Below are 72089 nucleotides of genomic sequence, written 5' to 3'. Positions count from 1 at the left end.
AGTAGCAAATCCAGCTATATTATTGTAGGAGCTTTCCAACTTACTGAGGTTGCTCTTAGATAGGTTGGTGAAAATGGAAGAGGCATAGAGGAGTGTAGAGATTAGATGAGTATGGGCAATAGTAGTTCTAGCTGTGGGTGATAGAAAGGGTGTTATTCTGTACAGAGAGCCACGTTTTTTGTTCATTGATTTAATACAGTTGTTAATGTGTGTATCAAAGGAAAGATTGCTGTCTATGGTGACACCAAGTAGCTTGGTAGTTAGGTCAGGTGATATACTTGTGCCATTAGTGGAAGAAATAGAAAATTCTAAGGCGGAGGATTTCAGATTAGGATTGAAAAGGAGGAGTTTAGTTTTTTGGGGGTTTAAGAGTAGGCAACGATGGGTGAACCATTGTTCCACAGTGTTAAAGACATTTTGGGTAGTGGAGTGAAGGTCACAGATGGATTTAGCAGAGCATATAAGTGTGGAGTCATCAGCATATTGTATGGAAGTAGCTTGGGGAATTGCTTGATGAAGGTTGTTGATGAATATGGAGAAAAGAAGAGGTCCTAATATGGACCCTTGAGGTACACCGAAGTTAACTGGTAGGAGGGTAGATAGACTGTTATCCCAGAGTATGGCCTGTTTTCTATTATTTAGGTAGGATTGGAACTATTTGATAGAGAGTGCATGTAAGGACAGGGATTTGAGGATATCTATCAGAATTTGATGATTTACCATATCGAATGCTTTGGACAGATCGATAAATAGTGCTGCGGAGTGCAAATTGCAGTTACGGTTTTTGTTGATACAATCTGTAAAGGAAAGGAGGGCAGTGGTAGTGCTATGGGAAGGTCTAAAACCATGTTGATAGCTAGAGAGCAAGTTATTGTGGATTAGGTGGTCTAGTAACTGTCTATGTATGCATTTTTCCATGATCTTTGCCAAAGGGGAAAGAAGAGCTATGGGACGATAGTTAGAGAATTCAGTTGAGTTGCCACCTTTGTGGAGGGGGATAATATGGGAGACTTTCCAGATACTAGGGATATAGCCTTCATTAATAGTTCTATTGATAAGAATGGAGATGGGGTAAGCAATTGATTTGGCAGATTTCTGTAGGTATTCAGCAGGTATTTGGTCTGCTGAAGGAGAGCATGGTTTCAATTTTTGGATTAGGGCAAGAATATGGGTTGTTGGGACTGGTTGGAGAAGAAATGGTGGGGGTGGAGTTTTGTTGTAGGTAGGTAAAGTAAAATTACCAGATGATAATTGACTGGCTAGTGTCTGGATAGCGTCAGTGGAAAAGGAATTGAAGGCATTGGCAGTAAACATGGAATTTTCATGATCAGTATTTTGTGGGTTTGGTGTACTGGATTGACCTGGATGTAGTAATTGGTTGACGCTTACCCAGAACTTTTGTGGGTTATTGTGGTTGGCCTTCTGAAATTGAAGGTAGTAGTTTCTTTTATCTGATTGCATAGCTTTCTTAGTGTTATTTCTTAATTCTCTGAAAATTTGTTGGTCAACAGGGTTTTTGGTCATTCTCCATTTAGCCCAGTATTTATTTCTGAGATGCATTTTCTGTTTCGTTTCTTTTGAAAGCCAAGGGGCAGATTTGGTCTTAAATCGGATTGCATGGGTTGGGGCATGTGATCAAGAATGGCTAAAAAATTTGAATTAAAGTATTGTACTTCTTCTTCTAGTGGGAGGTAATTTTAGGGAGACCAGTTCTAAGTTCATTTTGGAAGAGATCAGGGTTGAAGTTATTTTTGGATCTGATGTTCCTGATAGTGGTAGGAATGGTAGAATAGGATTTATGCCTGATGGTATATGTAAGTGAGTGATCACTTATATCATCAGGAAGGGTTCCAGATTCATATGTTTGGGGATGGTTATTTATAAGAATCCAGTCTAATGTGCTTTCCTTCTTGTTGTGTTTGTTTATCCTGGTGGGGGAGGTGATGGTTTGGGAGTAACCGTGAAGGTTAATGTGGGTGGTAGGGTGGCTGCTACTACAGAAATTCCAATCAATATTTATATCACCAAGAATGATAGTTTCCTTTGGCAGGTGTTGAGATAGCCAGCATAGGATATTTTCCATGGTGGTAATGTTGTTACCGGGGGGCAGACAGATACAGATAATATAAATGGATTTGGCTTTGTTAAGTTCAAGTTTGGATATGAAAATTTCTGCATTGGTATTAGGAGGCAGTTTAGTGTCATAAGTAGTTAATTGTAATCCTGATTTAGATAGAATAGCAACCCCCCCCCACCCTTTTTGGTTACACGGTCGAGTCTTAGAATATTATACCCTGGTGGGATGACTTCATTATCTTTAGTTGCTGGTTTTAGCCAGGTTTCTGTTAAACAAAGAATGTCGAAGGAATAGACATCTAAGAGGGCATGGAGTTGAGCTATTTTATCGTTAATGCTTCAAATATTAAGGTGAGCTACAAGGAGTGAATTAGATTGTCTAGTGATGAAAAAATTAGTGTCTTGGTTGGGGTTGGGGAGATATTGGGTTTGTTAATGGCCCTGGGTTTGGGTGAATGCCTCCATCTTTTAATAAGTGCAGTTGTTTGATATAGTATGGACTAGGGAGTTTGCTATTAGTGAGTAGGGATTTCCTGGGATTAAGGTTGTTATATCTAATGTGGTGTATTCTGTGATGTTTTGCTAGTAGATAACTAGGAGTAGTTGTTATGTTGGCATGATTAGAGAGGATGGGTAGATATAGGGAGCTGGTGTGTTTGTTAGGGTGGTGAAAGTATGGAAGTAATGGAGTTTCATAGGAGGAGAGTATGTAGGCAACAGTAAGAGGTGGAAGTAGTACAATAATGAGTAGTGGTTTGAAATGAACAGTAGAGTGTGGTTTATTCATCATAATGGGTGTGTAAGTAATTGAGTTGTATGTAGGTGTGGAAATAAAGTAAGTATGAAGGAGGGGTAGAGAGGGGTGAGTGAGGAGTTTAAGGGGAGAGGTTTGAGAAGGAATGAGAAGTAGATGAGCAAATAAAAAGGTTTACCTAGAGTACTGGGTGGAGGAAGGGGCGTGGCTTGTAATTAGAAGTGTAGGATCCCGGGGGTGGGTGGGAATTGGTGGTAGGGAGGGGAGCGGAGTGAGCCCGCAGAGCGAACTGAGCAGGTAGAAATAGGTAAGAAGCAGCTGTGGAAGAAACAATCAGCAGTATAGGCTACAGAAGGTAAGGTTGCTTAAGTCAGAAATGGGTAAGAACAGTGAAAGAGAGAATCTAAAAATGGTAGTAAAAGATAGTATAGTATAGGGTGTTGTTGGAGGAGCTAAAAAACAGGTCTGGGACTACAGAAAAATGAGGTAAGTAATATAGACACAGGAGGATAAGAGTAAGATAAGATTGGGAGAAAGGTGCCCCTTAATGGACATGTCTATAATTGCAATTAGCTAATATGAGGGAGGTAGCTGTGTAAAGATGGGAGAAGAGTGAGAGCTAGGATGGGTAGTTATTCATTGATGGTAGAAGGGGAAGTGAGTGTTAGATACTAAAAAGGGAGGGGGTAGAGGGGGTGGTAGAGGCTGCTGGCTGTCCTGACTCAGAACGTGCTTAGGCACCTACAGTACTGGTACAATGGTAGCCTAATCTGTGCTAACTTAATTAGACAGCAAAACATACTTTTCTTGTATCCTTGAGTATGGATGCTGGGAGTTTAAGGCTGAGAGGTGAAACCCACTGGTATTTGGAGAGGGTCCTTAGGTTTCTATGGTCTAATGTTGGAAGAGCAGGGAATCTTAAGGAGAAAGAGAGACAAAGTGGGGAGAGAAAAATATAAGTTAGCACAGATTAGGCTAGTGTGGACAAGTTACACAAGATGTTCACTGAGAACAATGTATCAAGATAGTATCAAATACAATTTCATTTACTTGTTGGCAACAATATAAGAAAAACATTTATTTTAATCAAGAGAAAAGTTATTCTAATCTGAAGCAGTAAAACTATGTTAGCAATAAACATTCCTTAAGTAACTAGCAGTTCTCAGAGCAGCTATGCAGTTAGCCTAGTGAATCAATACAGCCGACATGAGGGACTGATAGCCAGGTGTTAAATTATCAGCAATGAAGCTCCTCATACTCTACTCAATTCAGGTGCCAGAAGGGTTACTTGTGGTAATCTCAATAAGAGAGCCATAGTTAATAGGCCATTTTCGGCCTGAAACACCAAAACAGTAAATATATAATTACAATAGATGTTGGAAAATCATTCTTCAAAAAATTACTAAACAACTATTCTACCTTCTTTTATAGATAAAGACTTGTAGGATGCACATATACTTTACTTTTATTACTATTAAAGTACTATATGTCTGTAATGGAGTAGTTTGAGAGGTCATTTTTCTTTTCTCTTTTATGACAGAATATTGGATAAGTTGGTTTGCTTGGATGGTTAGACTCCATGATGGGGTGAAAGAGGTATTATAAATGATTTGTTTTATGACAATTTTACTTACTGTTTTTTTTTTTTTTTTGTGAGTGCCCACAACAGTAACTATTTTATTTCTAGATATATTCTCAGTCCTCATTATTTATATGAAAATGAATAAGCAATTGTTTGTAAATAAAGCATCACTACCTATGAGAAATATGCATAGGTTTTGATTCATGGGACAAATAAGATTTATTAATTGTATTTCTATAAACGTTAATAGTTTGAATAAGGGAAGCAGAAGAGGTAACTTAAACAGTTATTTGAAGTTGTTTATCGGGTTATTTTTCTTCAGGAAACACACTTATTAACAGAGGATATAAACAGACTTAATACTAAAACTTATACTGTCTTATCTAGTTCACAACATAGTCAGAAAAAGGAGGGTTGCAATATTATGGAAGAAATCTTTACTTATGCCTAAAGTATTGGGAATATATAAAGATGATAAAGGTATGTTCTGTACAACTACTATAAAATATAATAACAGATATTTACTCTTATTAATGTGTATTGGGTTTCGGGAATAGGAGTCAGGACAGTGGATCAATACTTAGAGCAAGCCATTCCATATGCAAAAGGCAGTATCATATTGGCAGGAGACCTTAATTATATATACTATCACCAAGTGATACTAACACAAAACACAAAAGGAAAATTCAGCCTTCTGCATAAACATTACTGAAATTTACTAATTTCATACATCCCAGAGATATAAAAAAATATGCAAAACCAAATTCATTAATCTTTACACATTATTCTCATAGACATGGAACACAATCCAGAATAGACTAGGTTTATATCTCTAATGAACTAGTTGACAAGTTGGGTAAAGTGAAGACAGTAGCGTGTCCATTTTTATATCACAATGCAATCACTTTTGAATAGTTTTTGAAGTCATCTAATAATAATATTAAAATAAGAAGAATACCAACATATATAACTAGCTTGAAAGAATTTAAGGACGTTTTTTTCTTAAAGAAACACTTTTCTGTATAGAAACTAATAATACAGTGAATATTTCAGAAATCTATTTATGGGATGCACTAAACACATATCTATTTGGTAAAGTCAATAAGTAGTTATCAAATAAAAAAGCAATGGGACAAAGAATTACATGAAATAAAGGGAAATTACATAAACTGAAGTTAGAAAAATCAGAAAAATAAAAATAATAACACAGAAGAGATCAATAAGCTGAATAGTAAATACTTAGAAATTTTACATCATAAAACTAAAATTAATCTTCAGACATTTAGGATAATTAACTTCTCTGTTAATCCAAGAACTATGCATAATCTAGCCATGAAAACAAAATTACTCAGTAAGTCCAATCACATAAAAAAATCTATTCACATAGTAGGAAAAAAAGTAACAGAAATAGAGAATATTTTAAAGGAATTTGGAGACTATTATAATTAAATCAATCAAAATAATATACTAATAGATCCAGAAAAAATAAGCAACACATTTATCAGAAAAAATATGAAAACTAGACTACTGGAAGACCAAATGAAACTAATTGACAAACCAATTTCAATGTCTGAACTTCAAACTCAGATTTCTAAATTGAAGAATAATAAAGCACCAAGGAATGATGGAATTATATCTGAACTTTGTTACCCAAAGTTAAGAATGTAAATAAAGTTCCTCCTTCTTGGAAATATACTCTTATCTCTCCAACTTTAAAGACTGATAAAGATCCCATTCAATGCTCTTCATATAGTCCAATTTAACTTTTAAATGTAGATAAGTTATTTATGGTAATACAAGCTAATAGATTAAAACACATTCTACCCTCCATGATTTATGAAGACCAAAACCGGGTTTATTTTAAATAGAAACACCTACAATAATATTAAGAGAATAATTACAATAATTGACCATGCAAATAACACAAATGGGAACTTAACATTAATGAGTCTTGATATAAATAGTGTTTTTGACTCGGTCAGCTGGAAAAATATCTTTTACTAGTTCTAGAAGAATGCAAGTTTTCTAGTGATTTTAAACATCTTATTAATCTTATCTACACTGATTGTTTTGCATATGTTAAAATAAGTACTTTCAGATTGGAATCTAAACAAATATTAAAAGGTAACAAACAAGGATGTTCTCTTTCACCTTTGCTTTTTACTCTAGTTAAGGAACCTTTTGCCAATTGTATTACACCAGATAATGACATACAGGATATTAAAATAAAGGGGAGTTCAAGTTCTAAAATCAGTTGCTTGCAGATGACATCTTGCTGACATTCAGTGACAACGGTGGATCTATATCTGCAAGTTTCTTAGCAATGAAAAAATTTCAAAGAAAAGCTGTTTTAACATTAAATGAAAACAAGACAAACATTTTACCTATGAGAATAAATAAAAATAAAATCCAAAATAAATTCCTTAAACGTATTGTTAAAGACAAACAAATGAATTATTTAGAAATAACCATAATGGATAATAATAAAGCAATGGTAAATTATAATTATACTATTTGTATAAATAAGATAAAGAATCTAATACAAAAATGGAATAAAATTGGCTTTACAATGGAAGACTTTCTATAATTAAAATTATTATTTTACCAAAAATCATATAAATTGTTCAATCATTAACATTGTGCACTGTGAAAACTTGTGAGTCCTATGAAAAGGTGTACTAAAGAATTTAACACTTTAATATTGAAATTTCTTTGCTTCCTAGGCAAACTAAGGATAGCATTGAATCATCATTTAAGAGACTGGGAAGTCAAAGGGATAGGACTACCAGACTTAGAATTATATTCAGTATAATAGATTATAAAAACAATATGTCTTTGGTTTAAGAACACCTACACAGTTAGATGAAAAGAATAAATCTTTTTTCAAATTCTATTTGTAACATATTTTCTAATAATTGTCTCATATTAAATAACAGTTTATTTTCATTATTAAAGGATTACATTATAGGGAAAGTCACCAAACAACTGAATCCTACTTCATTTTGACTATATTAAATACTTTCAGAAATTTTATATATAAAAACCTGGCTTATAAAGCATGGATTTTCCTTATATTTCCTATAGTATATACTCAAAGTTAATCTTTACTTCAAACTTGGGAACAATGCTTGCTTTTAAGGAGAAAAATCCATTGTATTGGTTTCACCTAATGAAGGATGAAAAGTTGCATTCAGTAGACTACATTAGAAATATATATGGTTTGGATAAAGACATGTGGTTAGATATACAATCCTGCAGACTATATATATATATATATATATATATATATATATATATATATATAAAAGGGGGAAATTAAGTCAATGCAACCAATGTTAAGAGAGCATACCCCAAAATGTATTGCATGTATCATACTTTTATTGCAACAAAATTCCTTGGGGCATGGTCTCCTATCCAAATTATATAGAGTAGTGAAGAAAGAAGCTAAGCCTTGTAATGATAATTATTGGAACTGTTTTACTCAAATTAATAGTAGAACAAGTGATAAAGATAAGAAATACGTTTTATCATCATCTAAACATAAACCTCAACCTTACAATGGCATTTATTTACTTGGAAGTTTTTGCATAGATCTTTCTTCACACCTCATAAAATTGAATTGCATTTAAGAACAAAGTAGAAAAACAACAGAAGAGGCTCACCACAGCTTAATCCAATGCAGTTTAATACAAAAATATTAACAGGAACAGGATCCAATGGTAAGCGCTTTCACATTTCAAAAAACATTTCATCAGACTTTAATACAGCTGTTCACTTCCCTCTAACTTTTATACTACCTACTAAACTCATTCATTCAATATCTCATTGCGTATCATTATGACCTCATTAAAAACAATTAAACAATTAATCTCCATAAGACAGATATACATATACTATCCTACTTATAAAACAAGTATATAACCTACATATAAAAATATACTAATAGAGTATACTATTTAAATGCAGTATAAATGCAATATAAAAAAACATTAAATACAAATATAGTAGTTAAAAAAAACATGTACTAAAAACATGTACCTAACAACTACAATAAACTTATACAATCGCATGACCTGCAAATTGATTTCATAACTTAAAATACTAATACATTAATATTTTCATAACTCTAAATTATATATAGTATAGATGCTGACAATTTATTCAATATGCTAGCCATATAAATGTATGTACCTCATAATCATATTACTTAATGTGCATAAGGCCATGCTGCTAAAAAAGGTTTCTGATACCTTGTCATTTAGACCATGTGCTTTGTGTGCTTGCAGTCTCATTATCCATCTATTCTCTTGTTCTTCTGTATAGTTTTTGATATCCCCTAACCTACCTGTTTTCTTAACCAGCTCTAAAGCTCTAAATTTAAACTTATGTGTGGTACCATATCCCATAACATGCCTTGCCAAAGCATTTCCCCTCATCTTCCTTATTTATAACATACACATGCTCCCTAACACGTTCCCTAAGGGTTCTATTTGTCTTTCCCACATAGAAAGACCTGCATAACTGACACTGAGCAAGATACACTAAGTCCCTAGATCTGCAGTCTGCATAATAGTTGAAAATGTATTCCTGTCCAGTATCCGGATGTATAAACTTGTTGTCATTGCCATATACATACACTGGTTAAAATGTCTACATGGAAACATCCTTTTCCTTTGAGTATGTATTTCATCTTTTGTATTTTCTTCATAGCATAATAATCTTTTTAATGACTTCATGTTCTTGTAGGTAAAATTGGGTTTTGGCCCAACTAATTCAGTTATCTTATCATCAATAGTTAGCAGTCTCCAATTATTGCCAGAAAAAATCCTTCAATGATGCACCACAGTTCCAACAAATGATTCGAAGTGTATTGTATTACTAATAAAAATTAAAAATAATGATAAAAAACATCCAGATTAAGCGCTTTCATCTCCAGTAAGGAGACTTCATCAGAATCTATGTTTTTACATGCATCCTCAGTTTAAATAACAAATCTAGTTGTTCAGTTAGTTGCTTTTAGATTCCTATAGGCTGGCCATTAATTAATATGGATTTTAACTCTTTGCTGGTGGAAATAATGTACAGAAAGTTTGAAACATGTTGTTAAAAATGTGCTGTTTAAACCACATATACACCAAAACAAAAGACCCCTGGCACAGACATAAAAAATCATAAAATGTTAAAAATGTTGTATAAAACCATAATAAATAAATAAATGAAAATATAATAAATAATGCTAATAATAATATCCACTAAAAGTTCATTTAATTTACAATATTAAATTCATTTTAAAAATATATATATGTATAATGTATATGTATACATTTTTTTTTGAGATTTTTTGAGATTTTTCAGAATTGTTTATATATACATATATATTTTTAAAATGAATATAATATTGTAAATTAAATGACCTTTTAGTGGATATTATTATTAGCATTATTTATTATGTATTAATTTATTTATTTATTATGGTTTTATACAACATTTTTAAATACCATTTTTAACATTTTATGATTTTTTGATGTCTGTGCCAGGGGTCTTTTGTTTTGGTGTATATGTGGTTTAAACAGCACATTTTTAACAACGTTTCAAACTTTCTGTACATTATTTCCACCAGCAAAGAGTTAAAATCCATATTAATTAATGGCCAACCTATAGGAATCTAAAAGTAATTAACCGAACAACTAGATTTGTTATTTAAACTGAGGATGCATGTAAAAACACAGATTCTGATGAAGTCTCCTTACTGGAGATGAAAGCGCTTAATCTGGATGTTTTTTATCATTATTTTTAATTTTTATTAGTAATACAATAAACTTCAAATCATTTGTTGGAACTGTGGTGCATCATTGAAGGATTTTTTTTACCCCTATAACGGAGGAAGCCTTTATTGGTATTGGACTGCGCCTATACTTCTTTTTTGTGGTTTTCATGTCATTTTGGTTACCAGTCTCCAATTATTATTTATTATTTCTTTGATTTTCAAATTCCTATTAGTGAAAGGAATTACCAACCTATTTTTCTTATCCTCCTGTTCTACTCTACAAATCTTCCTTTCATTCCCTCTATTTTTGTGAAAAAATGGTTTACCCTTTTCTAACCTTTGCATGGCATTCTCCTTAAGTATCCTATCTACGTCTTTCCTAGGATAACCTCTTTCAATAAAGTTTTCTGCCAGTGTTTTTTGTTGCTCTTGATATCTATCATCATAGCTAGTTAGCCTAGATACCCTTAGTGCCTGGCTTTTTATAATATTTGGATAGATTTGTCCTGGATGCATGCTGCTACGATGTAATAAATTATTCCTCCAGCAGGGTTTTCTATACATATCAGCTCCTATTTCATTGGCCTTCTTTGTTAGTTGTACGTCTAAAAATTCTATCTGTTGTGATGAACTCTTACATTCAAACATTAAAAAGTTGGTTGTCCTATTCACATAAGTGACAAAGTCATCTAACTTTTGTTTGATACCACTCCAAATGCATTTAAGAACAAGCAACTTTGCTGGACATGTAAGAAAGATCTTAGAGCAGATTGGTAATACATGTTATTTGATTGTACTGTCTTGACTCCTTTTTGGAACAATTCCTTTTTACAGGCATTTTTTGGAGATAAATTTGTTTTGTCTAAATCATTAATTCTTCTTAACACTCCATGTGTTAAAACAATGACATATCACTTTTTTGTGGACTGTATTGACCATCTCAAGAAAGATGATTACACAAAATTGGAAGAATTAATCTACTCCCTCATTTAAATAGTTTATAAGTTTAACAACTAACATTTGTTATTTGGAAATCGTAACAATCAAATCAAGAATTAATAGAATTACCTCTCACTTTAATGTATGGACAAAGTTTAAAGAACTAATAGATAAACAAAGATAAAATATTCTGGAACTGAACTGATATTTAACAGTGGAAATGACAAGACGATTGCTGGACAGTTTTGTAAATAGTTACTTTCTTTTTGTATTTGTAAGGTTAGGTTAGATTTTCTTTTGTTCTTTATTGTCTATATAAATTTCTCATTATAAATTTTGCGGTGATAATATTATATGAAAACTTAATAAAAACATTTTTAAAAAATTACTTCACTCATCTAAACCAAATGTTCCTGTTTCAACACAGGAAATATAATTTAACCGAGTTTCTTCTCCTCTATCAAGATTCACTCAAGACTGACCCTGTTTAGAAACTAATTCATATATTATACATTACAATCTGCTTGATTGTACATTGCAATGTGCTTGTTCACTAGAATGTATAAAAAATATTTTTCTATGTAATTAGTTAGAATTACTCCATAGCTGCTTATATTTCTTCATTTTTGTTTGTGAAATGTTGTGTATTTCACTTGGGCTGGGCCTGAAATTGGCCAATACTGATCAGTGCAGTATCCCAAGTAAAAAAGTAATCATTCAAGGCTGCCAAGCTCCTCTCTGTGTTCTGCAAAGTGAACCCTGCAATGCTATAAAGGTATGTCAATTGCAACACATTCCATGACATGCTAATCTTTTAAGTCACTAGACTAAACTTGTGAGCATAGGTGAGACAAGGAGCAAACACTGACCTGTACACTAAATGATTCATCCTACAGTGAACATAAGTGAGAATTAGGTCATACACTGAACAGTAAACTGAATTCATCCAAAATCTCAACTCCTTCTTCACCAGTACTTAGAGTGCCCTGCAGCAGTGCCATGAATTCACTGATCAGCTGGCCAGTCTGCTGATCCTCTTTATCTTCAAAAACATGGACTGGATAAACTTTTCATTATCAAATGCACATGTCCAAATATTAGCTTCCTATGTTAATCAAAGTAATTTAGAACAGATAGTGTGAAAACCAACTCTGGTGCAATATCTTTAAAGACTGCAGTGACACTTTTAGAACCTTTCTGGTACACATGCATGGTTATTGCCTCTGTATTTCACAGACCACAGTACTGTACTATCATCTTAAACCTGAGTAAAATGCACATCACTCATAAATCAATCATCCTTCCTAGATTTTACTAAAGCAATTATGAAGCAATAAATGATATCCTTATCAAACAGACTACTTACTATATAATCTTCAACAGCTTAAAGAAGTCTGCTGAGGATACTTACTATCGTTGAGTTCTGTGATGCTATCAACTGCAACACTTCCAAACATTTACTAAGATGACACGTGTACAAATATTTATGTTTTATGTATTCATTTATTTATATTTGTTTAGTGGGGTAGTGAACTGATCTCAATGGGCCACTTGAGGCAAAGCCTGGGTGAATACGGTCACATAAGAACTGAACAAAACATATTTCAAATACAAGTAAATGCTAAAACATATATATACAGATGCAATAATATGCTATAACATTTAGTTCAATAAGCAGTTTAGAATGTCAACATTTGGATGGAAACATGGAATCATACTTAGCAGAACTTTCTGTATAAGATATAGCCATATTGAATGAGATGGCTTATGCTACAGGGATAGCAGCATATCATTATATAGGGAGGTAGGAAGATACTAGAAGAGGTTAGTTACAGAAAATCTTATCATGGGGAGAAGTCAGAGAAACAGTAATAAAGGCACATAGAGGGAAAAGGAGTAGAAAAGAGAAGAAGTGTGAGAGATGCAAAGAGAAGAGGGAAGTAGGATGAATGAGAGGCAGTAAATGAAGGGATAACAATATTCAATAAGGAAGTATGAAATAAGGATAAAGGGGTGTGACAGAGCTACAGGTGTCACATAATGTGACCTGTATGAATGCGGCTGCAGCTGCACTTTGTTTGGGTAAAGAGGTGTTCCTTGAACTGTTGTCTGAAGCCTGAGTACTTTTGGATGTCTCTGATTGAGACAGGAATGGAATCAATACATTTTAGGTGCTAGGATGGAGAATGCATGGTCAGTGCAATGAAGTTTAGTTTTTTTTTGGATTATTGGGGAGGGATAAGCTTGATGTGATTATATGTGGGTGTTTGGTAAAATGTTTATGAGTGAGACAGGAAGATGTCTCAGGAGAAAGGGTTTTGTGAATTAGTGACCCTAGTAGGTGATTGAATTTCACATGTAGTGGGAGCCATTTAACTTTGGTATGAGTTAGGCAGTGGAATTCTTTAATTGGGGAGTTAGTAAAGAACTAACAGATTTTATTGGAGATGGCTTGCAAGGTGGTGGCCTTTTTAATTGAAGTTGCAGCTATTATGGGTAGTTCATATTCAAATTAAGACAAGAGTATTCCTTTGTCTATGGCAGCTTTGGCTTCCTTCAACAGAAAAGGTGATAGTTTGCTAGGAGAGAACAGCAGTGTGCTGATCTTTTTGCATGTGTTTTGAATGTGTTGTTAAAAATTAAGATATTGGTGTAACTAAGTGCCAAGGTATTTGAAGAATGTGGTAGTTTCTACAGTGGTATTGGTAACATTCTTTAATATTAAGTAAGCTGAGTGTTTTGACTATTTTTGGTTTGCTCCAAATAGCATTGCTTTTGTTTTTGAGGGATTGAGTATAAGTTTCTGGCCTATCAGCCATTGGTTGAGGGTTTCAGGTAATCTTGAAGATGTATTTGAATAATAGACTGGAATTTGTTTGACCTGTAGATGACTGTGTCATCTATATAAAGAATTAAGAGTATCTGTGGGTGATCAGATGGGAGTTTGCTGATAAATATGGAAAATAGCAAAGGGATTAAAGTGGTACTTTGAGGGACACCTTTCATATGAAGAGCTGTTTCAGAGGTGGTGGTGTCCACTTTCACCTTGAGAGATCTATTTGTGAGTAAATCTACAAACCAAGTTCTTGCATCATCACTAACACATGCTTCAGTCAGTTTTGTCAAGTATTATGTTATGGTCAATTAGATTAAAGGTTTTTGTGAGGTAGGTGAAGACAGCTGTTATCAGGTTGTCTTTGTACATACTGAATAGTATGTCATCTGTGAGGGAGTAGAGTGCTGTTATGGTGCAAAGCCCAAACCAGAATCCATGTAGCTTCCTGAATAGGAGCTGTTATTGATGTAAATAAGTAGCAAGTTGGTTGTAGCTATTTTTTCTAGCATTTTACCTAAAGGGGGAAATATTGAGATAGGGCAGTATTTCAAAGCAGTAGTGGGTTTGGGTATTTTAGAAGTAGAAATGACTATAGCTGTTTTCTATATCTGGGGCATAATCTTATTAGTTAAGCAGAGGTTGTATATATGACATATTCTCTTTACAATATCAAATTTCCAAAAGATAGAATTTCATATGGCCAACACCATATGATCAAACTTTCGGAACCTCAACATCGTAAAATAGATAAAAAAAAACAAAGAAAAAGCTTTCTCACCATTATTGAAGGGGGTCAAGCCCCCCTGCACCCCCACACCTTGCTACTTAAATATTCCAACTCCGGGAACAAACTACAGTGAGGAAAAGAGAAATCTCCCATTCCGCTCTGTATGCAGAGTTCCGTTCACAATGTTGAGATTCCGAAAGTTCGATCATATGGTCTCGGCCATATGAAATTTGATCTTTCAGAAAGTCGGTATTGTGAAATGTTCCCATATATGACAGGAAGGGTGGAATAGTGGAATATTAAGGGGGAAGGGAATGGCTGGGGGGGGGGGTTGCTGGTAGATTTGTGTGGTTGTTGATGTGAGTCAGATTCCTGAACTCATTGAGAAAGTCAGAGTTAGAGAGTTTGTTTGTGACAAAGTTAGACAGGATCAGGACAGTGGAGTTGTGTTGATTTTTTTTTTGACCAGTCAACAGACTGATTTCTCTCAAGAATCTTTTGGATTTGGCTAAAAGTGAAATTTATTTATTTTGGCAGTGGTTGCTTTTGTGTCTGCAGATGGATTGCTTTGCTAGTTTGTACAGAGGTATATTTGGCTTAGGAATCTGTGGAGGCGGTTACATCTCTAATTGTACAATACTTCACCATGTAATTTGAGGAGGTATTTGAGTTCATTACATACACAGTCATGTTTGTAAGATCAAAGTAGCCTTGATACTAAGGGAAAAAATGTTTTGCAAATACAGCAGGGTGCTGGCTGCTTTGTTGGGGTCTTTTATGGTAGGTATGTGAGACTAATCATGAGTGACAAGGTATTTTTCTAGATTAATTTTACTATGAATGGTTTTGGGTCTAAATGTAATAACTTTAGGTTTATATTTATATAAGTAAAGTAAAACAAAATATTTGGGTGAAATTGCAAAATTATTTTATATTGATTATGTAAACCCACAAGGCATAAGTACTGCTTTTTATGGGTAACACAGGAGAACTGTCAGGATAAATAGCTTGCTGAGAGTCACATAGTTGGCAAATGGAAGTAAAAAGAGTCAGACCTGCACCCTTGACTTCAGGAAGTAGCTTAGAATCTTGTTAAATGACAATGTAGCAACATATACAACAGAAAAGATACTAGTCAGCTTTTAAAAATTACTCTATTTATTAAAACAAATCTGGATAAACCAAAGTTGGGAAGTTACTTTTCTTATTAAATTGTTCAGATCTAAAAAATGAGAACTCAACTTGGTTTCAACTTCAACTTCATTTTCAATGTTATTTAATTATCTGTATCCAGGCACTTTACAAATTAGTAAAGCATAAAATTAACAATAAACATTAATTGTAACAAATAAACAGGACATGAAAATATGTCAAAATTACTGACTACAATAAAAAAATTTGATGAAATGCTAGAATATGAAGTAACATGATATACTTCATCCCAAGGCATGAAAAGTGTTAAATACATAAATCTAGTTAAGAGGGGTTGTTAACCAAAAGTTATTTCAAACAATTTAAAGCCAGACAAAGTAGGAGAGTAGTGGAGTATGCCACAATGCAGGTTCCACAAAAATAGACCTTTGTTGAAAGTCAAACAGCCAGAAGACTCGAAATTGAAAGATAAAACAACTATGAGACCTTGTGAACTGGAAAGCAAACTCTTGCCATTCCCATACTGAGATTGAATGCCCCATAGATAAGGTGGACCCAAGCTTTGAAAGGCTAAATAAACCAAAATATGGACCTAGTAAATAATTTACTGCTTGACTGATAACAACTGCAGACTACACAGGATAAGTGACTCAACGGAATCAGTGTAATATAATGGAACTTAGAGACCCCAATCAGTACCTGGATTGAGGAGTTTTGCACTAGTTCTAAGACAGAAAGTTTCAAGTCCAGCGGGCCTATTTACAAGGCACTACAGGAGTCAAGACAGGAGGCAACAAGCACATGCACAATAGTAAAAAGATTGTGAGGCAGAAAAAAGTTTTATGATCAGAGTGATATTCCACAGGTGGAAGCATGGTGACTTTACCACCACTGAGATCTGGTCATCAAAATTCAATCCTAGATCCAACACTCTGAGTACAAATGATAGTTTGTCTTCACACTAGAAAATATCTGGAGACCAGATCAATATGGAAGAGTCCCTAGGTATAGCACACATGACCATAGAGACAATTTGTAGGTATTGATCTTAAGCTGGTTACTGTCTGTCCAAAATGCCTTCCATAGTCACCTAGAAATAATTCAGAAAGTTGCTAAAGTTTCACATGCCAAAGAAACTGATAGTTCCAATAGGCATGGGTAATCAACCTTTTCTCCAGATGGGGAGAAGGAATTTTAAAGTGTTTTCAGGCTTTTACCATAATAATCATACTGTTAGGCATTATTATTTTATGGCAAAAGTGTGCATTTTTTAAAATTACTAGAATCCATAAAGAGCGTCACTCTATAAATGGAAAAAAATGAATCAATACCACTGGCACTCAATCCAATTTAAGTTTGGAGTTATGTTGGGATTGGTTATTTGGATACCTGGATCTCATATACAGCAAGTGGTTTTAAGTCTAATATTTTTAGAAAATATACTTTTTTGTAATGTGTATCTACATTATTCTAGTAACCATCCCCATTTTCACAAAAGAAGCTTGGTCAAAGGGCAAGCTATTTGATTAGCCAGGATGACATCTGTTTATGAGGATCTTTGAGATGAGCTATTAAAGCTAAAAGAGATGTTGTTGGATAGAGGCTATCTAGAAGAAATGGTAGATTTCCAAATTAAAGAAGTGTATCAAGAATGGGGGACAAAATATCAGCCTTTGTTAGGCACTGAGATGGTAAGATTAAGGGACATGTCCCAAGATGTTCATTATAAGAAGGTTTCAGTTTTAGAGCACAATCATTACACAAATATTTTTAGGGTGAGTAAAGAAGGATCTATATTAGAACACAGAAAGAGATAAATATCGAATGCTCACATGAGCAAAAATACAGAAACTCAACATCGCTATTGTGGGGGCCTGTGCCCCCCCTGCTAAATATATATTTCAACTCTGAGATCGCACTACAGTGAAGAAAGGGCAAATATTCTGATCTTCACTGTACTGCAATAAAAAAAAAAAAAACAAGTTCCTCCATATTCGCTCATGTGAGCATTCAATATTTATCACTTTTGATGTTCTAATATAGACCCAGTAAAGAAATATATGAACTAGTGGGGCAAGAGCCTGTTTTTTCTTATCAAACAGTGAAGAATTTTAAACAACTTTTTGAGGAAGGGGAGAACCATCCTGTGAACTTTAGTAAGGGGACATTGCCCTGTGGCTGTTGTAAACAATGTGGTTACATCACAAATAAAAAAAAGCATAGTTTTGAACAATATGTTGCACAGTAAGGTGGTTTTGGCTTACAGGAATTGTCCCACCAGTAAAATTGTTTATTTAGCCACATGTGGAAATCGTGTGGCTTTCTATATAGGGAAGACCAGAAGGGTGCTCAAAGTAAGAATTTATGAACATCTATATAAGTAATAAGAAAGAAGCAAACACCCTTTATAGATATTCTTGCATATGTACCAACTTTAAAAGGTTTACTTTTGGCATTTTGAAAAAAGCGAAGATTAACCCTAGGGGTGATGACTGGCAAAGGTTGCTTATGAAGAGAGAGCTAGTGTGGAAGCTGAGGCTAAATGCCACACTTCCAGACCAAACCAAACATACGCACGAGGGACTGAGTGCACGGTCCGAATCAAAACAGTAAATCCTACCAAAAATGGACCAGCACAAAGGTACTCTGGCTAAAAAACATTTATTGATGAAAATAAGAAGTTAATACCAAGGCAAAAATGTTTTAAGGCAAACTGGTTTCGTCTATACTAAGCCTTCTTCAGTGCTAAACCATAGATAATCAACTGTTGAGCAGCCCCTACATCTTGGTATTATATAAAGAAATATTTAAAGGCATATTGCTCATAAATAAATTAATTGAATACATACACACATATCATATACCAATGCTATTATATTTGTTTATATTATAGATCATTATAAATGATATTATAAAAAATGACATGTGTACACATAATTAGATAAATATATCAACAATACACATGAGAGGGTAGGCTGACATGTTATTCCATTTCATTTAATCCAGGTTTGAACAAAGCTCCTAACCTGGTAATCCATATAGATTCCATGTTGTTAAGTTTTTCATGCCAGCCTGCTTTAAAGTTTCTATGCAATTGAATCTTGCCTATAATGATGAATTTGAAATGTGCAGTGGGATGGCTGATGGTGTGTTTGTATAAGGCATTAGACAAATGATGGTTTCTGATGGCACTAAGGTGTTCACTGATCCTCAGTTTAAATGGTCTGGACGTTTGACCAACATAAAAAGAAGAACAGGTGCATGTGGCTAGATATATGACCCAATTCGAACTACAATTTCCAAAAATACTAATCTGGTATACCTGAGACATGTTTTTACTTGAAAATTCCTTGGTTTTAAGAATATGTTCAAAAGCACTGCAATGTCCACAAGGAAAACATCCCACCAAAGGGTCACCAAACAAAGTGGTTTGAACTGTTGTGGCTGGTGTATATCTTTTGTAGTAAGGAAACGAGACTGTGTAGTGCGACCCCTGTGATATGAAAAGGCACATTTGTCTGGTAGAATGTCATTAAGTAGTTCATGAGCCTTTAAAATGTCCCAATGTCTGTTAATAATCTCCCTAAATCTAAATGTATTGTTACCGAATGTGGTTACAAACCTGATCGGCTGGACATAATTGGATGTATCATCATTCCTAGAATGTTGGTATTGTAATAGAGTAGAACATGCCATCTCACTGGTCTGGTCAATAGTTTTGGAAATATGATGTCTGGAATATCCATGACTAACAAGCCTATTGGACAGATCTTGTACGCAAACTTGATGGTGTTCCTCTGATGAGCATATGCATTTCATGCGTAGAAATTGGGATTTGGGAATATTTCGGATGATGTGGCGGGGATGAAAACTGGATGCATATAACAGTGTATTATATTGGGGGAACTTCCTATGTACCCATGTAGCCAGTGTATGGTCTTCCTGTCTAGAGATTACTACATCCAAAAAAACAATCTCTTGATATTGTATGTTAAGAGTGAATTGTATGTCCCAAGGGTTGTTGTTAAGGTACCTAACAAAATCAAATACTTGAGCCTTATCCCCATGCCACACCATCCAACAGTCATCCAGATATCTTCTCCAGATGTCCAAATTGTTGATGTACAAATTATGATGAACATCATATATGTATGATTGTTCAAAGAATCCCATAAATAAGTCAGCATATATGGGGGCAAAGGAAGCCCCCATTGCCGTGCCTCTGATCTGCCAATAGGCTTTCCCATCAAAGTAAAAAATATTTTTACACAACACATACTCAGTAAGTGTAATGAGAAAATTATTGAAACCAGTGGAATATATTTCTGACTTATCCAACCAATATGAGATTGCAGCTATACCAACGTCATGGGAGATACTCGTGTAAAGAGATGAAACGTCTAGTGTATATAACCACCAATCTGCTTCCAATTGTGAATCCTGAATGATGTTTAAAAATTCAGTAGTGTCTTGTATCCTTGATCTTACATAAAGCAATAATGGTTTTAAATAATATGTAAGGAAAACAGATAGTGGTTCAGTTAAAGAACCTCTCCCAGAGACAATAGGTCTACCTGGGGGATTAGTAGGATGTTTGTGGAATTTTGGAAGAAGATATAAATATTGGGCCATAGATTCCACCACTTTAAGTTGTTTACAAACCTGTTTACTAATAATACCTTCTTCTGTCGCTAATCCAAAAAGGAATCTATATGTACTTTAAAATTAGGTGTCGGATCAACAACCATCCTAATGTAAAATCGAGCATCAGGCAATTTCCTGAGAGCCTCAGCTTTATATTTGCTGTGATCCATGACCACAATACCACCCCCTTGTCAGCTGGAGTGATAACAATATCATAATTTAGTTGAAGTTCTGTTAGTGCTAATCTCTCTGCCTGGCTAAGGTTATGTGTAGTAGGTTGGTATCGAGTTGAAAAATGTAAATCTTTGATGACACATTCCTTAAAAATGGCAACGTGTTTGTCCATAGGTGGTTTAAATTCCGATTTGCCAAATGTGAAACCTGTAGGTCTTTGAGAGGAGTCATGATCTGAAAAAAATATTTTAAGATTAACCAATCTACAAAAATCATTGACATCCTTCAGCAGACTATGTTCAGAAACAAATGAGGTGGGGACAAAATTGAGACCTTTATTTAATACTTTATTGTGTGCAGGTGATAATTCAAAAGATGAAATATTATGTACATTATTCACTGTTTCACAATGTTCTGTAGTAAAAGATGTAAACTGGATGTTCCTGTTTCTATGTTTTCTGCCCCCCCCCCTGTGTATCTTACGTCTAAATGGTCTGACTGTTTTCTCTTGGCAGATGGAGACACCTGGTGTGAGGGAACATCATAGTCTGTGGCAGAGGAAGTTTCATCTTCCGACGTGCCACTGATGGTGGACTCTGTCTTTCTCAATATTGATCTAGGCCTTTTTCTGCCTTAATTCTTTTTGCTGCCTGTATCTGTAAACCTGACATTCTTGGATGTAACAAATGGTTTGCCCTTGTCGTAATCTGACAAATCCCTCTGAAATTTGTGTGTTTTTATATATATATATATATATATATATATATATATATATGCTTTCTATATAGGGAAGACCAGAAGGGCGCTAAAAGTAAGAATTTATGAACATCTATATAAGTAATAAGAAAGAAGCAAACACCCTTTATAGGTATTCTTGCATATGTACCAACTTTAAAAGGTTTACTTTTGGCATTTTGAAAAAAGCGAAGATTTAACCCTAGGGGTGATGACTGGCAAAGGTTGCTTATGAAGAGAGTGCTAGTGTGGCAGCCGAGGCTAAATGCCACACTTCCCCCTGTCCTTAATGCTCAAATTTCCATTGCACTATTTTTAAAAGAAAAAGCAGAGGTCTTCAATATATATATATATATATATATATATATATATATATATATATATATATATATATAGGTTTACTATCAAAATGTCGATCCTTACTCCGGCGAATGTTGTGTAATCAAAACCAGAAGTTCGAAAACTATAACATCGATCTCAAAAAAAACAATCTACGAACGGTTTTAACATGGGTCGAGGTAGGTGTTCAGTGTTATTCCAAACTACAAACATCTCCCCTACCTCGACCCATGTTAAAACCCATTCTTAGATTGTTTTTTGTGACTCCGATGGTACTGCTTTCGACCTTCCATTTTTGATTATACGTAATTCGCCGGAGTAAGGATCGATATTTTGATAGTAAACCATATATATATATATATATATATATATATATATATATATATATATGGGTCCCCTTTACATTACCGACATGACACTTCACCGACACGCAGAAGACTGAGACGAAACGACCGACAGGTAAGTTGATTGAAAAGGTGATTTGCCGACAGATGAAAGACCGACAAGGGTAACGTGTGAGCACGACTCGGTAAGTGTGCAATAGTGACGGAGTTAGGAGCGGTCAGGTAAGTGTGCGATATTGTGGGATTTTGGGTTAGGGTGTGGGAAAGGTGAGTGTGTGGTAGTATCGGAGTTAGGATTCGGGTAAGGTAAGTGTGTGATAGTGACGGACTGTAGTTTAGGGACGGGTTAAGTGAGTTAGGTTGAGAGTGCGGGTAGGGTGAGTGTGCGATAGTGACGGGCTTTATGTTTTAGGGTGGGTTAAGTGAGCTAGGGTTAGGGTGCAGGTAGGTTAAGTGTGCGATAGTGACAGTCTTTAGGTGTAGGGGTGGGTTAAGTGAGTTAGGGTTAGGGTGCAGGTAGGGTAACTGTGCGGTAGTGTCGGACCTTAGGGTTAGGGTTTGGGTTAGGGTTAGTGGATATGTCATTGTGTGTCGTGTGTAGTTTACGTTGTTTGTGTCGGTATAATTGTGTTTGGTTTTGTGAGTTGTCGGTGTTGTGTGGTTTCGGTTATTTGAGGTCGGTGTTTTGTGTGTCGGTGAAGTGTAGTTTCGGTAATGTAAAGTAGACCCATAAATATATATATATATATATATATATATATATATATATATATATGAAAGTTTTTTCTTAACAGTTAATTAAAAGTTGTAATGTAGAGTGTGTTTTCAACACAACATTACTTTTTATATTAAATTGATATAAGTTTGTATATAAAACACATACATAAAATAGATAAGTGGAATGTTAAATGCTAGGTATGGCCCTTTAAGGATGGTGGAATATTTACATAATTAATGGATTGTTATTATTTGAAATAAGGATAGTATGTATATAAAGAATTAGAGTGGTATGATGTTTTATCTGATGAAGTCTCTTTGAAGGGATGAAAGCCCTTATGAATGTGTGCACAGTGAATAAATATTTTACCTTTTACACTTCATGAAGAGTTGGATTTTACTTTTGAAATTTAGTTGTGTAGTATTTTTTACACTTTTTCATGTTACTTTATAGGGCTTGCTCATAAGGATCTTGCTGATTGGATCATTTTCAATGCAGCTGTATTACCTGATTATGGGACACTGAAGTCCACCTGGGAACTTAGGAAGCTATCTAAGCTGTTGAAAGTGTTAAGTAATTCCACTTCTGAGTCCATTATTTTAAGAACCCCAAAACTGACTTCAGTGTACAGTGTGGTGCTACAAAACAGTATGGCACTTGATTTTACCCTTGCTTCTAAAAGTGGTACATGTGCACTCATTCAAATGGAGTGTTGCTCTTTTATTCCTGATAACACTGGTGCCTTCCATAGTCATCCAGAAATAATTTATGAATTTGCTGAATTTTCCCATGCCAAAGAAACTGATAGTTCCCAATAGGCATGGGTATCCAACCTGTTCTCCAGATTGAAGAATGAATTTTAAAGTTTTTCGGGCTTTTAGCCATTATAATCATACTGTTAGGCTTTATTCTTTTATGGTAAAAGTGTGCCTTTTTTAATTTTTAGAATCCTTACAAAGTGTCACTTTGTAAATGCAAAAAAAAAAAAGAATTTTAGTAAAATATGTGATAATCTATATAAGGGATTAAGGAATGTTAAAATACATACAGTACAGATTGCATTACTAAAGACTGTTTATACTATTCAAATTGTATTGTTGTTCCATCAAGATGCAGGCATGTTTTCATCAAGATGCAGGCATATTTTCATTACAAATAAGATGTTATGTTTGAAACAATTGTGTAAGTATTGTTCATGTCAGAGATAGAAAGAAAGCATTTGAAGAATGTCTGACTGCAAGTGAAGCAGTTTCCATTCATTTCAGAATTTGTAAGCATTGTGCAGACATAGAAAACCACTATGGCTTGGCTGATGCTTTACAGCATCAGATGGAGGAATGTGAGGGGGTGAGGTGTACTGAGAAGGGAAAATGTTAGTAGGTATATTTCATTTATATTACACATTCATAATAAGATGGATTCCTGAATGCTTTTCAGTATGCATCTCATGATTTGCTTCCTGCATAATATTAGTAATTGCTGACAGAGTAAAACGTAAAAACTGTTCCCTGTAGAAAGTCTTGTTATGAAATTTAGAACTCATGCCTAATATGGAAAGTCATAAACAATTTGCAAGGAAATTTTAGCTAGCAAAATGAATGCTGTAGTGTACTTTCTTAATTGGTCATTGTTTGTTCCATGATTGCTACAGTACTGTTGCTTTAAATGAAAGAAAACATAAAAAAATCTAGTATTTTGTGGTTCAAAGAGACAGACCTTGATTTTAGTCTCCCACATATGTGTTTATCTTTGCAATAAATTGCTATTCTCTGTTGAGCTTTGTCATATGAAAGTAATTTGGTACCTTAACAGTTTCTAATATCATGATGGGAATGGGCTGCATTCCTTAGGGTGTGTTAAATAAATTTGTTAGAGTCAGACTGTAAAAATCATTTAGTATTCAAAAACAATGTCAATCAATAACAAACAATAATGCAGGAGAACTCAAGTATCTTATACTCTAATGTACATTAGGAGGCAAAAAACCATACACAAACTTGTATAGAATTTTGACTGCTTTATTTGTACAGTGTTTGCCATTTTATATCATTTACAATCAGCTTTTGCCCACCTCACTGACGTGGTCAGTGACAGGGTCTTTACATCATAGTAACTTATGAAAAAGTGCTGAGATAGTGCTTTTCAAAAATCTTTTTCCCATGAGAATATTACAGCCTTGCAAAGCACCTAGTCAATCACAATGTCCTTCCGAGGATGTAGCCAATTCAAGGCTCTTAGATTAGTTCGAATACAATGGGTGCAGTTCTTCTTAAAATGCCTTCCTTTGTTCCTTGCTCGCCAGCTGGACACTATCTCTGATAGTGCACAAGGCTATTCTTCTGGTGGAAGCAGGAAGAAGATATGCATGCAGGCAGATTTATTATTTTCTAACTTTGCAAAATAATCTTTACTTGAAAGACATGAGCCAGGCTGCGCTTGAACGCTGCCAAGGCCAAATTTCTGATTACACTGCAGCTTGTGCTTCAAGCAATAATATGCAAGTTTATTTCTACTATTATTCTAGTAAAACAGAATTAAATGCATTACATTTCATACTATATAGATTTGAGCACATTTATTTCTGTCTAAAGCACACATTTCTTTATATATCTGACCATACAACTTATATATGTCTGAATGTTTAAATGCACATTTTCCTAAGCAGCATACATTGTAAATATATATTTTCTAGGCAGCATATATGTAAATATATTTTCTAGGCAGCATGTATGTAAATATAGATTTTTCTAACATTCTCCCTCCTGTTAATGCATTTCATTCTATTTGAAACATAAACAGTATTATTTCATTCCTTAGCTTTTCCCTTTTCAAGGACTTTCAGCTAAGTTAGTCATTGGTTTTATATTTCAGAAAAAGCATCATTTGAAATTAATCTTTTAATTTCAACACTTTGGTAAAATTTTCAGTAGCAGATATATCAACAAATTTTTGATTAATTTTTTCATGCAGGGAATTTCACAGTAAACACATGCTCCTATTAGGAGTATACCCACACAAATAGCAATTAAATGTTTAATAGGATGGAACCCCACCCCCCCAAACAGATTCTGGAAAAAGTCCGTCAGTGGGTTTGGGCCTGGTTTAGTCATTGCTGATACTTGCTGAATTACCTCTAGGTGGTCATTGATTTTATGTTGGTTGTCTGGAATGTACGCACAGCATTCTTCTTCGTGTACCACCTCTTGCCGCTAGGGTGAAGTAAAGAGCCATTTGATTTTGTAGCACAACAGTTTTTATTGCATTCAGTTCATTAGTCACCAATTCTAGGGTGGAAAAAGTTGCATTGCTCATGACTTTTTGACAGCTTCCTCAGCTCCCAGATCGATTTGACTGCTCCATAGGCTGGTGGTATTTTTGCCCTGGATATAACACTGTTGCCCAAGTTCATATGAGTCAATTTACTTTTGTCTTTTACTGAATTATGGCCTTTTCAACCGGCTTCGATTTTACCAACTGGATTTACAGGTTTTTTTTTTTTTTTTTTTTTTCACTGGACCTTCAGATTCTCGAGCTGTTTTTCTTACGTTTCGTATTTTACCCAAAGGTAATTCTGCAGTATGTCTTGTTGCTGAAACCAGATAACCCAAAAAACAACTGCCGGACCAATTCTCAGGTAACCATTTATATGCCTTTTTCCCACAAATAAAATCATTACTTTGGTACTGATACGTGTTATCCCTGCATGAAACATTTTTCTATTCTTAATAGACAATTGCTTAGTTAAGACTGGATTGTCACATACTGCATTTAATGTAGTTTTCATTGAACTCAGATATGAATCATGGTTAGTATTACAAACAGTACCCCCACTTTTGACTTTAATGTAACATTTATAAGACATTGTTATATTACCATTACTCCAGCCCACCTGGAGGGTATTACTTTTGTAGAAACATACAACTCCTTTTTGTGTGAACAGGTAAAAATAAAGCAATTTGTCCTGTGATCTTACAGTTTCTGTATAAAAAAAACTTTCCAAAGTCTCATTTTATCCCCAGAGGGACAGAGGACGTTAAAGTCTATTATATGTTGTTGGTATAGCTGTACAAACTCAGCAATTTGAAATGTGCATAGTTTCTGTATACACTTGCTTCATGGCCAGGTACGTGTTAAAGTTTGGATGCCAGTCTATAAACAGTTCATCACGTCTTCTCACTTTCACTTGTGTGGTTGAGTGCAGGGAAAAACCACAATAAGAGAAAAATTGTCACACTTATAGTTAACAAATGCACAGTTAAAATAATTATGCTATAGTTCTTGGGTTGCTCTGCTTTTTTGTTTTCTTTACTCTTGGCCATTTTGCCCTTGTGTATCAGTCACAAAGTTTTTATTCAGCTGAAAGTTCTTTTGTTTGAAAAAGAGTTAAACTGCAAAACAGATTTATTTATAAGCAGTTTCTTTATATAATTAGCTAGTGAACTGTCAGCCTCCAGCTCTGCAGGCATGAGAGCTTTTACTGAGGCACATAATATGCCCTTCCAAATACTACTTTAAAGGGGATCAAACCCTTTACATTTGTTACTGTTTTCATGCTCAGCAATGCTAGAGGTAAACAGCAAATCCAATTCTTTTGAGTCTCACTCATTAACTTTCTTAACTTGTTTTTTAAAATCCCATTGTACCTCTCCACCAGTCCTGCTGACTGTGGGTGGTAAGCACAGTGATTCCTTAAGGAAATCCCAAAAAAATCTCCCAAGTTGTTGAATTGTCTGATTGACAAAATGTGTCCCATTGCCACTATAGATTTTTTCCGGTATGCCAAATCTAGGAATTATTTTCTTTACTAGGGCCTTTGCCACTGTTGCTGCATTCGGATTCCTGGTTGGAAAAGCTTCTACCCATTTTGAAAACATATCTATGATCACTAAACAGTATTTCTTTCCTTCACATTTATTCAACTCTATCGAGTCCATACAAATAGTATGGAATGGATATGGTGGTGTAGGGAAACTCCTTGCTTGTTTTAAATGCTCCTTGTGCATGGTGCTTGTTACAAGTATGACAAGCTGCACAAAATTTTATTGTATAATTTATGTATCCATATGTTTGGAATATTTTATTTACTAACTGTACCATCCCCCCTGTTGAGACATGGCTCTGCCCATGGCTCAACAAAGCTGCATATCTAAATAAATTAGACGGTAATATTGTTTTTTTTTTCCTTTGGAAATGTACAGTCCATTCTTAAAAATTGCACCTTGTTTTACCCAGTTTTGTTTTTTTGCTGTTGTAGTAAGCATTTGCATTGTTTTAACATGTCTAAATCTAAAATCTCAAAGGGTTGTAATTTTTCATTAAAAAAAATAAAATTTTTGAGTCTGAGGCTGCTTGCTTTGCAGCTGCATCAGCTCGTGCATTACCTTTTGAAATTTTATCCTGTTGTTTTGTATGAGCTACACATTTACAAATAGCTACTTTGGTAGGCAACTGAATAGATTCTAATAGCTCCAAAATAAATTGCATGATTAATAGGTTTTCACTGGATGTAATCATCCCTCTATTTTTTTATTATTGTGCAAACACATGCACTGTAGAAAAGCATACTAATTATTAGTATATATGTTTACTTTTTTTGCCTTTTACTAAAATACATGCTCCTGTCAAAATTACCAGTTCTGCTGCTTGAGCATACAAGTTGTGTGGCAAAGTTTGTGCTTTTAAATTTTTAGTGTCTGTAACTACTGCATACCCCACCAGATTTTTCCTGTAGGACCCTTCTGCATGAGCCATCCACGTAATATGTCACCTCAGCATTATCCAAGGGCATATTTGTAAGATCTTGTCTAGGTAAAGCTAACTGTTTATATGAGGTTGACTCAGCAGTATGGTCATACATGAAAGATGTCTAGCAGGAGAAAGGTATGCAACTTTTCCTTGTGGCAGAATTATTGCAACTGCATGAGGCATTCTCAATGTGAGAGGGTTTAATAACACCACTGAGGCTGAAGCCTGTACTGCCATTGCTGCTGCAACTACTGCTTGTACACAGTGAGGCAAAGATTGCACCACTGGGTCTAACTGTGATGAATAGTAAGCTATGGGGCATTGCTTATCCCCATGTTGTTGCTTTAATACTGATGTCATGTACCATTGCTTACAATCTATAGTCTAAAAAAAAACGTTTGTGATAACTTGGAAGTCTTAAAACTAATGAAGAAGCTATTAACTGCTTCAACCTGCAGAAAGCCATTTCTGCTTTTGTTTTCCATTGTAAAATAATTTGGTACCCAGTTCCAACAAAAATTAGTTGTACCTAAGAAAAGACATCATCTCTTTTTTAGTTGTTGGTTTGGGTGCTTGCAAAATTGCTGTTTTTTTTTTCCTTTTTTCTTTCCCCTTATCTAGTATTTTATCTTTATTGAATATCACATATCCCAGGTATTTAACCTGTGTTTTTTTTTTTTTTTTTCAAAGTTGTAACTTACTTTTGTTTACTTTGTGTCCTTGTATTAATAAAAATTTTAACAATGCTACTGTATTCACCCTGCACTGCTGCTGGGTGCTGCTAGCAAGATGTCATTTACATAAAGTAAAATTTGACTACTTTCTGGTGGGGTAGACCCTGCCAGGTTGCTAGCCATTTTTTGTGCAAATATTATTGGGCTCTCACAATATCCCTGTGGTAGTCGAGTATATGTATACCTTTTACCCTGAAATGTAAATGCAAACCAATATTGACTATCAGGATGTATAGGTATTGAAAAGAAAGCATTGCTTATATCTACCACAGTAAAATACTTTTGTTGTGGCTTTAAATCATTTAACAAGGTATGTGGGTCTGGCACCGTGGGTGCTTTAGGTATTACTGCATTATTCACAGCTTATAAATCTTGTACCATCTGCCATTCCCAGTTTGCTTTTTTTTAACAGGAAATAGGGGTGCATCACATGGTGAATCAGGAGATTTTACCAGTACTCCTTTTTTGAGTAATGCTGCTTATTATAGGCTTAATTTTTACTTTTGCATTCTTTTCCAAAATGTATTGTTTTTTCTGTGGTCTAAAAGCTGACTTTGGGGTAATTGTAACTGGTCCTGCTGCTTGAATAAGCCCTACATTTAACTTGCCTGTTGACCACAGAGTTGTTGGAATTTTACACAAGGCCTTTTCTTTTCTTTTAATAAAATGCTAATTAGCTGTCCTTACTAGATTGCAAGTGTACAGCTGTATGTGTCTGTGTCAACCAATTCAGTTTTGTTTTTATATCCCTTGTCCTGACATTTTAAATCAGTCTGTTTTTCCATTTTGTTACCTTTTTTCTAAGTCTGCCCATTTAACACTTTTGTTTTTGTCAAGCTGACATGTGGCAGTCTATTGGACTTATACAATCTTATGAACTCCTGAGGTAATGAACAGCTTACTACACTGTTTCCCTCAGTATCCCAGCATAAAGTTTGTAATATTAATTTGTCAGCAGGATTTTTACTTATATTTTTATTAGGTCCTGGTGTGCTACAGTAGTATGGAGTACAATGTAACAAGTGCTGCTGATCAGTGTCAAGGGAGGGTACCTTACTGATGGCTACGTTTATCAGTTCTTTGGTTACTGCCCTGGACCAATCATAACTAGGTCCTGGCTGTACCAATAATAGGCTTCACCCTCTGATCACACCACAAGAGCATTTATTTGTCTTTGTGCTTCCATACCCTGCATGGTAGGAACTACTGCTATGCCAAATATCTGCACAAGGTCTTTTCCCAGTAAGTTTACTGGATATTTTTGCAGAAACTACAATTTTACTTTTCTGAGTCATACCTGAAACAGGGTCAGTTATTGCTATATTATGGGAAAGTGGTTCCCTGTATAGCTGTCCATTTGCTGCTTTTACTAATATATAATCAGGTGATTTAGAATGTTTTGGTAACTTGGAGGGTGTATCAAAGTCCGTGACGCTCCTGAGTCACACAGGAATTTGACCTTTCTTCCCTCCACCAGAAGTGTTACTTCTGGTTTTGTATTTGCTAGGTAGAGCTCCAGGCTCAACAATGCTAAATCTAAAATTTTATTTTCATTTTTATTCTCTACATCTGTTTGTACTTTCTCTATTCCCTCTACTACATTCACATTTTCTTTTTGTTTATTAACCTTTCCTGATGATTTTTGGTTATTATCACTATCATATAGTCAGTCCACATCTCCTTTATCTTCTGTCATTGCTTTCTTATTTTGTTTATAGTCCCTAGCTAGATGCCCTTTTTACCTGACTGTAATACAAATACTTCAGCTCCGTCTTCAGCAGTGAAGACTTGTGCCCCTTTTTTTTTCTTTTTACTATTAAAGTGTCTTTCAGTACGTCTAGCATACTCAAGTAAGGCTTGCAGCCTGCTTGTTCAGTGATTTATCATATGCCTTGTAATAAAACTACTAACAGAGGCAATGCAACCTTTTAAAATGTATTTTTAATTGTTGTTTTAAGCATTTTAATGATCTAGCATAATATCCATCTACTGTCTCATTTCCCTGTTGTATGCATTAATTAATGCAAGTCCAGTCTGCTCTAAGTTTTCATTTTTTAGAGATTCTGTCTGTTAGACCCTTCACTCTGTTGTCTAAAAATGTTTCAGAATTTTTAAGCTTCTGTTTTTTTCTTTTACAATTTGCTTCCTCAATCCACCTATGTGCTTGAGGTATGCCTAGTTGGTGCTGTTTTTCTTTTGCCTGACGCCCTGCATCAGATTAAAGCTTGTTTAAGGAGTTTAACTAGTGAAAGTTTATCTAGTTTACTATCAAATTTATAGTTGTTAACACATTTTGCAAAATATCTCACATTATCTGCTTACTGCAATTGCATATGCTTCACATTATCCGTTAGGGTCGGATCTCGTGATCTCTTAGTGCACTGATTTCCCATGTCTTAAAAAGACTGTTACGTAACCCTTCTCTTGTACCACGTGGTATCTTATTTCCCCATATCCACAGTAGTGTCTAGAATGACTGTTTACTTTGCTTTGTTATTCCCTGATCTATGACTCAAGATACAATACTTCGACTCTCTCTCTCCCTGCTATCACAAACCTTAGCAATAGCACAGTGTAACCTGGTCCCTGATCTAAAACAAAGACAAAGAGGGAAATTCTTCTTACCTGAGCCTCCTGCTTTTACTGTTTTTCCTTGGGGCCCAGTCTTCCGCTTTCAGCCACAGATCAGAAAGTGGACAGCCTCTTTACACACAACAATTCAGTCGGAGGTCTTTTCACTTTAAGAAGAACCATTTTTTCGGCAGCTTCTCCTGCAGATTTATCAGCACTCATGCACTCTGTGACCTGCAGCTTACCAAGGAATTCGCACGATTAGGACCAAAATGTTAAATAAATTTGTTAGAGTCAGACTGTAAAAATCATTTAGTATTCAAAAACAATGTCAATCAATAACAAACAATAATGCAGGAGAACTCAAGTATCTTATACTCTAATGTACATTAGAGGCAAAAAACCATACACAAACTTGTATAGAATTTTGACTGCTTTATTTGTGCAGTGTTTGCCATTTTATATCATTTACAATCAGCTTTTGCCCACCTCACTGACGTGGTCAGTGACAGGGTCTTTACATCATAGTAACTTATGAAAAGTGCTGAGATAGTGCCAAAAATCTTTTTCCCATGAGAATATTACAGCCTTGCAAAGCACCTGGTCAATCACAATGTCCTTCCGAGGATGTAGCCAATTCAAGGCTCTTAGATTAGTTCAATACAATGGGTGCAGTTCTTCTTAAAATGCCTTCCTTTGTTCCTTGCTCGCCAGCTGGACACTATCTCTGATAGTGCGACAAGGCTATTCTTCTGGTGGAAGCAGGAAGAAGATATGCATGCAGGCAGATTTATTATTTTCTAACTTTGCAAAATAATCTTTACTTGAAAGACATGAGCCAGGCTGCGCTTGAACGCTGCCAAGGCCAAATTTCTGATTACACTGCAGCTTGTGCTTCAAGCAATAATATGCAAGTTTATTTCTACTATTATTCTAGTAAAACAGAATTAAATGCATTACATTTCATACTATATAGATTTGAGCACATTTATTTCTGTCTAAAGCACACATTTCTTTATATATCTGACCATACAACTTATATATGTCTGAATGTTTAAATGCACATTTTCCTAAGCAGCATACATTGTAAATATATATTTTTCTAGGCAGCATATATGTAAATATATTTTCTAGGCAGCATGTATGTAAATATAGATTTTTCTAACAGGGTGTTATTAAAGTTCATGAAATTAGTATTGTTTCAGTCTTTGATGATAGCCAAATGTGATCTTCACAGCACCTGCAATGTGCCCAAAATTGACTCCTTTTTAAATTTATGTGGAGTTGCATGTATTGGTAGAATTTCTAGGCATGACTGTAGATTCTATTTTATTAGACCTGCTGCTTCTACTACTATTGGAACTGTCTGAGTATCTTTCTTCCACAGTGCTCTGGTTTCTTCCTGGAAATCTAGACATTTCCTGACTTTGTGTCAAGACACTGTAATTGTTGCTACTTGTTTTCATTTTTCGTGGACTACTATACCTGTTTTTCTGATATCTTTTTTTGGAATTGATGGTAATGGGCAATTCTATGTGATATAAACTTCTCTGTAATACTTTGTGGTTCATGTTTCCAATGCTTCTCAGCTATGTCTATATTGTAGACTTTACACAATCTCCATTGCAACCATCTTGCCACATTATTCTACCTTTCAGTGTACAGGTCAGCTCCCATCAGTTTATCACACCCAGCAACAAGATGTGCAACTATTTCCAGTTCTTTTTTTACAGAACCTACATTTTTCTGTTTCTTCTACATATTCACTGGACTTTGTAAGCCAACATGTAAGTAGTCCATTATCCTGGGCTGCCATAACTAATCTTTCATCTTTTGGTTTCAACTCACCTCTCCTTAACCATTCCTGCATTAAACCCTGAACAACATGAGGTTGTTACAGGAGATTTCTGTACTTTCAAAATATTTATGCCTTTTCCACATTTCTTTCCTTCTCATCTGATCATTCTCCTTATATTCTTTAATTTGTTTTCTGGCACATTCAATTGCAGTCTGATTTTTGCATAATTTTGATTTGATTTCCATTCTTGCTTGACACAGGTATGTTTCTGCTAAACTAAGCAGCAAAGTCATATTAGACTTCGTCTCTTCATTTTTTAAATTTTCACTGTGTTTGATCTGATGAGGTCAGCAAATATGTATACAGTTCCATGGCTGCAGATCTATACATGCAATCAGTTTCAAGAAGGCCCATATCTCCTCAGACCAATGAGCATATACTCTTGATATGCACTGATTTTAATATTGTTTGTGTCTTTCGGCTTTTCCCGGTTAGGGGGTCGCCACAGCGGAACTCCGGTCCGCTAATTATTGGCAGTAGATTTTTACTTACTGGCTTGCCGGGCCTAACGCACAAGCTTCAATGAAGGAACGCCCATTCACGCATGTCACTACACAGAAGACGCTCTAGCTGAGAATATCGTTTGATAATAGTGAAGCATTTTTCTAGTTTTCCTGTCCAACTGATTCAATACCTTTTAGGATCAGTCAATCACTCCAAAAATGTAAGTTGGAACAGGAAGAGCAAGTTAGTTTATAGCTTGGACTTTATTCATAAATGTCAAGGCTCTTTTCAATATTAGTTTTAGTATTCTGAAGTATTCCTTACTGAGTTTTATTCATATTTGTTTATGTTTTAGTGAAGATTCAACATCACTTCATAAATATTTATACAATTCTTCCTGCACAATTTCCTTTATATCACATCCCTTTCCCAGACTGATATTTTCTTTTTACTGCAACTTTCCTGCTTTAAACATTGTTTTAACACAGTTATTAAGACCAAATGATAACAAAAATACATTCTTCCCCATGGCTAACCTATCAAACTAAACAACTCATGAAAAACAGAGACAAAGCCTGGAATCAATGACACAAAACAAGGATCCATTTCTACCTAAATAGATATCAGTACCTTAGAAACCACATCAAGGCACAAGGCTTTATGCTAAAAATAACTTATCCACAAACCACATCACACATACAAAAAAAAAATAAAAAAAGATTTTTTGCAAAGTTTAAATAATCTTTTAAAACCAGGCATAAAACATACCCGAAATCCTTTCTTATCTGAAACCAGCAGGAACATCGCAAACAAATTCAGTAAATACTTCACATCTAGTACTAAACCTAACTAAAACAATAACAACCTGTACTCACCCTTCATAGCCCCCCACAAACATAGCTCCACCCCCCCAAGTCAACCTAGCAACTATCTAGACGAATACCATCAAAAATGCATTACAAACCTGAAACCCACAACACTATCTTTTGTTAACCTGCTATCCAAATACCTCAGTATAGCTGCTGACACCATTTCCTACCCTTTATCTACCTCATTAATAGATCCATTACAGAAAACTATATCCTATCCATATGGAAAGCTTCCTTCCTAATTCCATTTAACAAAGTGGGCATATCTACCAATCTGTCAAGCTATTGTCTTATAGCAATTATTCCTCCCCTCTCCAAAGTACGTGAAAAAAATGTATACATCAGGAACTCCTTACCTTTCTACTTAATAAACAATTACTTTCTCATACCCAGCATAGCTTTTGACCCCACCACAGCACCAAAGCGGCTTTCCTACATTTCCTAGATACCCCTAATCAAAATAAAACCTTTGTCTCCACCCTTTTCTTGGACTTGCCAAATCTTCAACACATTCTCACTTCAATTATTCATCCAAAGAGTAAATCTTATAAACCTCACAATTCCTTTAACAAGCTGCCTCACCAGCTACCTAACCAACTGCACCCAGTCTGGAAAATAGAATGACTCTCACTCCACCTTGCTTCCAGTCACTACAGGAGTCCCCCCAAGGCTCCTTACGTGGGCCAGGGGTTTTCAGTATTTAAGTTAATGGTATGGACAAGGAATCAGAACTTGCCACCATAATACAATATGCTGACAACTCAACTTTAGTTTGCTCAACCCCAAATCTTTTCCGGTTAGAAATTCCCACACACCTCTATAGAAAATGGGCTAATAAATCTCATTTGCTCTTAAATCCAAGAAAACCAAACTAATCCTATTCCTCCCTAAAATATAAATCAAAACAACACTGACCTTAATATTATCTCCTCAAACAAGATGAAAATTGAAAACATCACCAACACAAAATTACTAGGAGTTATTGACAACAAGTTAAATTTGATCTGCAAATTGATACTGCAGTCAAAAAGATTCATTTGCAAAGTAGGCTATATTTATACTCCAAATCATAATAAAAATATCTGCCATCTTCCTTCCCCTTCCTACCCTCCTATATGCCTCATCAATATTCACAAATCTTATCTCTTCCACCAAACAGAAACTAGATGGCCCTATAGCAAAATTAGCAAATTTGACCGGATCCTCCCAAACCACTCCCATTACTGCATGGTACTCGATGCTCTCAACTAGCTTGAACTTCCTCAACATGTTACCCTCTCCCTGCTACTCACTGTACTCAAAATACTTCACCATCAACTTTAAACACCCTCACTGTCAAATCTTATCCAATGACATGTACTAAATATAACCCTAAGATCCTCAGAACTTCAACTAACTTTTTCTAATAAATCTAATAAATATTACTGTGACTCTGTTTTCAGTCACCAATAACCTGCAACAATTCAAATTCACCATAAAATATCACCTGGCAACTAATAACTATGCAACTGTACAACACCTACAGTCTCACGTTTGCAATCCTAACTCTATCAACCATGGATACTATACAAGTGTATTAATATAGTATTTTTGATACTACTCACAATACCTTGAAAACATGTACTGTCTTAATCTGTTATGCTTTGTAAATAATGTTTGTTGACCATTTGATTTGAAATACTTTATGAATAATATCTGTGACCATTTTTCTTCTGAATTGACAGACGTGTATTTCTATACTTGTTTTTGGAGATTTTTCACCCTGGTCGTCTGCTGAAAATGGGTATTTCAGTTCCCAGACAGAGTCCCTGAGTAAATAAAAGCAAATAAATACATAAATAGATACATAATACATAAAAATGACATTCTTATATCATCTGAGAGAGTTTATCCAATTGCAGTTGTTCTTTCAACTCCTCATTTGATAAACTACACAGTTTTAAGTCATCTACAAAAGGTAGATGGCAAGTCCTTAAACAAGATTATTTTCTGGGAGTCAAATTGTATCCATGACCTTATTATTAAGTAAATAACTTATTGAGTTAAGGGCAAGACCAAAACAGCAGTGGTGAGAAAGTATCGCCCTAGAATACCCCCCTTTGAATTTTTATCCCTAGCATAATAATTTGCCTTTTGTTATGGCCTAACTGCAAAGGGGTTTGTCACTGTTTAGGCTTAAAATATCCCATCAGTACAGTTAGCCTGGTATTCACCTATGAACCTATGAACTGTAATATAATGTAACTGGTCGATATAGGATGTATCATAAGCACTCCTGTATCTATGAATTTGTGATACTGTCAAATGCTTTTTGGACCCTATACATGCTATAATTCAATTCTTACCCTTTTTATCATTCTCTAGTATGACTTGCAACAAATGATCCTTTGTTCCATATGATTTTCTTTTGTTACCTTTTTGTTCTACTGTCATAATTGAGTTTTTTTAAATGACTATAAACTCTGTCTTCATCAATTTCAGTATATCATTTTCAGAAGGCAGGTTATTTGTTTATAGTTTTTTAGGATGGCTTATAGGCTCATTCTTAAGGAGGAGTATCATTTTTCCTGCTGTTAACCAAGTTTGTGTCTGTTCAGGATGCACTTGTAAGCAATTTCTACTCAGGGTTAATCTTTTTGTAAAGATGTTAATACTTTTAGCCAGAAGTTAGGCATTGCATATCAGCCTGGGGTTTAGGAGCTATTCTTAATTTTGTTTCAAATTTTCTGGCTGTTACTTTGTCCCATTTCATATCTTATACATTTAAATACCTTACTGATTCATTTAATTTTTCTCTTCAGTCAGAATCTTTCTTATGTTCTACAGGGTCTTCATAACAATTTCCCCAAAATGTGTCTATTTCTTCTTTTTTGGTGGTGTTTCTAATACCTTTCCTTTTTTTCAAAACTTTTTTGAGACAACAATGAACTGCTTATTTTGTACTTTAACTTTATATTTATATGAATATGTTCTAAGTTTTTCTGCCTGTGCTGATACCTTTAGTTTATTTTTTGCAATAGTGTATGATGGATCCTAATCTGTTATGATAGATCTCTATCTGTTTTAATGCTGTGTATTGCTTTTACCATGTCTATTTTTCAAAGTATTTTTGTTGATCTGCTTCCTATAGTCTTCTAATAGTGACACTTCTTGTCTTGATTATTTTATAGTTTTCTTGATGCTTCCATGATGGCAATTTATTCTTCCCTTCCTTTCCCTTATTGCTGTATGTTTTTATGGTAAAATTGTATCTAATAATAATTTACCTGCACAGTAATATATCTTATTTTCTTCTGTTATATCACAAGTCTTGATTACTGTGTTCCTCTGTTTTTATCAGACTTCTAACATGTTGGATCTTAATTACTTTCTTTCTGTTATCTGCTTCTTTCATTGATCTTAATATGTATATCCATCTCTGTTAAATCAAGCAGCTCTTATAGGTTCATAGGTACATAGGTAGGTACTAGACTATTAGCCCTAGGGCCTATATAAGCCTAGCCAAAAAGGTACCCTGGCTTTCGCCACCCAAAAAAATTATTTTCCTGTGCCCCTGTCGAGCAGAGCCACAGAAGTGATCCCAGGGGTGAATTTCCTATTTTCCATCCAATCATCAAGATTTTTCTTGAAGACTGCTAATGAGGAGCTCTGTTTGTCATAGATAGGTAGTCTGTTCCAGAGTATGTGAAGTCTCTGGGACAGGAATCTATCCCTCCAGCATGTTCTGTTTATTGTGGTGACAAGGTTTAGGTCCCTAGAGCATGTAGCTCAAAGGGATTGGGATTTCTTTAAGTGGAGCATATCCAACAGCTCTGGGTTTGACATAGCTTTGTATATTAGGCAGAGATCGCCTCTGAGTAGGCGATATGCGACAGAGTAAAGCTGGAGTTTTTTGAGACGGTCTGCGTAGGGCATCTGTTTGAGGCCAGTAATCCTCTTTGTGAGGTATTTCTGTAGTCTTTCCAGTTGTTGTAGATGTCTTGTGAGGTACATACCAAAAGGGGTGTTATACTCTATAATGGGTCTAATGAATGATGAGTAGAAGGGAACAATGACCTCTTTTTTTCTGGATGAGAAACCTTTTGTGATGAGGTGAGCCACGAAGAAGGATTTCCTGACCACTGTGGCGATGTGATTATCAAAGGAGAGATTACTGTCCACCTGTGTCCCAAGGTCTCTTATCACACTTTCGGTGTTAAGTAGACTACCACTTATGTGGTAATTCATGAGATCAGAGTTTTTACCAAAGGGGATGACAATACACTTTTTGGCATTGAGCTTCAGGCCATGGCTTTGCCACCAGGCATCTGTCTCAGTGAGGCCCTTTTGTAGTATGTCTACATCGTTAGGAGTTTCGATTATGATTCCTAGTTTGCAGTCATCTGCAAACTTTGTTAGCCAAAGACCTTCTGTGTTAGCCTGTACTTCAGAGAAGTAGATACCTTACATCATTTTCTTCTAAACTGAAACCACATTTTCTGCTCTTTGTTTTCTGTGGACATTCTACAGAAATATCCAGAACATTTTCCTGAGACATATCTTCTTCAAATATGCCATTATATGAAAACTCAATGGCCCATTACCCATAACATTGCCTGCATCAGAATTGCCACTGTTTCCTGCTCTTTCCTTTGAGTGCAATTTCAACTGTTTTTTTTAACTGGTTTCCTACTGAAGGCTCCAGAGCATCATCACATGACAAGTCATGAGATGCCTCCCACTTCATCTGTTTCTCCTTTGTTTGGAGGCTCATTATTCCATCATACTGTGATATTACCTCAGTTGGATTTTCTACACTAAATCCTTCACTAAACAGTTAATACATAACTTCAATTTTATATGTTTAAATTCTTCATTACTAATCCTCTTTTCTGATTTCCCCTTTGTTTTCTTATTTTTTGTATTGTGAAATTTTCCATATCTGGGTGCCTTTGCCAGTATTGTTCTTCAAATGTCACTGGAGTTGTTTTTTTTTTTTTTTTTTATTGATTAGTTTTGCTTTCTCCTTTGCATAAATATTGCATCTTATCAGATCTCTTTTTCTTTCCCATGTCCACATTTCTTCTTCATATGTCTCCTGCTCCACTTGTTTCTCCTTAATTTGGATACTGTTTGTTCCATCATGCTGTGAAGTTACCTGTATTGGATTTTCTATCCTTTACTTTGTAGGTAATCCATAGCATCTGTTTTTATTTGTTTAATTTCTAACTTACTAATCCTTTACTTTACCTTCTCCCTTTGCTTTACATAAATATTACATCATATCAGATCACTTTTTCTTTTCCATGTCAATGTTTTTTTATACCTGTCAAAAATCTCTGGATTTTGTTCTTTATAGTTTTGCACGTCCTCTGTTGCCTCTTTTTCCAGGTGGCCCAAAGCTTCTTTGTGTAATGTTTTTAATGGATCTGTTATATTAATAAATACAGACTTGGATTTGAGATTTTTGACAGTTTTTCTTATGCAAGTATTTTCTTTTTCTCTAATTTCTCTATTAATCTTTCTGCATATGTTATATCTGGAAAGTCTCAGCTTCTTGCATAATAGTAACAATACATAATTTGTTCATTATCCTCAGTACTCCACTCTGTCATCTTTATGTTTTTTTTTTGTTTTTTTGGCCTGGCAATTTTCGTATTTTTGAGATGTTATATTTTTTTGTGGACTAGTACTTCCAACAAGGACCACCCTCCCCCTGAGCCTGGCCTAACCCCATTGTAGGAATGTTTCTATGTCTTGAGAATTCTACACTGCCATTTTTTCCAGTCCTAGCACCAGATCATATTCCAGAATTGGGCACTTTGTTATCGTGGGATCAGTGCATCCAGCTGTCTTTTTCACTTTTAACCTACCTCTCTCCATGATATATGCTATATAAGAAAAAGTCTGTATATCAGTGTCATCTTGGTGAGATTTTGTGAAAACAGGGTCCACCAGAAGAACATACTCAGCAAGAGTTGAGGATGAATTCATTTCCAGCAATACCATTCTAATTTTCTAACTGATTTCATCATCTCTCCATTCAGTCCCCATCTCTCTATTCAGATATCCTTGTAGAATTGCAAGTATTCAGTTAAGCCAGATGCTGCATAAACATTATCCAGAGAAGCATTACTGCTATCCAAGCTGCATGCCCTCAAAGCACAGAAGGCTAACACATTTTACATTTTTCATAGCAGCATTTAATACATCTCACAAGATGAATGAAATGGAAAACTTGGTGTCTTTCTAAATAGATTGTCATTTGTGTAAGTAGAATTTAAGCTGCTTGTAGAAAATTCATGAAATGAAGCAACTTTTCATCCCTGATAACCTGATAAAAAGACATGCAGGCTTGTGGATTGATTAAGATTCATTACAGCAGATACATTGGGCACAAAAGATGGAATAGTGAATAAGGGTACTATGTAGGAAAGGCCATATAGTTCTGGTGAAGGTGATGCCACCAGAGAAAGAGGTTTCCAATATACATATTCTACTTCTGCTTTAGCAGTTTGTTCAAATGGAGAAAGAGTCAGTTTTTCCAATACAAAGTGCAAAATGCAAGGAAAATCAGGATCCTTCAAAAGAAGACAAATGAGAAAGGTACCTGGAAGAATGAATGCCTTGAAAACTTTCAAGCAGTACAAAAAGAGCAAATTGATAAAAATTGGGGGCTGTTAGTAGGAACACTTTCATGGAAGAGTACCTTGACACAGTGTAAAAGAATCTGTGACAGATACACTAACATTGACTATACTACAGGAGTAAAGGGAGCTAACCTTTCTGCAATAGACCCACAAAAATGTATCAATTTGTATTTCTGCAGTTTTTTTGTGCTGGCTCTCTGGGACAAAGAATAAGGATTTAGACATCTTATCAGGGTAAGAAGGACCCCTAGACTTCACTGGAAGTGGGGAAATCATGAGGATAGATAAAGGGAGTGAAGGTCTGGATGACAATTGGTGGATGAGCACATCAGGAGAATTCTGGAGGGCATTGGGCATACAGACATTTGCAGTACATGAGGAAAGAGAAGAGGGAAACACACGTGTCACAGCCAAGACAGAACAATGAGAACCAATGGGCTTGCTCAGTCTGGCTTTCTGAACTGATTTTGGGATTAGTGGAAATAGGAGTAAAGCATGAAGGAGTACTGGGGCCATTTCTGGAAGACTGCATCTCTGGGATAGTGTTCTGGGGTAGGGATGAGGGGGTAAAATTTGGTGCACTTTATGTTGGCAGAAGAGAGGTTGCAGTAAGTCCCCCCTCCCCTAGAAATGGAAGAGCTTCTGAACTATCAACTCAGGGACATCTTGTGCAGCATCAGTGGATTGCATCTGAGCCAGTTCTCTAAAGCAGTGGCTTCATCACAGGTATGACTGACTATCAAAAACTTGTTCCTCAACACAGCCCATTTCAATGCACTTACTGCTTCTTGACAGACAGTATAGGAGCATGAATAATTTTCTCCCAGTTTTTACACATCAGACTGCTGCCATATTTTCAATGTGGATGCCAACTACACCTTGAGAAAGGAGTCTGAACAATAAGAAGAACTGACCACGTGTAAAATGTTGCTGTGCAGACTGACCTCAGTTTGAGACCATATTCATTGGAATGTTGGCCCTTGATAGTACTACTCTACAGTAGGAAAAAGACATCCTTAGAGGGGATCATTACAGAGTTGGGTGTAAGAAGGAACTGCCTTGGGTATAATTTTGCACATAACTCCGGCACTTCAAATAATACCTGCTAGCCCTGAAAATCTTTACCATCTGTGACATGTGTCTACTAGCTAACACTGTTAACCTTTTAGGGTCTATTGCTATAGTCTTGTGTAATATCTGGCTGCAAATAGACACTGCCCTAATTGCCTTAGCTTTGAGTTCTAGATGGGCAGAGACTAAATAAATCTATATGATCTGATTCTAATATTTTGCAAGAGAAGAAGCCTGTCTAATAGAAGATTGTCTTTACAGGATATAGAATCCAGACTGAGTCTGGCAGTTGTCAAAATCTGAAAGATTCCACCTGGGAATTTACAGTGGTGGTACGGCGGTAGGGTTTCTGCGGTGGTACGGTGGTAGCATTGTTACCTCACAGCAAGAGGTTCTCCCGTTTGATTCTCGGCTTGGCTTGGGACTGCCTTCTGTGTGGAGTCTGCATGTCCTCCCTGGTTGGGTAGTGTTTGAAAGACATGTGTGCGTAAATGGGCGTTCCTTTGTTAAAGGTTGGGTGGCAAGCTGGCACCTTGGCGTTTCGTAAATATCTACTGCCAATCATTAGTGGACCGGAATTCCACTATGGCGAGCCCTTACCAGGAAAAGCCGAAAGACAAACAACAACTGTAATTTTTAAAGACTGAAAAAACTCCCTTGAAAAGATTAGGTTGTGTTGACTTGGACCGACTAGGAGCTCGTCACCCAAGAAAGGACATATCCCCACCCTATGATTCCTCTGGTTCACTAGAATTGTGGGCATGAATGTAATGAACATGAGACCAAGGTAAGACCAAACAGAAGTGTCTAAAACTGATAGTGGCGGATACCTACCTAAGAGTGTAGAAATGACTGGAATCCATGGCAAGTTGTATGTGAAGGTAGACATCCTAGAGGCAAAGAAAACACATCCAGTCTCCTTCTGACAGACAGGAAAGGCTGGACTACATGGTGACCACACAAAAGGATTCTATGACACTAAATTAGTTTTGGTCACTCAGAATGAGTATGGGCCTAAGGTCCCTGGTATTCTTTGTAATTGAAAGGAATCCGGACTGAAATCTGGATCCTTTATGGTCTGGTAGGACTTTTTTGATAGTTTTTATGTAAGAGGTTTAACACCTCTTTTGATGTAATGAAACATCTGGTAAGAGTAGAGAGTATGGTTGGGGAAGAGAATGGAGGGGAATCATACAAAATTTGGATATTATTGTCCTGATCCATTTGTCCCTTTTGATAGACAGCCATGTAGGGAAATGAAAGGAAAGACAGTGTCAATGCCCCCAGAGAAGGAGAGTCAGGCATGTTCTCAGGGAGTAGACTTTTATTGTACTGAAGGAAGACTATGGTATTCCCGGTTTTACTAATTATTACCATCGCTAGGGTGGCAGCTCCTCCCAGATCCTTAGTTATTTTTCTGTCATTATCCACGTCAAAACTATACTTGACATGGACTCTATTGTATTCTGGAAAACAGTCATGAGGGCAATGACATCCTTTTCCATTTTCTCCTGTTCTGCCTTAGCTGCTGGGATTAAGAAAGGTTACCTCAGTATCCTCAGTGAGATCTATAAAAATATAAATAGGAGTGACAGGGAAGGGCTCTGCTAATGACTAATGCTCTGCATGCACCATATGCAGAATTATGAGGCAGATTCATGGTGAGGTTTGCAATGGACAAAACAATATCTATCTGAGACTGCAAATTGAACTTCACACCTCCATCAGGCAAACCTAGTAGTGATTGGCTAATTTCATCAGATTGCAGCAGCTGGAAATGCAACATTATGACAAATAATTCACTGCGCTCAGAGTAGAAGCACAGGACACATAACCTAATTTTTCAAAGCTGCCCATTACCTATAAACATTAATTCAGGGGACAGACTACTACAGTTTCTGGAGTAAGAGCATTTTAAGGGTTGCCGCTGCAAAAGCGGAATATGGTTTGGGAGCCTTAGTCCAGCAGGTCCAATCTTTTGGGTTGCAAGGGAATCTTATCCATTCTCCAAGGGAGTTCTGCTATAATATCTAAGCTTACCCATGCTCTCTTAGTCACCAGGTGGACCATCTTGTTGAGCATTAAGACATGAAAGCCCTCATGTGGGATGCACAAAGGAGAGGTCATGGCAACTTCAGATCATCATAGGATCATTGGACGTTACTAGGTTAATGGCCCCAGGGCCCTTACAAGCCTAGCCAAGTTCTGCCCTTGTTTCCATGATCAGCACTTATTGCTCTTGTCCAAGAGAGACACAGGTGGAACCTCTGGTGTGAATTTATGGTTACCCAGCCAATCGTCCAGATTGCACTTGAAGAGGGCCAGAGGTTCTCTGACTGAAATGAATTGGGAGTCTGTTCCACAGGTGCGGTAACCTCTGGGAGACAAGCCTGTCCCTCCAGCAGGTTCTATTAATGTCACATACCAGGTTAAGGTCTTTAGAGCGAGTTACCCATGAGCCATTGGACTTATGGATATGCAATAAAGCAGAGTCAGAGCTTGCCATATACATAAGGCAGAGATCACTTCTGAGTAGTCTGTATGAAACAGAGTAAAGTGACAGTGATTTCAGCCAATCCATATGGGACAGATGCTGGACACCTTGTTAATTCTTCCCATGATGAACTTTTGTGGTCTCTCCAATTGCTGCAGGAGCCTGGAAAGGCATATACAAAAAGGGGCATTGTACTCAATTACTGGCCTTATGAGGGAAGAGTACAGGGAGGTTATAACGTCATTTTTTTTCTGGAGGCAATACCCTTACTTATGAGATTAGCAATACAGAATGCCCTTCTTACCATTGTGGAGACATAGTGATCAAAGGTAAAGTTGTGGTCAACCTGTGTGCCCCTGTCTCTCACCACTGAGTGCATGCTTAGGGTGTTTCTATTGATGTGGTAGTTAGCAAGAGCATTGTTCTTACTGAAAGGGATGATAATACATTTTTTTTGCATTGACTTTAAGGCTACGAATCTAGCACCAATCATTTGTTTGCATATGACCATCTTGTCAGATGTTTTTCATCATTTGGGGATTCTATGACTGCTCTCAGATTGCAGCCATCAGCAAACTTTGTCAGCCACAGACCTTTAGCTTTTGCTTGCACTTCTGAGAAATAGATTCTGAACAGTAGAGGTCCCAGGACAGATCCCTGTGGAACATCATTGGTTACGTACAGGTCTGCTATTGGAGGTAGATTCCCCAATTTTGACTGTATGGGTTCTATCAATGAGCCATTTAGCGAACTACCTAATGATATAAGGGTTGACACCTAGCTAAATGAGTGGGTCAATAATGCATAAGTGGGGAATAGTGTCAAAAGCCTTGGTCAAGTCCAGGTAGGCTGTATGCAGTTTTCTCCTCATCCAGGGCTCTGGTGACTGTCTCAAAGAAGTACACCAGGTTTAACAGGCATGCTCTCACTTTGACAAACTGAGTAGGGTCAAGTGTTTGGAGATTACCTATATCTTTGTTGATAAGGTTCATAATGATTCATTCTATAGCCTTGCAAATAAGGCAAGTCAGGCTAATAGGTCTATAGTTCCTGGGGTCAGTAGAAGCACCACCCTTTTGCAAGGGAGTGAGAGTGGCCATTTTCTATTCAGCTGGGATGAATTTGGTGCTTAGACTATGATTGAAAAGAATACCCAATGGTGTTACTAATTCTTGTTGGAGCCCATGTAGGACACAGCCTGGGATGTTAATAAGTTCCATAGATGCTGTGCTTTTGGCCTTAGAGAGGACATTTATGAACTGCTCTCCAGAGATGCAATGTGGGGGACAGGTGGAAGGAATGCCATGGGGTATGCATGGTGGGGACAGGGGAGTGAAGTTTTCACATAACCTGTCATTTAAAAGGTTTGTTATGTCCACAGGCTCAGTGTATGTGGTATCATTATCTACCATTTCAGCTCAGAACTGGGTCTTACCTCTTAGGCTATGGATGTAATTAAATAACGCCTTATGGGTGTCCTTGGTTGAGGATGCTAATTTGGATTCATAGTTTGCTTTGGAGAACTTCACAAGAAGTCGTATTTGCTTGTTTAAGCTGAGGAGGGAGAATTTTCAGTTTAAGGCATGCTCCTTCTTACTTTTGGACAACAATTTATTCTTCTTATTTTAAAGCCTGTTAATGGCAGTTGTCCACCAGGCAGGTTTGCTCTTCCTTGAAGAGCTTGTTTTGGTCCTATCAGGTGCAGCATTGTCAATGCAGTTATCCAGGTGTTTGTAAAAAGCATTGGTGTAGAACTTGGCATAGTTGCCAGTTACATCTGATGGGGGAGGTGCAGTGAAGCTACGTATACCATCCCTTAGAAGGATATAATCTACTCTGGAGAAATTTTTTTGTTTAGTTGTTGCTGGGGGGTGAGGTCCAGTGTGAGTTACTTTGAATGAGACTGATTTGTGGTCAGGTCTGACAAGGGAAGAGCTCACAGTGGGGGTGCTACAGTGGTCCCCCATATTGGTAAGCACTAGATCCAAGATGTTGGCACCCTTAGTTGGGGTGTCCACCAACTGGTCCAGGACATTGGAATTAATGAACTCAAGGAACATTTGGGCAGGTGAGTTTGAGCATGAGTAATTTACCCAGTCAATGGATGGGTAATTAAAATCACCCAGAACCATGTTGTTCAGATGTATCTTGATGGATTCCAATAGATCCAAGTAGGGAGAGTGGGTGTGTTGATTCATGGAGGGGGTTCTGTAGCTGGCAATGACTTGAATGGGTGTCCTACCAAGAGTTAGTTGCACCTGAAGTGTTCCAGGGAATCATACTGTTTAACCCATACATGTCAAACTCAGGCCCACGGGCCAAATCTGGCCCATAGTGTAATTATATTTGGCCCGAGAGAAAATACCAAATGTCTGTTAGAGCTGACCCGCCGGTATACACCGTTAATACTACAAATCCCAGAATGCTCTGCTGGTGCATTGTTGTGTCATTCAGGACCAACAAGTGCCCCCTCCTCTGTTGACATTCATTAGCCACCTCATGCTACCAGTCACATTGGGCCACCCCTCTCAAAAATGACCAAACGAAAGGTTGAAAACAGAAGCTTTCTAGAAATGTGAGAAGCAGAATATCTGTTCACAAATGTAAAGGACAGACCTGTTTGTCTTGTGCGCGGAGCCAAAGTAGCTGTAACCAAAGAGTATAACATAAGAAGACACTATGAAACAAAACACCACGACAAGTACAAGGACCTAGACATAGCACAAAAGTGCCAGAAAGCAGAGGAGATGAAAAGAAGTTTACTTTGTCGACAGACTATGTTCACAAAAGCCATATCACAAAGTGAAGCTGCTGTAAAGGCTAGTTTTATTGTGGCAGCAGAGATTGCAAAATCAGCTCAGCCCTTTAATGAGGGAGAGTTTGTCAAAAAGTGCACGATCAAAGTTTGCGATGTCGTGTGCCCAGATAAAAGGCAAGCATTTTTAAATGTGAGTCTTAGCAGAAACACAGTAGCTGATCATGCATGTGATCGTGCCACAAATCTACATGAACAGCTGATGGCAAAGGGAAAAGATTTCACTGCATTCTCCCTTGCTGTGGATGAGTGCAGCGACACATCTGATACTGCCCAGCTGTCAGTCTTCATCCATGGAGTGGACTCAAATCTGTGCGTTACGGAGGAGCTTTTGGGTTTAAAATCAATGCATGGCACAACCACAGCAAAATAAATCTTTGAAGAGGTTTCCAAATGTGTAGCTCAAATGAGGCTACCTTGGGATAAACTTGTTGGACTAACGACAGACCGCAATGTGCGGTCAAAAGAGTGGATTGGTGGCCAGGATTCAGGAGAAGATGTGGAAGAGAACTGTGCAGGTGAGCTAACTGTTTATCACTGCATCATACACCAGGAGTCGTTGTGTGGCAAAGCCTTGAAGATGGAACATGTTATGAGCACCATAACAGAAGTAGTTAACTATATAAGAGCTTAAGGTTTGAATCACCGTCAGTTCAAGTCTTTTCTGGAGGAGTGTTGTTCAGAATACGCAGACGTGCCGTATCACACAGAGGAGAGATGGCTAAGCAGAGGAAAAATAGTGAACAGATGTTTCAAGCTGCGTGAGGAAATTTGTCAGTTTCTAGAAAGCAAAGGGAAAGACACAGCAAAGCTCCGGGATAAAGAGTTTCTGTCTGAGCTGGCATTTCTCTGTGACATCACAAGCCATCTCAATGTGCTGAATCTGCAGCTTCAGGGGCGGGGCCATGTCATCACAGACATGTACTCTGCAGTGAGGGCTTTTAAAACAAAATTGTGCCTGTGGGAGACTCAGATGCTGCAAGGAAACCTGGGCCATTTTCCTTGCTGCCAAACCATAAAAACACAGATCTCTACCATTGTGTTCCCAAGTGCACAATTTGCTGAAAAACTCGGCATACTCAGTGCCGAGTTTACCCAGCAATTTGCTGACTTTGATGCCCAGAAATGTAGGTTTGAACTGCTTAGTAATCTGTTTGCAGCTGATGTGGAAAGCGCACCAACTAACCTCCAAATGGAGCTGATTGAACTCCAGTGTAATGACATGCTGAAGTCAAAGTATAATGCTGTGGGTGCTGCACAGTTTCCATGTTACATCCCTGACACAATGCCCCATCTCCATACCCAAGCTGCTCAAATGCTGTCTATGTCCGGCAGCACATATCTGTGTGAGCAACTATTCTCCTTGATGAAGATGAACAAAACATCACACAGGAGTTGTCTCACTGATGAACACCTTCACTCAATCCTGAGGATTTCCTCAGCTCAGAGCCTGACCCCAAACATTGATGAACTAGCATCCAAGAAGAGATGCCAGGTATCTGGCTTGGACCAGTGTGTATCAGAGTAGATCAGAGTGTAGCAAACTGAGATTGAATGAATGTTATCTTTATGCACTTTTCCTTGCTATTCCAAGGCATGGACTTGAATAATTGGATTTTCATTGAAGGAAATTATTATTGTTAGCCTGTGAAAAAAAGTTTACCATTAAATTTAACTCAGAAGGCTACAAAGAGAGAAAGAGGCGTAATATTTTTTGTTAAATTTTATTTAAGAAATGAATACCACAGATGTGTCTTGTATTTGACATTTGATTTCACATGTGTTTATACTACTATACTATAGTATTAAGCTTTGCTTGTTCCAGATTCAATATTTAAGCAAAAGTTTGTTTCTGTATGAAAAGGTTAATCGTTATATCTGATGAGAAGGAAAAAACGTCCTCAATTGTAAACATTTTTTTCAATAAATATCAAGGTTGGCCCGCGACTTTGTTCAAGTTTTTAATTTTGGCCCATTGTTTATTTGAGTTTGACACCCCTGGTTTAACCAATCTGGAGGTGTATTTATCTTTAATGAATATTGACACTACTACCTTTAGTTTTCACACCTTCCATTTATGGTTTGAATGTGTGGTAGGAGGTGTAACCCAATATGCCTGGGGTACTCTCTACTGCCTTGAACTAGGTGTCCATGACTGCACAGATGTCAACATCTTCCAAGGTAAGGACTGTTTCAATATCTCTAGAACCTTCTTCAACTTAAAGTCATCTGGATAGATGGTGACTAAATCTCCTCATCCCCATCTATCTCTAGTGTGGGAAACCCATAAGGAGAATTCATTTTGTCCTCTTTAATTTGTACTGCCCAGTGGATCTCAGAGAAAGATGGTCCGAGGATGATGAAAACGAGTGTAATTGGATCTGAGAGAAAGACGGTCTAAAGATGATGAAAACAAGTGTACTACAACACATCAGACCTACAAAGGTTATCCTGCCAGGGCCTAACAACCATTCTACCTAGATACAAGACATGGTAGGAGGTCAATGTGCCTGATAAAGATATGAAAGGTATGTCATGAGTGGAGGGCAAAGCCTGTGTAGGTGTCAAGAGTGAAAAAGCAGCCCAAATGGAAGTGTCCTGTACTAGTAATATCTTGCCCCAGTCTAGAAGTGTAGCAACCTCCTCAGCTTAAGACCAATAATTAACATCCTTTTTGTTGATAGCATCACTCTTGGGTGGCTGAGGTTAAAACCTATCAGGACTGATGTATTTTGATGTCTCCATTATCAAATGTTGCAAGCATGGGACTGGGACTGCAGACAGTCACAAAGCTCCTACTGATATTAAAAAAGCTCTTATAAAGTAGTGTTCAGCCTCACTGAAACCAGAGTCTGAATGAGGAACAGTGAGAACTGAGACACTGTTGCTGTAAACTTGGAAATGAGGAAGGACATTTGCACTCCCAGCAGCTGGAGTGAGGGGAATGCAGAGTTGGTCTTGAAATATCATTTGCTTTATCTTTATGAACCCCTCCACAGTCTTCTGATAGTCGGTACTGATAGAGACAGAAAGGCTTTGATGAGATTGCACAATCTAGCAAAGAAAGTCCTAGATGGAATCAAAATTCTTCTTACTTTGGCATCAGACAAGGAAGGAACATTATCTGTGATAAACATTCTATAAAAATGCTGCAACACAACTCTAACTGGTAGGTTGGAAACTCCAAAGAGAGAGTAAAATATGGAGTCTGTACTATCCTCAACATTTTTAGAACTAGGATCTGGAGATGAATCTCTTAGTTTTTCCTGCTCTCTCCTCATTTCACTCATGCTCATTTATCTTGTGCTTTCTGTTATGGTCCTTCTCCTTATCTATCTTTCTAGAAGCCTCTAGGTTTCTCAACAATGGATTTGAGCCTTTAGCCTGAAAGGTATGACCATATGGTGGGAAAGCTTGAGGTCAAAGACTGACTAGGAAGGGTGCAGATATTTTCTTACAGTTGAATTAAAAATATATATTCTTCCTTTCCCCTTAAAATAACAGGTGTAAAAGTCTTACATAGTTGATTCCCCTGATCTAAATGTTCTTCTTCCAAACAGAAACTTAAACAGTGCCTGGCTTGGGGTGAGATCATATGGTAACATTTAAATTTTAAAGGGTTTACTGTCCATGACAGCTAATAGGTAATAACTCTGAAACAGTGTGAAAACTACACACACACACACACACACACACACACACACACACACACACACACACACACACACACACACACACACACCATCAGAAGGCACAAGCCAATTTGCTATAACAAAAGAAGGCAGCACAAAGAACTAGCAACTTCTTTTGCTCTAAATAGTTGTTGAAGATGTTTAAACATTTGCTAGCACAAGAAAAAAACAAACTGTTTGCAAGGCAAAACTACCAAGCATGAGGAAAGGAAAGAAAAATGTGCCAAAAGAACAGACAAAAAAATCAAACTGGGTAGACATGAAGAAAACTCAATAAATAGCTAGCTATACAAAGAACAAATTTTAAATCAAGATTTTTTACTAACACTTATATGGGGCAAAACAGATCTGGAGAGGAAACTTAGTGGCAGAGCATTATTGTTCGAAATGAGGAAAGACCAGTAGTCAGGGATGTTTTCAGATGTTAAGCAGGTAAGAGACTAATACAGGTAATTCTGATTGTTGATATGGATCAGGTAATGAACTTTCTCGTCCCATCCACACCTTCACTACACTTCAGTTACAAGTCATAACATTGCTTTTTATTGATTAATTCTCCTTCACAAGTGTTTCTAAAAAGCACATCTTGTGATTTAAAGGTGCTAAATATTAGAAAGTTGTTACAACATTTTTATCGGAAGTGCCACTGCATCTGTATACAAACATCTAAGTCAGTGGGCCATTACCTCATTCTTATGTGCAGTGCCTCTGCATCTGTCTCCAAATGTCTAGGTCAGTGGGATGTTATTTCAATCTTATCTGCAGTGCCTCTGCATCTGTCTGCAAATCTTTACACTAGTGGGCAGTAACCTCATTCTTATCTGCAGTGCCTCTGCATCTGTCTCCAAATGTCTACATCAGTGGGCTGTTACCTCATTCTTATCTGCAGTGCCTCTGCATCTGTCTCCAAATGTCTATGTCAGTGGGCCATTACCTCATTCTTATCTGCAGTGCCTCTGCATCTGTCTCCAAATGTCTACATCAGTGGGCCATTACCTCATTCTTATCTGCAGTGACTCTGCATCTGTCTCCAACTGTCTACATCAGTAGGCCATTAACTCATTCTTATCTGCAGTGCCTCTGCATCTGTCTCATTCTTATCTGCAGTATGTCTGCATCTGTCTACTAATGTCTATGTCAAAGGGTTGTTGCCTCATTCTTATCTGCAGTGCATCTGCATCTTTCGCCAAATGTCTACATCAATGGTCCATTACCTCATTCTCATCTGCAGTGATACTGCATCTTTTTCCAAATGTCTACATCAGTGGGACATTACCTCATTCTTATCTTCAGCGCCTTTGTATCTGTCACCAAATGTCTATGTCAGTGAGAAAATACCTCAGTCTTATCTGCAGTGCCTCTTCATCTGTCTACAAATGTCATCAGTGGGCTGTTACCTCATTCTTATATGCAGTGCCTCTGCATTTGTCTCCAAATGTCTACAACAGTAGGCCATTACTTCATTCTTATCTGCAGTGCCTATGCATCTGTTTCCAAATGTCTATGTCAGTGGGCTGATACCTCATTCTAATCTGCAGTGCCTCTGCATTTGTCTCCGAATGTCTACATCAGTGGTCCAATACCTCATTCTTATATGCAGTGCCTCTGCATCTGTCTCCAAATGTCTACATCAGTTGGCTATTACCTCATTCTTATCTGCAGTGCCTTTGCATCTGTCTCCAAATGTCTATGTCAGAGAGCCGATACCACATTCTTATCTGCAGTGCCTCTGCATCTGTCTCCAAATATCATCAGTGGGCTGTTACCTCATTTTTATGTGCAGTGCCTCTGTATTTGTCTCCAAATGTCTATGACAGTAGGTCATTACTTCATTCTTATCTGCAGTGCCTCTGCATCTGTCCCTGAATGTCTTTGTCAGTGGCCGTTACCTCATTCTTATTTGCAGTGCCTCAGAGTCTGTCACCAAATAGCCACATCAGTGGGCCATTACCTCATTCTTATCTGCAGTGACTCTGAGTATATCTCCAGCTGTCTACCTCAGTGGGACATTACATCATTCTTATCTGTAGTGCCTCTGCATGTGTCTCCAAATGTTTATGTCAGTGTGCTGATACCTCATTCTTATCTGCAGTGCTACTGCATCTGTCTCCAAATGTCTACATCAGTGGACCATTACCTCATTCTTATCTGCAGCACCTCTCCATCTGTCTCTAAATGTCTATGTCTGTGGGCTGTTACTTCATTCTTATCTGCAGCAGCTCTGCATCTGTCTCTATATGTCATCAGCGCGCTGTTACCTCATTCTTATGTGCAGTGCCTCTGCATCTGTCTGCAAATGTCTATGACAGCAGGCCATTACTTCATTCTTATCTGCTGTGCCTCTACCTTTGCATGTGTCTCCAAATGTCAATGTCAGTGGGCAGTTCCCTCATTCTTATCTGCAGTGCATCTGCATCTGCCTCCAGATGTCTATGTCCATGGGCCATTACCTCATTCTTATCTGCAGTGCCTCTACAACTATCTGCAACTGTCTACATCAGTAGGCCGTTACCTCATTCTTATCTGCAGTGCCTCTGCATCTGTCTCCAAATGTCTATGTCAGTGGGCTGTTACCTCATTCTTATCTGCATTGCCTCTGTGTCTGTCTCCAAATATCTACATCAGTGTGTCATAACCTTATTCTTATCTGCAGTGTCTCTTCATCTGTGCCCAAATGTCTACGTCAGTGGGCTGTTACCTCATTCTTATCTGCAGTGCCTCTGCATCTGTCTCAAAATTTCTACGTCAGCGGGTTGTTACCTCAGTCCTATCTGCATTGCACCTGTATCTGTCTCCAGATATCTACATCAGTGGGTCATAACCTTATTTGTATCTGCAGTGCCTCTGCATCTGTCTCCAAATGTCTACGTCAGTCGGCCATTAACTCATTCTTATCTACAGTGCCTATGCATCTGTCTCCAAATATCTACATCAGAGGGTCATAACCTTATTTGTATCTGCAGTGTCCCTTCATCTGTCTCTAAATGTCTACATTAGTGGTCTGTTACCTTATTCTTACCTGCAGTGTTTCTACATCTGTCTCCAAATGTTTATGTCAGTGGGCCTATCTCATTTGTTATCTGAATTGCTTTCACTTATGTTTCCAAATGTCTGTGTCAGTGGCCGTTACCTCATTCTTATCTGCAGTGACTCTGAGTCTATCTCCAGCTGTCTACATCACTGGGATGTTACCTCATTCTTATCTGTAGTGCCTCTGCATCTGTCTCCAAATGTCTATGTCAGTGGGCTGTTACCTCATTCTTTTCTGCAGTGCCTCTGCATCTGTCTCCAAATGTCTATGTCAGTGGGCTGCTACCTCATTCTTTTCTGCAGTGCCTCTGCATCTGTCTCTGAATGCCTACCTCAGTGGGATGACACCTCATTCTTATCTGCAGTGCCCCTGCATCTGTCTCCAAATCTCTATGTCAGTGGGCTGTTACCTCATTCTTATCTGCATTGCATCTGCATCTGTCTCCAAGTGTCTATGTCAATTGTCCATTACCTCATTTTTATGTGCAATACTACTGCATCTGTCTCCAAATGTCTATGTCAATGGGTGATACCTCATTTTTATCTGCAGTAGCTCTGCATCAGTCTCTTATGTCATCAGTGGGCTGTTGCCTCATTCTTATGTGCAGTGCTTCTGCATCTGTCTCCAAATGTCTACGACAGTAGGCCATTACTTCATTCTTATCTGCAGTGCCTTTGCCTCTGGATGTGTCTCCAAATGTCTACGTCAGTGGGGCGCTACCTCATTCTTATCTGCAGTGCATCTGCATCTGTCTCCAAATGTCTACATCAATGGGCCATTACCTCATTCTTATTTGAAGTACCACTTCATCTCTCTCTAAATGTCTATGTCAGTGGGCCATTGCCTCATTCTTATCTGCAGTGCCTCTGTATCTGTCTCCAAATGTCTATGTCAGTGGGCACTTACCTCTTTCTTATCTGCAGTGACTCTGCCTCTGCATCTGTCTCCAAACATCTATGTTAGTGGGCTGTTACCTCTTTCTTATCAGAAGTGCCTCTGCATCTGTCTCCAAATGTCTGCATCAGTGGGCATGACCTCATTCTTATCTGCAGTGCCTCTGCATCTGTCTCTAAATGTCTACATCAGTGGGCTGTTACTTCATTCTTATCTGCAGTGCCTCGGCATCTGTCTCCAAATGTCCATGTCAGTGAGCCTTTACCTCATTCTTATCTGCAGTGACTCTGCATCTGTCTCCATCTGTGTACATCAGTAGGCTGTTACCCCATTCTTATCTGCAGTGCTATGCGTCTGTCTCCAAATGTTTACATGAGTGGGCCGTTACCTCATTCTTATCTGCAGTGAGTCTGCATCTGTCTCCAAATGTCTACATCAATGGGCCATTACCTCATTCTTATCTGAAGTGTCACTGCATCTCTCTCCAAATGTCTATGTCAGTGGGCCATTTCTTCATTCTTATCTGTAGTGCCTCAGCATCTGTCTCCAAATGTCTACATCAGTGGGCCATTACCTCATTCTTATCTGTAGTGCATCTGCATCTGTCTCAAAATATCTACATCAATGGGCCATTACCTCATTCTTATCTGCAGTGCCTCTGCATCTGTCTCTGAATGCCTACCTCAGTGGGATGACACCTCATTCTTATCTGCAGTGCCCCTGCATCTGTCTCCAAATCTCTATGTCAGTGGGCTGTTACTTCATTCTTATCTGTATTGCATCTGTCTCCAAGTGTCTATGTCAATTGTCCATTACCTCATTTTTATGTGCAATACTACTGCATCTGTCTCCAAATGTCTACGTCAGTGGGTGATACCTCATTCTTATCTGCAGTAGCTCTGCATCTGTCTCCATATGTCATCAGTGGGCTGTTGCCTCATTCTTATGTGCAGTGCTTCTACATCTGTCTCCAAATGTCTACAACAGTAGGCCATTACTTCATTCTTATCTGCAGTGCCTTTGCCTCCGGATGTGTCTCCAAATGTCTACGTCAGTGGGGCGCTACCTCATTCTTATCTGCAGTGCATCTGAATCTGTCTCCAAATCAATGGGCCATTACCTCATTCTTATCTGCAGTACCTCTACATCTGTCTCCAACTGTCTACGTCAGTGGGCTGTTGCCTCATTCTTACCTGCAGTGCCTCTGCATTTGTCTCAAAATCTCTACGTCAGTGGGTTGTTACCTCATTCTTATCTGCATTGCCTCTGTGTCTGTCTCCAAATATCTATATCAGTGTGTCATAACCTTATTGTTATCTGCAGTGTCTCTTCATCTGTGCGCAAATGTCTACGTTAGTGGGCTGTTACCTCATTCTTATCTGCAGTGCTTCTGCATCTGTCTCAAAATCTCTATGTCAGCGGGTTGTTACCTCATTCTTATCTGCATTGCACCTGTATCTGTCTCCAGATATCTACATCAGTCGGTCATAACCTTATTTGTATCTGCAGTGTCTCTTCATCTGTCTCTAAATGTCTACATTAGTGGGCTGTTACCTCATTCTTTTCTGCAGTGCCTCTGCATCTGTCTCCAAATGTCTACGTCAGTGGGCCGTTAACTCATTCTTATCTACAGTGCCTATGCATCTGTCTCCAAATATCTACATCAGTGGGTCATAACCTTATTTGTATCTGCAGTGTCCCTTCATCTGTCTCTAAATGTCTACATTAGTGGTCCATTACCTTATTCTTATCTGCAGTGTTTCTGCATCTGTCTCCAATTGCTTACGTCAGTGGGCCTATCTCATTTGTTATCTGCATTGCTTTCACTTATGTTTCCAAATGTCTGTGTCAGTGGCCGTTACCTCATTCTTATCTGCAGTGCCGCAGCGTCTGTCACCAAATATCCACACCAGTGGGCCATTACCTCATTCTTATCTGCAGTGACTCTGAGTCTATCTCCAGCTGTCTACATCACTGGGACATTACCTCATTCTTATCTGTAATGCCTCTGCATCTGTCTCCAAGTGTTTATGTAAATTGTCCATTACCTCATTTTTATGTGCAGTACTACTGCAACTGTCTCCAAATCTCTATGTCAATGGGCGGTACCTCATTTTTATCGGCAGTAGCTTTGCATCTGTCTCCATATGTCATCAGTGGGCTGTTGCCTCATTCATATGTGCAGTGCCTCTGCATCTGTCTCCAAATGTCTACGACATTAGGCCACTACTTCATTCTTATTTGCAGTGCCTTTGGCTCTGGATGTGTCTCCAAATGTATACATCAGTTGGGTGCTACCTCATTCTTATCTGCAGTGCATCTGCATCTGTCTCCAAATATCTACATCAATGGGCCATTACCTCATTCTTATTTGGAGTACCACTTCATCTCTCTCTAAATGTCTATGTCAGTGGGCCATTGCCTCATTCTTATCTGCAGTGCCTCTGTATCTGTCTCCAAATGTCTATGACAGTGGGAAATTCCCTCTTTCTTATCTGCAGCCACTCTGCCTCTGCATCTGTCTCCAAACATCTATGTTAGTGGGCTGATGTCCTTCATGGATGCATCTGCAGTCATAACAACTGGGTTGTCCTGTCGTCAGGCAGCCCTTCAGTCGGCCGGATTCCAAAGTCCGGGTCCGGCTTCGGCTGATGTCACACTTCACCCGACGTCATCTCTGTTGGTCTTCGGGTATAAAGGCATCAGCCGACGCCATTTTCCTCAGTCTTTCTTGCGCGTGGCTCAAGCAGAAGCTGTTCGCAAGTGCCGGTCGGTCGGATCCAGAGATTACTTCTACCGAATACTACCAAGACTTCTAAAGCTAAGTACCCGTTGGGGACTCTTTCTTGCCTCAGCCGATGTCAGAAAAAGTTAATAATTGTTTAACCTGTGGGAAACAAATACCTCATAAGGATTTCCACTCTTACTGTCTGCCTTGTTTAGGCCCAGCCCACGGTGTAGCAGCCTGTTCGGCCTGCGCTTCCTTCAACCGACGAACGCTTAGGCGTCGGTCGGAGTTTGCTGAACAGTTTTTCGGTTCTGATTTTGCGTATATTATGCCGTCGGATCCTCCGACTACCCAAACTGCTAAAAGCGCAAAGATAAAGACCGACACTGCGGTCCGCGGTTTCGCCGAAACCATGGTTAAGCAACCATGAGTGTCTCGGTTTCGCCAAACCGAGAAAACTGATCAAAATACAGCAGAATCTATCACTACCACTGAGGCCCCTGCTACTTCTCTTGAATCGGCCTCAGAAATTTTATCCACTACGGTGGTTGCCACTGACTTATCAAACACCATTCCCTTGGATGTGTCTACCCCAGCACGTGGTGCTGCTAGGCCTCCAGCAGCCATGTCCATTAAGGCCTTTGCCAGGGCCAAAGCAGCCAAAACTACTAGAACAGTGCCTGCTAAACCACTTTCAACCCGGCCCTCTTCTAGCGCACAAATGCTTACTCTGGCAGAAGACTTAATTTCATTAATTAGGGGATCTCAATCTCACCCAGACAGGGCCTCTCAGCCCCCAGAAAAGAGACCTAGGGCAGAGCCCCCTGAGCCTGTGTCCTCTGATGATTCTGCTGATGAATCAGACATAACAGACCAGCCAGAGGCTCCTTTCTCCAATTTTGAAGACTCAGATGCTGAAGAATCCATTCCAGCGGCCTCCCCACCAGAAGAATTTTCCTTTGGGGAAACCTTACATGCCATGCAAGAGCAGTTCCAATGGCAGCAGCAGGATTTCTCAGACTCCAGAAAAAGACTGAGAACCTTTCTGCACCTTCCACAACACAGGCCCTTAGCTATACCTCCTGTGCTTTCTGTAGTGGATGATGCCTTCAATGATGCCTGCTCTGCACCAGATTCTTTACCTCCAGCCCCTGCCAAACCAGACAGATTTTACAGGGTACCAGACACTCATCACCACCTTTACAAGGCCCCTCTTGCAGACCCCGAAACTATATCCCAGGGTCCCAAGGCAGTAGCCGCGACCACAGCTAAAAACCCTATTCCTTCTGAAAGGGAAGCCAGGTCTCTAGACAGATGGGGCAAAAAGGTTTACACTTCTGCTACTCTTTCAGCTAGAGCTTTAAACTGTCAGTTTCACATGATACAATACCAAGAGTTTATGCTTGACCAGTTAACAAAAAAGCTATCCTCTGATGAATCAATTGATAAGAAATATGTATTAGAAATGGTAAATAACATACAACAGGTTAGTAACCATTCCTTAAAATGTGGCTATGATGCACTGGAGGCTTCATTTAGATCAGCCATGACTGGCACAGTGATAAGAAGGCATGCATGGCTAAAGGAACAAGCTTTACCGGATCATGTTAAAGCTAAGTTATTAGATGCACCTACGGATAAGACCAGTTTGTTTGGTACACCTGCCCAGCAGGTAATGAAGAAAATGGAAGAAAAGGCAAAATCTGTTCAAACGGTTAAAGATTTCTTGCAGGTCCAACCCCCAAGGTTCAGCAGGAACTGGCCTGCCAAAAATTGGTCCTTTCCTGACTCCACAAGATCCCAAAGGGGCAGGAATAGACGTTCCAGAGGCAGAAACCAATCCAGAGGAGGTGCCTACAGAGGACGACAGTGGCAAGGTAACAACAGAGGCACAGACACAACCACTGCCACTACAACAACACAGCCACAGTGACTTAACTCTATATCCGCCTACCAGGGAACAAATAGCAGCTCCATTAGGCGACAAATTAACCTTATTTACAAAGAACTGGCACTATATCACAAAAGACAAGTGGATTTTACAAACCATAGATCAAGGTTACCGGTTCCACTTCCACACCTTACCAGTCAAAAGAGGAATGCCAAATCTACCTCCAAACCAAAAAACAGAGGCTCTACAACAGATAATGCAGTTAGCAAACATGAGAGCTGTGGAAAGAGTGCCAACAACAGAACAAGGAAAGGGATTCTATTCAAGACTATTCCTAGTTCCAAGAAAGGAAAAAAGTTGGAGACCTATTCTCGACCTGTCCACCTTAAATACATACATCATTGTCCCAAAATTCAAAATGCTGACCCTACAGCAACTTCTTCCCATGCTGGGCAAGGAGTGTTGGCTGGTAACTCTAGATCTCAAGGAGGCATACCTGCACGTCCCCATTCGACCAATCTGCAGAAGATACCTCAGATTTCCTGCAGGATCAGAGCATTATCAATTCTCAGCATTGCCCTTTGGCTTATCTACTGCACCCAGAGTATTCACAAAATGCCTGGCATCAGTAATCGCCCACTGCAGACTACAGGGAATTCAAATTTACCCATACCTGGACAACTGCCTGCTACAAGGGGACAACAAAAGCAAGCTGACAACAGATTTACAAAGGGTCATTTACTTGCTACAAGCACTGGGATACACAGTCAATTTACAAAAATCAAGGCTGATCCCATCCCAGACAAGGACATTCTTGGGGAATTGGACACAGTAAAACAAATGGCTTTCCTAACTGCAGAAAAACAAAGAGAACTCCTCTTTACTTCTTGGCACTAACAAAACAGAACAAGTTAACAGCAAGAAAAGTACTGCAGGCCTTGGGCTTCATGGCATCATGCATAATCTTGGTTCCACTTGCCAGACTACATATGAGAAAACTACAGTGGTACCTAAAGAATTTATGGTCCCAACACAGGCACAGCCTAGAAACAGAAATTCCACTAATTCCATGCTTAAAACAGGAGTTCCTATGGTGGGCTCAAGCATGCCAGTCAAACCCAGGGCTACCCTTTCACAGATGTCAAGCAAGCCAGACCATCACAACAGACGCTTCAGACCTAGGATGGGGGGCCCACATGCTGGACAAATGCGTGCAAGGATTGTGGACACAGGATCAACTTCACCTGCGCATCAACCTAAAAGAAATGCTGGCAGTAAAACTGGCAATCCAAAACTTCAGACCATTTCTCAAAGAGGGCCAGTTGATGATAAGGACAGACAACACCACAGTCATGTGGTACATCAACAAACAGGGAGGCACTCATTCATACCCCTATGCAGAATGACTTTGGAGCTGTGGAACCTGGCACTCAGCTACAACATCCAGTTACAGGCAATATTTGTACCGGAAAAGAAAATACTCTAGCAGACATATTAAGCAGAACCACATCGGATGCCCACGAATGGATGCTACACCGGACATCTTCAAGACCATCTCAAAGAAATGGGAATGCCTCAGATAGACTTATTTGCTTCCCCTCTCAATCACCAGCTCAAAAAGTTCTGCACAAGGACATTCCACCCACTAGCATGGAAAGTGGATTCGCTCTCCTTCAGCTGGAAAGGCCTAGCAGCATATGCATTCCCACCTCTTCCCTTGATACACAAGGTATTACTAAAAATCAAGGAAGAACGTCAAGGATAATCCTAATAGCTCCAAACTGGCCAAGACAACACTGGTACCCACTGCTGAGGAGCATGTCTCAGAACAATATGTGGCCAATACCCCTGATGCCTTTGATGTTAACTCAGAACAACTACAGCATCATGCATCCAAACCTAAAAACGTTGCAACTGACTGCATGGAACATCACATAGCAGCAGCTAATCCAGAACTTTCCCAAAGAGTTAAAGACATTATTCTTGAAGCCCGCAGACCTTCAACAAGAAGGAACTATGCAGGAAAATGGAAAAGGTTTGTCATTTGGAGTACTGAAAGAGGAAAAGATGTGTCAAACATAGATATGCCCAACATCCTGGAGTATCTGGCAGAACTTCTACATTCAGGCCTGTCCTACTCCTCCATCAAGATACATGCATCAGCTATATCAGCAGAATACAGCTTTGATCCACCTGTTTTTTCACACCCATTACACAGACAGTTCCTCAGAGGAATCAAAAATGTAAAACCTCCAAGGAAACCACCATTACCAGCTTGGGACTTGAACTTTGTGCTAGAAAAGTTGACACTTTCACCCTTTGAGCCAGCAGCAACAGCAGACCTACAGCATCTATCGTGGAAAACCGCCTTCCTACTGGCAATAACCTCAGCCAGGAGGGTTTCTGAACTCCAGGCCCTAATGGCAGTACAACCCTTCCTAATCTTCCATCCAGATAGAGTGTCCATGAGGACTAATCCTACATTTATGCCTAAGGTGGTATCCAGAGTGTCTTTAAACCAGGCAATCCACCTACCTACCTTCTTTCCCAACCCACAAAACAGAGGGGAAAGAATACTGCATACCTTGGATGTACATAGACAGCTACGCTACTACCTGGACAGAACAAAAAGTAGCAGAAAAACTGATCAGCTATTTGTAACCTATGCAACAGGAAGGGAAGGAAAAGCTATTTCCAAACAGACAATCTCCAAATGGATAGGAAATTGCATACGATTCTGTTACTCCTTCCATGGAAAACCAATTCCACAGAACATAAGACCTCATTCTACAAGGGCAACAGCCACTACCACAGCCTTTTTACGAGGAGTGGCAACCAAAGACATTATTGAGGCTACTTGGACCTCCGTGCATACATTTGCCAAGCATTATAATTTGCCTCTATATTCCAGATCCCGAGCAGGGTTTGCCACTGCTGTACTGCAAGGGATCCTAAACACACCATAATCTAGTTTCTTCCTCCTCCCCTAGTTGGCTATGGTATTCTACACAGTTGTTATGACTGCAGATGCATCCATGAAGGACATAGTACAGTTTTGTACCTACCATAAATGTAGATGTCCGAACTGGATAGCATCTGCAGTCAGGATTACCCTCCCTCCTTCCCCTCTGTGGTACTCCTAGGGTGTTTACCCTCCTAATAGCTAGCTGGTGGGAGGGAGTCTTTTATGGTGTATTTGTTGTATATATGTACATACATGCTTATTTTTTGGTGTTTACCACTATCGTTTTGGAAACATTGGCATTTATCCAAAATTTTTAGCCTACAAGAGGGCTACTGACATCTGGGGCAAGAAACACTGAGGAAAATGGCGTCGGCTGATGCCTTTATACCCGAAGACCAACAGAGATGACGTCGGGTGAAGTGCGACATCAGCCGAAGCCGGACCCGGACTTTGGAATCCGGCCGACTGAAGGGCTGCCTGACGACAGGACAACCCAGTTGTTATGACTGCAGATGCTATCCAGTTCGGACATCTACATTTATGGTAGGTACAAAACTGTACTTTACCTCTTTCTTATCAGAAGTGCCTTTGTATCTGTCTCCAAATGTCTGCATCAGTGGGCATGACCTCATTCTTATCTGCAGTGCCTCTGCATCTGTCTCTAAATGTCTACATCAGTGGGCTGTTACTTCATTCTTATCTGCAGTGCCTCGGCATCTGTCTCCAAATGTCCATGTCAGTGAGCCTTTACCTCATTCTTATCTGCAGTGACTCTGCATCTGTCTCCATCTGTGTACATCAGTGGGCTGTTACCTCATTCTTATTTGCAGTGCTATGCCTCTGTCTCCAAATGTTTACGTGAGTGGGCCGTTACCTCATTCTTATCAGCAGTGAGTCTGCATCTGTCTCCAAATGTCTACATCAATGGGCCATTACCTCATTCTTATCTGAAGTGTCACTGCATCTCTCTCCAAATGTCTATGTCAGTGGGCCATTGCCTCATTCTTATCTGTAGTGCCTCAGCATCTGTCTCCAAATGTCTACATCAGTGGGCCATTACCTCATTATTATCTGTGAAACAAGCAAAAACCAAGGATAATCCAAAAGGCACGGGAACCTTGCTCCAGTAAAAATTGCGTGAACGCAAGTACAATGTCCTGAACGCAATTTATTAGAAAGCGTTTTCGCCACTGCCTCTGCCGTGGCTTCATCAGAGAAAAAAGTTACAGGAAATGCAATATGCATACACTTTTTAAAAAGAGGAAGACAGGAAATGATGTAAAAATTACGTAAAAATTACAACAGCTTAGAACTAAGACGCGAGGTACATATCAAGTACCCCACATATGTTTCTTAGTTAAATCACTCATTCAATAAAAGTCCAAAAGGACAGTAAAATTTAATATATAGTTAAAAACATTTAACCTACTAAAATTTTGTATAGTAAGAAAGTCCATGGACGACACACAACATTGAGTATAGTGTGAAAATAGAACGGAATATGTTGCTGAAGAAAGTATATATATCCTTCAAACTAGTTGTTTGTTTGTGTGTTTATGTGCTCCTATTAAATATGCTATGAGGTCTTAAGCACAGAAGTGGTACTAGACTAATTACACCAAGATTACCAAGGTGACGGACACATGTAGTTAATATTGATAATTATATTAAAATACCAAAAAAGTACTTAGTCATACAGCTAGGGTACAATATAAAATAATTATGTCTAAAAAATACTAAAACTTCTTACCCACTAAGTATATTAAACTCAAAATGAAAGGTAAATATATACCTCATATCTTCACAAAGGGCTGAAAAAACTATCTCAAATATCTCCTTAACTTCAAAACAGCGGAAATGTTACAGTTTTCATTGAGGCCCGGTTGCCTAAAGGCATCCAACCTCAATTGCCACTCCAATTCACGATTCTCAAGAAGCAGTGAAAAGGGGCCCCCCCGGATCTTGGTTTGTACCTGGTCAATGGCCATAAAAGAAAAACTATGGCCTGGATTGAGGTCAACGTGCTTAGCTAGTGCGTTCACATCCTTCTTATTTTTAATGGCATACATGTGTTCATAAACACGATCACGGACTCTACGGTCCGTTTTGCCTATGTAGAAGGCAGTACAACAATCGCACAAAGCTACATAAATAATGGATCTACTTTCACAGTTTAGAGGGAAATGGATAAAATATTTCCTATCCCTAATGGTGAAACATTTTGATTTGTGGTCGAATAATTACAAACCAGTGGGTACATGCCACGACAGTTAAAGACCGGTTATGAGTCTTCTTTGTAAAAGTTCTTTGAGGTTGTTACTTCTTTGAAGATAAAGTTTGGGAGACCGTTTTCGTTAAAGACAAGAACTGCCGATAAATGCCAGTTTTTTTCATATTATACAATAGCCCAGACCATACCGTGGTGACAAATCCACGAAATCACGCGTCATCAGATCTGATGTGGATAGGAATGAACACATCTCCAGGGCGGAGACGTTCAGCAGTGATGGTCCAGATTGGTCTGATGAATGGCCTATAAACCATTCACATCTCTTGTTCACCTTTCAGATCAATGGTCTCAATGGTAACCTCGACTGATGAACATGTCCTTCGGGGCACCGTCCGGAATTCAACGCGTACGCACCATTCACGCCCGTTTCCAATTAACTCGGCCCTTTTTACGCCCGGATCGCTTTTGTTTAAAGTGATGGTAACTAGAATAATGGGAGGAAAGACCGGCATTGGTTTTCTACACCCTCGAATGAAGACACATTACGATTGATCCTCGGACAGCCATCGCCTGAATATCGATTAAGGGAGAAAAACTGACGTGAATTAAACTTGTTGTTGTATCGCTGGCGAGTCAACAAACAGACGGCCCGACTCTATTCCCCAATAAAAGAACATGTCACCCAGGAATTAGAGCATTTGACGTTATCATCACCATTGGGTGAAGCATACAGCGAATGCTCTCCAGTGAGCCCATAAAACCAGCACGGTTCATTGGGATGCCCATTGCACTCTGTTTTTGCAAACACTGCCTGTCAAAAAACGAAAAATTAGATGACAGAACCATATTCAATAGCTCATAACAGTACGATCCAATCCGGAGCCCTGGGGAGACTGTCACAGGCGGAAATCATCTGTTCCGCCCTGGTGGGGGAACAGAGGCACCCACACGTCAATTGCAAGTTAAAACACCACTGTCGCAGGTTATTGATACCCACGTCACAGTTCACAGACTACCCCTGAATACCACTGAGCCCAGACAAAACATAGTCAACGTTTACACAACAGATGACCTTCAGCTCAACGCGGACATCCTCAGATCTTTCAAACACAGGAATTTTGGCAAAATATGGTCAGCAGCACAATCAAACACCGTTGGAATTTTCCTCCAGTAAAACAACCGCAGCCAGTTGCTCTCAATCTCAGCTGAGTGAGCACCACCACCGATAGACTAATTCCACGTATCAGCAGAAGATCAGAACAGTTGCCATCTTCCCGCGCAGCAGTCGCCCAGCACAACCTCCTGCCTGATTGCCGACCGGCAGTTGTCCAGTGAATGCCTGGCGCATTAAACCATTTCAACTTCTTTGCATGATCCAACAGTTGCCCATGATCAATCATCAATCAAAGACGAAGACGCTGGTGAGACACCGGGCATGTTTCGAAGAATTAAGTTAAGGCAGCTCATCAGCTGAAAAGTGAAGTTTCAATTAGCCTGCGACAGCATTTTGCTCCATATTCTCCTTAGAATGCCAACATATCTACTGGGCACAAAGGCCTCCCACAGCATTCAGCTCCTCACTCACAGGGAATTCCAGAAATTCATAAATTTGAATCACCCTTTATTTGTGACACTGCACTGACCGAGTGAATGACACCTCTCATTCCCCGTCCACATTCTGACTGCCCCCGCTGGAACCAGGCCTGCCCATCTCCGGTTCCCTTCCTTCCGCCGGTGGTTATCACGATTGCCAGCAGCTGACCTAAAATTATTGCCATCGTTTTTCCGCCGTCACTTCCGGCCCATTATTTGCGTCACGCTCACCGCACACCATTGCTCACCTACCATGATCACCTTCTGCAGTACCATCTTCCATATCAATGTCGCTCCCACAGTCTTCTTTAAATGACCAGTCCCAGCAGACTGCCCATGTTGGAAGATGCACCGCCCATCTAGATAGGCATCGTTCGAAACACCCAACAGTTTTGGTTTTATTTTACTAATTTAACTGTGCAATACTAACAGACGTTCAGAATCACATTCGAGCACGCGAAAGTTTATACTGGGTTGATTCCTGTTGAAGAGTCACCTCAACCATCAATTTCACGTGATTACACACGCCACAGCCCGCGAGCGACCCCTCCTGAATCAGCCAGAAAGAGATCACTGTTAAACCCGACGGACCATCGCACCCCCTGAACCAGGCCTCGCCATCGCACTGGTGCAAATAAGTCGACCGTCAGGCCTTTAATCCTGAGAACCCACATCGTGCCTGGTGTTTATCATCACACATTACCCCAGCCACCAGTTCACATCATCTTCGTTAAAGACCCGTCAGCAACTAATCAACACTGCCGTCCATCCGCCAGTTCAGCACCACACCCCGAGCCTGGCATTGACATCTTACCGCATTGAAACAGAGCCTGAGCTGGCAGCCAGAAACACCCCACGCTCACACGCCCCTGACCAATTAGTCCGCACCGATTATCGTTGTTTGTTGGCCAGCCGGTCGAGCAGTTGCGCCAGCCCGATCATGATTGTTGAGCAGCAGGAACAGGTCCAGATTCACGTTCCATAGGCCGATAGCTGGCACAACGGAGTTGTCGATTGAACTACCGATTGTGGCGCCGTAACGCAGTATTAAGCTGGTTTGTCTTCTGACGCGCAACCAACAAAGAGAGCACCGCGGACGTGCCTGCTTTGTTGGTCGCCTTATCCCAGAGACTTGACCAGCTTAATGCACATTTTGACGCCTTACAGGAAGGTGGTTCCAGTCGAGGAACAACAGCTTTTAACTCCATTGTCGCAGCTCGGATCCGAGAGCCCCCTTCGGACAGTCTGGATGTGCCTATTCCTGCTGCTCAACCGATTATTCAACACAATCAGGCTGCAGGCAACAACCTTCGACCAGCTGATTTAGTAGCAAACAACGAGGTTTCATCTAATTACAGACTAGGTCTGATCAGGGGCGATGACCGGTCTCTTAATGACTCTGTGGCTAATGTTAATAACAACATGGGTGTTTCTAACACCGCTTCAGGAGCCCCCATTGTGGGTAACTCTATTTCCAATGCCGGTTCCGTTGTAGGCTCAAGTGTAGTGCCTAATTTAACGGAATGGATGACGAACACAGACATTTTTTCTTTTTCACAACAAGGTTCTTTTACTAGTAGGAATGATGTGAACAGTCTGAATAATGAGGTTATTGCTGATAAACTTAAACTTTTTGATAATAAGGTTCTCAAGTTAAAAAAATTACAACTTGAGTCAGCATACTTTAAACAATGTATTAACGAAAACCTGATTCCTAAGGGGTTACGGAGTAATTTTTCTCCATCAGGTTTGCTTAGTGATCCTCTTTTTTATACTGATTTAAAAGGACTTTTTCAACAACAGGGAATACAGCTCCTTGAACTTATTATTAAGCATTATACTAATCACATTGGGTTATTGGTTAGTGAAATTGACTCTTTAGATAAGGAGATCAAACTTGATTTAAACTTTTCACGGTATAGATATGATTATAACCGTATCCTAACCAGTACTGACACACTTTTAGTTAAATTGAAAGTAAATAAAAACAAAAAACTGGTTAGGGACAGGTTAGCCTATCAGAATGACAGTGCATATCCTAGACTCCAATATATTAACACTAGGCAGTCTACTACTAGGGATAACTCGGGTCATTTTGACCCCGCGGAGAATACCCTTAGGGACGACATTGATATAGAAGATGATCTACTAGAGGATGTGGAGGTGGGGCCTAGACGTAGTAATAGGATTAAGGGCCTTAAGGGTAATAATGCAGGACATAATGACACAAACCAGAAAAATGGCAATGGCAATAATTTTTTAGGTCAACGCAACAATCGCCAGTATACCAACAGGAAGAGGAACCGGAACAAATAAACCTGTGTTCCAATGAGGTAATCAATGTAGATTTTGAGAATGAAGTTGGTGTCATTCACTCTCCAGTAGATCCAGTATACCCAGTAATAATCACAAATAAAAAGGGTGATTTCAAAATTTATAATTTCTCGGAATTCCCTCTTGATGAGGAACTAGTTGAACTTTTAGCCTATGGGAACACTTTTGTACCCAGTAGATATGGTAGCATTTCTAAGGAAATTATCGACCTTAAGTGCTTTGTCCGCAAACTAAATTTAAAACTTCTTTTCAACAATGAGCTGCCTTCACTTGGGCGTTCTTTGAAACTGCCCAGTGTCTTTAACCCTCCTCTTCACGCATCTCTTCATCTTTTTGAGAGTGTGTGTGAGGTTGATCTTAGGCAACTATTTTTGGATGTACAAAAGAAAGTTGAAAATATTGGTTTTAATACCACCAAAGAGCAGCTATTCCTCTTGGACCAACTTTGCCGTTCACCGGTCAGGCTTATCAAACCTGATAAAGGTGGAGGTTTGGTAATACTAGACGACTACTCTTATAAGGAGAAGATGTTAACTGTTTTGACATCTTCTGCCTATTCTGAGTCGTCTATCAATGAGATTTATGGTGCTCATAACAGGATTAGGGGCTATTTCCGAGATTTATTTTTTGGAGGGGAAAATTGACATTGACATTTACAACTACATAGATATTACTTTGCCAAAAATTCCTGTGATGTTTGGCATACCGAAGATCCACAAGGATATTAATAATCCACCGATGAGAGCTCTCATAGATGGAAGGTCATCTATGACGTATCCTTGTGCCAAACTCATTGACAATATTTTGTCTAAATACATTACGCTTATTCCAAGTGTCTGTAAAGACTCTTGGTCATTTTTGGAGAGTATCAATAACTTACCATACAACAATGAGAGTAATTTTCTTACCATTGACGTGGTAGATTTATACACCTCTATTCCCCATCAAGAGGCCTCAGAATGGATAGGCCTTCTTCTTAATGACTTTGGTACTCCCAAGATCAAGGTGGATCTCGTTACTGAACTATTAGATATAGTTCTGTCATCTATTTTTTTTATTTTTGACAAGCAGTATTTTTTACAAAAACAGGGGGTTGCAATGGGCTCCCCTTGTGGAGCTACCGTTGCAAACTTTTTTATGGGCTATTGGGAGAAGCATTTCCTTTATGCTTCACCTGATTTGATGCGCTTTGTCAAATACTATACGAGATTCCTCGATGACATGTTCTTTTTATTTAAAGGGAATAGGTCCGAGGCCGTCTGTTTTGTTGACTCCTTGAATGCAACAACAAGTTTTTTAAAATTCACGTCCAATTTTTCTCCCCTTGAAATCGATTATTTGGACGTGAAGCTGTCAAAGGATGTCAGCAATAATGTCTTCATTTCGAGGGTGTATAGAAAACCAACGTACTGCAATTCTTTCCTCCATTATTCTAGTTACCATCCTTTTAAACAAAAACGGTCCATAGTAAAGGGCCAGTTAGTTAGAGCAGGGAGAATTTGCAGTACACTGTTAGATTTCCGGACCGAGTGTGATCTTTTGAAGGACATGTTTTTAAATCGAGGTTACCCGAACCATTTGGTGAATGAATTGATCCTAGAGGTGGACTCCAAAAGGACGAATGGATTTTATAAACCCATTCTATGTCAAGTTCAATCCTTTATTGATGGACCATCCACCTTTGAGACGATCTCCGCCCTGGAATGTGATTTAGATTCCACCCCTGTCCATCCAAGATCTGATGTGGCACGTGACTTTTCATTAAGTTTTGTCACTACCTACAGTATGAATTCTAAGGCTATTGTATCTATAATACGAAAAAACTGGCATTTTATATCCAATAATTCTTGTCTTGCTGAGAAACTAGGTCTTTCCCCAAACTTTGTCTTCAAAAGAGGTAGCAACCTCAAAGAACTTTTACAAAGAGACTTCACTAGCCAGTCTTTTAACAATCGTATTGGCATGTACCCCTGTGGTTTTTGTAATTGGTGTTACAAGGTCAAAGCAGGTGAAACTTTCACCATTAGGGATAGGAAATATTTTATCCATTTCCCTCTAAACTGTGAAAGTAGATCCATTATTTATGTAGCTTTGTGCGATTGTTGTACTGCCTTCTACATAGGCAAAACGGACCGTAGAGTCCGTGATCGTGTTTATGAACACATGTATGCCATTAAAAATAAGAAGGATGTGAACGCACTAGCTAAGCACGTTGACCTCAATCCAGGCCATAGTTTTTCTTTTATGGCCATTGACCAGGTACAAACCAAGATCCAGGGGGGCCCCTTTTCACTGCTTCTTGAGAATCGTGAATTGGAGTGGCAATTGAGGTTGATGCCTTTAGGCAACCGGCCTCAATGAAAACTGTAACATTCGCTAAGTTTTTGAAGTTAAGGAGATATTTGAGATAGTTTTTTCAGCCCTTTGTGAAGATATGAGGTATATATTTACCTTTCATTTTGAGTTTAATATACTTAGTGGGTAAAAAGTTTTAGTATTTTTTAGACATAATAATTTTATATTGTACCCTAGCTGTATGACTAAGTACTTTTTTGGTAATTTAATATAATTATCAATATTAACTACATGTGTCCGGCCAATTCTTGGTAAATCTTGGTGTAATTTTTCAGTCTAGTACCACTTCTGTGCTTAAGACCTCATGGCATATTTAATAGAGCACATAAACACACAAACAAACAACTAGTTTTGAAGGA

At 38.3% G+C, this 72089-nt stretch overlaps 1 pseudogene; it reads left to right on the top strand.

Moving 5' to 3' along the window:
• Positions 1 to 47736: 47736 nt before the first annotated feature.
• Positions 47737 to 70019, top strand: LOC122816245 (annotated as a pseudogene).
• Positions 70020 to 72089: the final 2070 nt, after the last annotated feature.

Source organism: Protopterus annectens, chromosome 12.part0, assembly GCF_019279795.1.
Source record: "Protopterus annectens isolate FY-2018-M chromosome 12.part0, PAN1.0, whole genome shotgun sequence".
Classification (NCBI taxonomy): Eukaryota; Metazoa; Chordata; order Ceratodontiformes; family Protopteridae; genus Protopterus; species Protopterus annectens.
This window is presented reverse-complemented; position numbering and strand designations above follow the sequence as displayed.